Source organism: Heloderma suspectum, chromosome 1, assembly GCF_057233095.1.
Source record: "Heloderma suspectum isolate Gila_16-S chromosome 1, 16-S_ref, whole genome shotgun sequence".
Lineage (NCBI taxonomy): Eukaryota > Metazoa > Chordata > Lepidosauria > Squamata > Helodermatidae > Heloderma > Heloderma suspectum.
In genome coordinates this window covers 91375258-91447346 of record NC_139458.1, presented here as the reverse complement: position 1 = coordinate 91447346, position 72089 = coordinate 91375258, and the positions used below count along the sequence as shown (strand labels likewise).

The window sequence follows — 72089 nt, the reverse complement described above, 5'->3', positions numbered from 1 at the left end:
TCTTGCCCCTGGTAACTCTTCCCCAGGGTGGTGGGGGTGGATTGTCTGCTTCTGCGGCTTGGGACCATTTTCTCTCATTCAGCGAAGGGCTGGATGCATCTGATCTCGGCTGATCTTGGATGCTAAGCACGGTCTGCCCTCGTTAGTTTGGGGATGGGAGACCACCTGGGAATCAGGGTTCCTGCCCTGAGCAGGGGGTTGGACTCGAGGGTCTTGTAGGCCCCTTCCAACCCTTGTTTCTATGAAATCTATGAAACTTTCTATGCAGCTTTTAAAGGGACATCTCCCACAGTCTGTGCTTGACGACAAGTAGCATTTAAGTGGTATCTTGTCAAAAGAGGAGGTCCCTTGCCGAAGTTCCAGATTGTGGCCTTTGAGCCCCTCAGACAGCTCTCTTTTGTTTGCAGAAGGTCTGAGGCTCAATCCCCAGCTTCTCTGGGTGGGACATAGATAGAATTTTGCCTGACACCTTGGTGGAGCCGTTGCCAGCCCCTGTTTAGGCAGACCGGTAGCACTGTGGGGTTGGGGGTTCTTTTGTTGTCACACTTCCTGGGCAGTTGAGGGTTATATTCATGGGGCAGGGGTATAGAGGGGGTGTATGTGTCCTTGCCCAATTGTACAATCTCATTCAACCGTAAGGAGGGAGGTCCTGATTGTTACGGTCTGTAAAGATAGAATTCCAATGCTGTCTACTGCCAGCTAGCAAAGAAGTTTTGGAGGAGGGGGTGGGTAGATGTTCTTTTCCCCCATCCGGTGAATGGGAAGTAGTGGAACAAGGCCTTAATATCGATACGGGGACAGGAAAGCTGGCATGGAGTAATAGCCCTATCAAGGGGCCCTCCCCAGTTGGGACTGAACCCCTCATATGGCTTTGTAGTGGTTTCGTGGCAGGCGGATAAAGTGTGCTTTTTAATTTGCATCTTAGAAAGGTTCTGGTTTTCATTCCAGGGCTAGTGTCAGTCCATTTTTTTCTAAATCAGAGATTTATCTACAGTAGATATATTTGGTTACATTTATATTTAAGGATACAGCATGCAGGTTGTTAAGTCTGTATGTGGCCTTGTTTGTTCTAGGGATGGCGGAGAATTTCTCCACGAATCTTCAGGAGGCTGAATGCCAACACATTCGGCCCCCCGAAATTGGTGGGGAAATTCTCCGCCAGCCCCCCCCCCCCGGGATGGGACTTACCATGGCTGAATGTCCCTCTCGGCGGCGGGTCCCGGCAGCGGTTCAACGGCGTTTCGGCGGGGGCGGGGGTGGTGGCCAGTCTCCCGACCGGCTGCCACCGCCGCCATTGCAAAAAAAAAGAGTAAATAATAAAAAAACACACACACCCGTGATAGGCTACATAACGATTTATGTAGCCTATCATGGCTAGATTTCCAAAGTCAGCCGTGATAGGCTACGTAAATCGTCACGTAGCCTATCACGGGTGACTTTGGAGAAAAAAAAAGAAAAAAGGGCATACGCAAATGGTGGCGGCCCATGGGCGCCGACATTTGCGTTCCTTATTTTGGCACATCTAGTCTACGTAAAGATTTACATAGACTACGGCGAAAATAAGGGAACGCTATTTGCGTTGCCCTTATTTTCTCCGTAGTCTACGTAAATCTTTACGTAGACTAGACGTCTCAAAATACGGAACGCAAATGGTGGTCCCCATGGGAGCCGCCATTTGCGTACGCGCTTTTTTTTTTCCCAAAGTCACCCATGATAGGCTACGTGACGATTTACATAGCCTATCACGGCTGACTTTGGAAATCTAGCCGTGATAGGCTACTTAAATCGTTACGTAGCCTATCACGGGTGTGCGTGTGTGTGTGTGTTTACTTTTTTTTCGTGACCGGGTAGACGGGGCGCTCCTACCCGGCCTGAATTTCGCTGGCGAGGGATGGGGCGCCTCCCGTCTGGCCTGAATTTTGGCCAGGCGAGGTGGGGCGCCTCCCCCCCCTCGCCTGAACTTCAGGGGGAGTACCGAAGCACCTCACCCCCACCGCGAAGCAAGCTTCGAGAACAGGTAAGGGACTTTCATCCATCCCTAGTTTATTCTTACTCTGTGAGCACCTTCGGAGCGATAGTGTCTACAGGATGCTGGGGGAGCGGGGAGGATGCAGGTTGACCTATACAGAGGTTCTCGTGATGTCACACTTCATGCTCTTTAGGGAGTGGCAGAGTCCTCTTCACCAGCATAGCTTCTGTCTCATGCCAGCCTTTGGTGGAGGCTGTGTTGAACCACAAATGGGGTTAGGCTCCCTCACCATTGAGTTACTGCCCCCGCCCCGCAAGTGGATTTCGGTGAGGTTTTAATTTTCTGGAGATTACCAGTGTTTCCTTTTTGGGAAGTTGTTCATCTACCTTGTTCATCTTCAAGGTAGAGCTGCAGATGTACTATGACGCCTCTAGCAGGCTGGGTTTTAGGGTCAACTTATAGCAGCGGTCCCCAACCTTTTTGGGACCAGGGAACGGTCCGTGGAAGACAATTTTTCCATGGACTGGGGGGGGATGGGACCAGGCCGCAGTAGGGGTGTGGGAACCCCCCTTACGTTGGGTGCATGGGGGGGCAATCTGTCCCCCCCCCGGAATCTTAATCGGCCCTGGATTTGCCACGGAGCTGCCGGCCAGCTCTGGCAGGGGGAGGACTTCTGGCCGCTGGGATGCCCTGTTCTTTGTAGTAATAAGCTATTACTGCAAAGAACAGGCTCCAGCCAGGGGCAGACTTCCAGGTGCTGGGACGCAAATGGCATCCGTATGCTGGTGCGTGGTGCCCCACAAGTTCTAGTGCTGCATCTAGGAGGGAACAACCTGTTAGTGGGAAGGGCAAGGACCTTTCCCAGGTCATACGGCACAGTTGGCCAGCGATAACCATCATTGGTCCTGCTTGCTTCCTTGAATTAATTGGAGGGATATTTGGAATTTGAGGGCCATGGAAAGGGCCCATCCGAAAGTGAACCAGGAGATGGCATTTGGCTATATCAGAATAGTGATGGGATCATCTCTCATCTGGAAATTATTAAGATGTGGGTGGAGGCTTATAGATAGGACCTGCCTGATTTGGTACCAACAAAGTTTTGTTGGATCGGCTAAGGGGCTGGCAAGAAGTCCTTTAGCACACAACGGGGGAGTGCATCTAAGCAGTAGGCTTGTCACTCCCAGTGACTGCTAGGATACAGACTTCTGTGCATGACATACCATCCAGGGCAGGGCCAAGACTAGGGATGTATGAAAGTCACTTACCTTTTCGCAGCTTGGATTTGCGGCGGGGGGGAGGAGCTCCATCCCTCCCCCCGGAATCCTCGCTGGGCCGGCTCTGCTCAGTGGTGGCTCCATGGAGCCGTCGGCCAGGGCCATCTGCAGCCGGAGTTCCGGCCACGTCCAGCTGCTGTGGATGCAAATGGTAGCCACTGTAGTGGCCACCATTTGCGTCCAGCCAGGCTGCCGTGATAGGCTACGTAAGTATTTACGTAGCCTATCACGGAAAGAGGAGCAGCGCAAACGGCAGCCGCTACGCCATTTGCACCCCTGCTCTTTGCCGTGATAGGCTATGTAAATACTTACATAGCCCATCACGGCAGCCTGGCAGGACGCAAATGGCAGCTGCTACGGCAGCCGCCATTTGTGTCCACAGCAGCCGGCCAAGAGACCAGCTTCCGCAGCCGCCAGCGGAGCTGCTGCCAGAGCTGCTGCCACTGGAACATCCATCCCAGGTAAGCTTCATCCCGGGGGGGATTCCACAGGGGGCCGGGGGGTGGGAGACCATTCCACCACGGGTTTCGGGTGGCCGAATGCCAGTGCATTCAGCCTCACTGAAATCCATGGCGGAATTCTCCGCCATCCCTAGCCAAGACATCACCTGCAACTGCGGATTCCAGGCATCCCCTTTCTCCAGATATCCTTTATCACTCAGGAGATTAGGGCCATTAATCTGTATGAGTGTTACTAAACTGGCATTGAGTACTCCCAGTCTAGGAAATCCGATTCAGGACACATTCTTTCAGCACTGGGGCTGCTCCTAAAGCTGCATCTTTGGGTTTTTTCACTGGATAAAGTGAAGGTGGTGGCCAGGTGGCACTCCAAGGATTTCAGGACTTATATGTGGGCTTTTTCTTGATGCCAGGGAATATCCTCTCCTTTCTTGTCACTTACTGTTTTCCTTTATCTCCTTTAGATCGATGGAATAGATGTGAACCTGTGCATGTGCTCATGCGGTCACAGCATGGTGTTATGGAATGGTCAGAGGCCTTAGGTCAAGTTGTGGATCCCAGCTCGGACTGTCGCAGTGTGCCTAGGGATGTCGGAGAATTTCTCCACGAATCTCCAGGAGGCCGAATGCCAATGCATTTGGCCCCCCAAAATTAGTGGAGAAATTCTCCGCCCCCCCGCCCCCCCCGGGATGGGACTTACCTCGTGCGAATGTCCCTCGTGGCGGCGGGTCCCGGCGGCGGGTCCCGGCGGTGGGGCGGTGGCAGCGGCCGGTCTTCTGACCGGCTGCCGCCGCTGCCATTTCAAAGTAAAAAAAAAAAAAAAACGTGATAGGCTACATAAAGATTTATGTAGCCTATCACGGCTAGATTTTCAAAGTCAGCCGTGATAGGCTACGTAAATCTTTACGTAGCCTATCACTTTTTTTTTTTTTTTTTACTTTTTTCTTTCATGGCTGGAGAGGCGGGGCGCTCCCACCCGGACAGAATTTCGGCAGCTAGGGATGGGGCGCCTCCCCCCCGGCCAGAATTTTGGCGGGGAGGGAAGGGGCGCCTCCCCACCCACCAAGAATTTTGGAGGGAGAAACAAAGCGCCTCCCCCCCACTGAAAAAAGCTGTGGGACCAGGTAAGGGACTTTCGTCCATCCCTAAGTGTGCCTGTGTTCGGAGGCTTGGCTGATGTGGCATATGCTGGGAGCGCCCTCCACACTCTATTCCATAAACGTGAGGTGCATGTCCCCCCACAGGTTTAGGTGCTGCATCCAGGGGAGAATGACCTGGTTGTGTGAAGGCAAGGACCTCATCCTGCAGGCCTTGGCCAATTCTGTGTTATCTGGCACCGTGAGTCAGGGATAACCATAATTTGGTCTTGTCTGTTCACAAGAATGAAGTGCAGAATGTTCTGACTAGGGATGTCAGAGAAATTTGCCATGGACCCCAATGAGACTCCAGAGTCCATGGAGAATGTCACAACTCACCTCTGCCTCCTTCTGGAACTGTCCGGGGCCAGATCCTCCTCGCGACGATTCTGCAGAGCTGGCCGGCAACTCCGCAGAATCGCCATGGAGCGGAGCCAGCCGAAGAGGATTCCATGGGGACGACCAGCTCGTCCCCCCCCCCGGAGCAGCAGGTAGGGAACCCGCCCATCCCTAGTTCTGACCCAGAAGTAGGGATGGTGGAGAATTTCTCCCCAAAACTTCGGGGGGCCAAGCGCCAATGTGTTCGGCCCCCCGAACAAGTTTCAGGGAGAAATTCTCTGCACCCCCCCGCCCCTGCACCCCCCCCAGGACGGGACTTAACTTTGGCGAATGTCCCTCCCAGCAGCGGGTCCGGCTGGCGGTTCGTCGGGTCTTCGTCCGGGGTGGGAGTGGCAGCCGGTCTTTCGACCGGCTGTCGCCGCCGCCATTCCAATAAAAGAAAAAAAAAATGCCCCTGTGATAGGCTACATGACGATTAATGTAGCCTATCACGGCTAGATTTGCAAAGTCAGCCATGATAGGCTACGTAAATTGTCACGTAGCCTATCACGGGTGACTTAAAAAAAAAAAAAAGCGCGTACGGATAATGGCGTCCCCCATAGGGAGCCGCCATTCATCTTCCTTATTTGGTCGCTGTAGTCTACATAAATCTTTACGTAGACTATGGCATAAATAAGGGCAACGCTATTTGCGTTGCCCTTATTTTCGCCGTAGTCTACGTAAAGATTTACGTAGACTACAGCGACCAAATAAGGAACGCGAATGGCGGCTCCCTATGGGGGCCGCCATTTGCGTATGTGCTTTTTTTTTTTTAAGTCACCCGTGATAGGCTACGTGACGATTTACATAGCCTATCACGGCTGACTTTGCAGATCTAGCCGTGATAGGCTACGTTAATTGTCACGTAGCCTATCACAGGGGCGTTTTTTTTTTAACTTTTAATTTTGCGGCCCAGCGAGGCAAGGCGCCTCCTCCCCGGCCTGAATTTCGGCCGGGCAAGGTGGGAAGCCTCCCCCCCGGCCTGAATTTCGGCCAGGCGAGGCGGGAAGCCTCCCCACCCCGGCCTGAACTTCGCGGGGAGAGCAGCGAAGTGCCTCCCCCCCACCGCGAAAAGCTGCGAGACCACGTAAGTGACTTTCGTGCACCCCTACCCAGAAGGCCATGGGAAGGGCCTGTCAGAAAGTGAACTGGAAAACAGCCTTGGGGCTATACAAGCACAGTGATGGGATCATCATTCACCAGGAAATCATCTGGACAAGGAGGGAGCTTTACAGACAGGATGGTGTGCACCTGTCTGATGCTGGGAACAACATGTTTCTGACGGATCTGCAAAGGGGCCTGCGGGAAGTTCTTCTGCTCAGGTGGGGGGAGTTTGACAAGCAATAGGCTTGTCACTCCCAGTGGCAGTTAGGACAGGCCAAGGAGAATGAACTTAGGGATGGTGAGCATTCAGAGGCACCTTAAGGCGACAGGTGACACCTGAGGCCTCCCGAACGGGTTTTGTGGCTCGGTGGGGGGATAAGGGTTGCCTGGGAGACCGACTCACCTCACTCACCCAGGAGCATGGCGGCCCAGGAGGGTGTGACAGGGAAAGGCCTACCTCTAGGGGTGCACGAAAGTCACTTACGTGGTCTCGCAGCTTGCTTCGTGGTGGGGGGGAGGCGCTTCGCTGCTCCCCCCGAAGTTCAGTCTGGGAGGGAGGCTTCCCTCCTCACCCGGCCGAAATTCAGGCCGGGGGGGAGGCTTACCGCCTCGCCCGGCCGAAATTCAGGCCGGGGAGGAGGCGCCTCGCCTCGCCCGGCCGCGAAATAAAAAGTAAAAAAAAAAACACGCCCCCACGATAGGCTACATGATGTTTTACGTAGCCTATCACAGCTAGATCTGCAAAGTCAGCTGTGATAGGCTATGTTAATCATCACGAAGCCTATCACGGGTGACTTAAAAAAAAAAAGCGCGTACGCAAATGGCGGCCCCCATAGGGAGCCGCCATTCACATTCCTTATTTGGTCCCTGTAGTCTATGTAAAGATTTACGTAGACTACAGCGAAAATAAGGGCAACGCAAATAGCAAATAGCGTTGCCCTTATTTTTGCCGTAGTCTGCGTAATCTTTACGTAGACTACAGCGACCAAATAAGGAACGCGAATGGCGGCTCCCTATGGGGGCCGCCATTAGCCGTACATGCTTTTTTTTTTTTTAAGTCACCCGTGATAGGCTACGTGACGATTTACGTAGCCTATCATGGCTGACTTTGCAAATCTAGCCATGATAGGCTACGTTAATCATCACGTAGCCTATCATGGGGGCGTTTGTTTGTTTTTTACTTTTCTTGGAATGGTGGCGGCGGCAGCCAGTCGAAAGACCGGCTGCCGCCCCTGCCCCTGTTGAAGCCCTGCCGAACCACCGCTGTGACCCGCCACCGGGAGCGAGGTTCGGGAAAGGTAAGTCCCATCCCGGGGAGGGGGAGAATTTCTCCCCGAAACTACTTCGGGGGGCCGAATACTTTGGCACTTGGCCCCCCGAAGTTTCGGGGAGAAATTCTCCCCCATCCCTACCTACCTCCCCCATAAGGGGCAGTCTGGAGGGGCAGCGATGCTGTCAAGCCACCCCTCAGGGTGGGTATGTTTTCACCCATAAATTGCCAGCTAGCCTCTGTTACAGTCAGTGCCCATCCTGGGTTTCCCCTTTGCAGATATTTCAATAAATGTGGCACAATTTCAATCCAAGCACTTGTGTCTGTCTCTTTATTACCCTGTCTGTACTTGCAAAGGGATACGTTGTGCTGCTCAGACACAAGTGCTCTCCCGCAAGCCTCTCCATCTCAGCAAAGTTACTGCATTCCCCAGCCCGCAGATAAATAACTGCTGTTCTTTCTAAGAAGTCTGGTTTGTTTTTGGGGGAAGAACTCAGCAGCCATCACTCCAGAGAAAGGAGATGGGAAGGGGGAGGAATCCTGGAGTGGGCTTTTTATGAATGGAAAGCAGGAGCCAAGCCACAGATTCTTCCACGCCTCTTGGTTTGTCTGTTTTCTCACCTGAAACGGACACTACTTGTTTAATCTGGAAAGGACATCGCTCAGTCTTTCATGTTTTTCTTAAACAATTACATTCTAGTGTTTTTCTGGGTTATCTTCCCCTCTTTTCCAGATCTGATTTGTGGTGGATGGGGTTTTGTTTTGTTTTTGGTCTTAAAATGCAACTGCACCAGCCTGTTTAGTGTGGACAAGGGGGATGCTTTTGAGGCTTTGGGGATTACAGTCCCTTTAATTAGTGGCTTCCTCCTTCTCCTTTTTAAAATGGATAATTCACTGTTTTCTAATGGATGTTCACATGATCCCCCATGTAGTGAAAGCATGCACAAGGGGCTTGTGGACTAGCCCTGCCCCCTGCCTTGGCCACACCCACATGCCTCACTGTGCACACCATAGGAATGCTTCTCCACTTTCTGTACATTCAGGCCGTGTTGCAAAGTGTTCTCGGTTTGCATGTAGAGCCCTTTCTCATGATGTCTGAATGTATGGATAGTGAAGAAGCATTGCCACTGCAGCACAGCCATGGGGGCATGGCTGTGATGCAGAGAGCTAGGCTGCACAGACCCCCCTCATACCTTCTTTCAGTGTGTGTGAACCTCCCTCTGTGTCGCAATAATTACAGAGAGATGCAGAACTTTTGCTGAGTGGTGTCATGGATATTAGAGAAAAATACGGATTTCAATTTTTCATTCATTCTTTTTTACGTTTGTTTGACTATTTTCATCCCAGAAGCCTTGTCACCCTGAATCCAGATAAAGCTTGTTTTTCCCTGTTCGGCTTTGCGCTCTAAGTAACCTAGTGCCTTAGCTGTGTTTACCATGTGACCTTAAGAGGTTTTGAGACTTTAAAGATCTCACACAGAAGATTGAAAGCTGAAACACTGTTTTAAGATTAGAACAGGTCAATAGGATACTAGCTAGGTAGTAAAGAAGAATCTTCCTGAAAATGGTCTTTATAAAGAAGAAAGGATTATTTTGCAAGTTCACGGAAATTTAATTATAAATCTCAAGTAGGCGTACCGGGAAAGGAAACCTAAACATGAAAGAAGGTCAAGAGGAATGAGAATGATGTGTTGTTTAAATATGCTAAGAAGGAAGCAATGATCTACTCTTCAGTCCTGACTTTTTTTTTCAATGGCACACTTAATACTGATTGTGGTAAGATCCCGATTAAAGATATACTCCTTCAAAATCCTTAACATTACTAAGATCTCATCCAAAAATGCACTCCATGACAATGGGCTTTACTTCCAAATAAACATAAAGGTATCACCCAATGGGATGGTCAATGCCAACATTTATGGAGGAAATATTATATTAAGTGGCATGTGGGACCATCTTAATTCAATAATGCTTTAGCAGCACTCCAGGGTCCTAGTATGGAAGTAGCCTATGCACTTTGCGTTCAGACCTAGCACTGAAAATTAGTTTCTGGGCTGAGTCCTTTATGATGCCCTGGTCTGACACAAATGCTGTCCTAGGTGGGGGGAATGGAAGGATAGCATACCTACTGGAAGGGGAGCGCTTGTATTAGGAGTCACTTCTAGAATGGAGATGGGGCAGGTCAACACTTGTATGTGTCCTGGGGCTAAACACTTGTATGAGGAGCTGATAGAAAGGAGATGGGTTAAAACCAGAAGCGGATTTTTGTGGGGGAATGGGTTCTTTGTACATGTTGCTGGCTAAGCAGTGTGGAAAGTGCTCAGTTTCTAATGAGGGAGGTGCAGGAGGCTGAGGGATGTGTTATAGTTATGCTGTGTGGTGGTGGGGGGACCTCTTTCAGATCAAGCTCAATTTTGGAGAAACTGGGGCGGGGATATTTCAGTGGTGGGTGGAGCTGAAGGCAAAGATGGTGTGTGTGTGTGTGCGTGTTAGGGATGGTTGTGAATTTCTTCCCGAATCTCGGGGAGGCTGAATACCAACGCATTTGGCCCCCCGAAATTGGCGGTGAAATTCTCCGCCACCCCCCCCAGGATGGGACTTACCTCCTGTGAATGTCCCTCCCGGCGGCAGGTCCCGGTGGTGTTTTGGCGGCATTTCGTCGAGGGCGGGGGCGGCGGCCGGTCTTCTGACCGGCTGCCGCCGCCATGATTACAAAATAAAGTAAAAAAAAAAAAAAGTGATAGGCTACGTAACGATTAACATAGCCTATCACGGCTAGATTTCCAAAGTCAGCTGTGATAGGATACGTTAATCATTACATAGCCTATCACGGGTGACTTGGAAAAAAAAAGCACGTACGAAAATGGCGGTGCCCATGGGCGCTGCCATTTGTGTTCCTTTAGTCTATGTAAAGATTTATGTAGACTACGGTGAAAATAGTGTTGCCCTTATTTTCGCCGTAGTCTATGTAAATCTTTACGTAAACTACCGGGACCAAATTAGGAACGCATATGGCGGCGCCCATGGGCACCGCCATTTGCATATGCGCTTTTTTTTTTCAAAGTCACCCATGATAGGCTACGTAACGATTAACATAGCCCATCACGGCTGACTTTGGAAATCTAGCCGTGATAGGCTACGTTAATCGTTACGTAACCTATCACGGTTTTTTTTTTTTCACTTTTTCTTTCGCGGCCGGGGACATGGGGCGCTTCTCCCCGGCCTGAATTTTGGCCGGGCGACGCAGGGCGCCTTCCCCCCTGGCCTGAATTTCAGCCGGGCGAGGCGGGGCGCCTCCCCCCCGCCATGAACTTTGGGGTGAGAACCGAAGCGCCTCCCCCCCACCGCGAAGCAAGCTGCGGGACTAGGTACGTCCCTTTCGTACATCACTAGTGTGTGTGGGTGTGTGTGTAAACTGGAGTTGTTCAGTAGTGACAAAAAATGTCCTAACCCCGGCTCCAGCTTGTCTGGCAAAAAGGAAGGGCGTTGCAGGCGGGTGGGGTGAGAAGAGGTGGCTGATGCTTATTGGGTACCCCCCGATGGCACCACCAGGCTGGGGAGAGGCCAGCACAGCCCTCTTAAGCTCTGTGCCCCCTTCCAAACCAGCTCTCTCACTCTCACTCTCTCCCACCCTCCCTTAAGCAATGTGGGTTTATACCAGTTGCTTTTTTGGGGGCCATGTAGGAATTTTTGGCACACAGTTCAATTGGCATTTTACTGTGTGTCTTTTTGCCTACTTCACACTGTTATTGGGACTAGGGTGTGTTAGGGATGTACGAAAGTTCCACCATGGATCTCGGGGAGGCCGAATGCCAGCGCATTCAGCCCCCCAAAATCAGTGGGGAATGGCCTGCCCCCCCACGCCCCCCGGGACGAGACTTACCTTGGGTGGATCTTCCTGGCGGCGGCAGCTCCGGTGGTGGTTTGGTGGCGGCAAAAAAATTTACAAAAATTTACAAAAAAATGTAATTTTTTTACATTTCCAGGTAAAAAAAAAATGAAAAAACAAAAAAAACATGATAGGCTACATAAAGATTTACATAGCCTATCATGGCTAGATTTTTTAAAAAACACCGTGATAGCCTACGTAAATCTTTACGTAGCCTATCACAGCTGAGTTAAAAAACAAAACAAAAAAATGCGCGTAGGCAAATGGCGCCGGCCATGGCCGCCGCCATTTGCGTTCCTTATTTTGGCACATCTTAGTCTACGTAAACATTTACGTACACTAAGATGGAGAAAATAAGGGGAACGAAAATAGCGTAGATACTACGCTATTTGCGTTCCCCTTATTTTCGCCATCTTAGTCTACGTAAATGTTTACGTAGACTAAGACATGCCAAAATAAAGAACGCAAATGGTGGTGGCCATGGCCGCCTCCATTTGCGTATGCATGTTGTTGTTGTTTTTTTAATCAGCTGTGATATGCTACGTTAACATTTACGTAGCCTATCATGGCTGACTGCAGGGACGCAAAAGGCGGTGGCTACGGCCGCCGCCATTTGCGTCCTTGCTAGCCAGTGGACAGATGTCCGGCTGCTGGTGGAGCTGGCCGGCGGCTCCACAGAATCGCTGTGGAGCACAGCCGGCCAGCCAGGATTCCGGGGGGGAGGTACGGAGTGCCTCCCCCCCCGGCCAGGATTCCAGGGGGAGGGACGGAACGCCTCCCCTCCACCAACAACATAATCTGCGGAAAGGTAAGTCACTTTCGTACATCCCTAGGGTGTGTCCTGTAGGTGAATATGGTCCAATCTCTCTTAGGTCACTTTTCAGTTTGCGGCTAGGATGTGCAAAAGCAGAAAGAGATTAGGGATGGTGTGCATGCAGAGGCACCTTATGGTGACAGGTGATGCCTGAGGCCCCTGAACGGGTTGCGGCTTGGCGGGGGGATAGGGGTTGCCTGGGAGACCAACCCTCCTCACTCACCCAGGTGTTGTGAGGCACTGGGAGGCAGTGGCAGGGGAAGGTCTACCTCCCCCAGAAGGGCAGCCCAGAGGGGTGGCGAGATCGACACCACCCTCAGACTGGGTGTGTTTTCGCCCATGAAGTGTCAGCTAGTCGCTGGCACAGTCAGCTACCCATCCTAGGTAGCCCTTTGCAGCTATTTTCAATAAAACATGGCCCAAAGATTACGTAAACTATGGTGAAAATAAGGGCAACGCTATTTGTGTTGCCCTTATTTTCGCCGTAGTCTACATAAAGATTTACGTTGACTACAGTGACCAAATAAGGAACACGAATGGCGGCTCCCTATGGGGGCCGCCATTTGCGTACGCGCTTTTTTTTTTTTTTTTAAGTCACCCGTGATAGGCTACGTGACGATTAACGTAGCCTATCACGGCTGATTTTGCAGATCTAGCCATGATAGGCTACGTAAATCATCACGTAGCCTATCACGGGGGCGTTTTTTTTTTTACTTTTTATTCCGTGGCCGGGCGAGGCGAGGCGCCTCCTCCCCGGCCTGAATTTCGGCTGGGCGAGGCGAGGTGCCTCCCCCCCCGGCCTGAATTTCGGGAGGAGAAGCGAAGTGCCTCCCCCCCACCGCGAAGCAAGCTGCGAGACGAGGTAAGTGACTTTCGAGCACTCCTAGCGGGGGGCCGTTCCGTCACGAATTTCAGGGGGCCGAATGCTCTGGCATTTGGCCTCCCCGAGATCCATGGCGGAACTTTCGTACATCCCTACCTTCCACCCCCCCGTCCGCCGCGGATTCCCCCCGTGACAAGACTTACCTGTGGTGGATGTTCCGGACGGTGGTGGCTCCGGCGGCAACTTTGGCGGTGGCGGCTGGTCTTCCGAACGGCTGCCGCTGCCGCCATTTGTAGTCTGTGACTTTTTTGTTTTTTTCCCCATACACATGATAGGCTACGTAAAGACTTATGTAGCCTATCACATCTGGGCTTTAAAAGAAAAACACACATATGCAAATGGCAGCGGCTACGGCCACTGCAATTTGCGTTCCTTATTTTTCGCTGTCTTAGTCTACATCAATACTTACGTAGAGTAAGACAAAGAAAAGAAAGGGGAATGCAATTAGCACCCACTACGGTGGCCGTAGCCTCTGCCATTTGCATACGTGTTTTTGTTGTTGTTGTTACCCAGAGCCCTCCGTGGCCGGAAATCCAGCTGCGGACAGCCCTGGCCTGGGCCTGGCTGGCTGCTCCACAGAGCCGCCGCAGAGCACAGCCGGCCGTTGAGGATTCCGGAGGGGAGGACTGGATCGCATCCCCCCCGTTGAGCATTCCGGGGAGAGGGACAGAACGCCTCCCCCCCCATGAACAGAATCCATGAAAAGGTAAGTCACTTTCGTACATCCCTAGAGCAGAGGCGATAAGTAGGTAACCACTGAGAAATTGGGGCTGAAAGAAAATACCCCAGAGCTTTGACAAAGGATGAGTTTTGTGGTGTTGCCATCAAAGGAACCCCTTCATGGATCACTGCCTTGTTGTGGCGAAGGGGCTTGCGTAACTCAGTGAAGCCATAAGCTATGCCGTGCAGGGCCACCCAAGACGGACAGGTCATGGCAGAGAGTTCTGACAAAATGTGGTCCACTGGAGAAGGAAATGGCAACCCACTCCAGTATTCTTGCCAAGAAAACCCCATGGAACGTATCACAAGGCTAAAAGAGATGACGCCAGAAGATGAGCCCCTCAGGTCGGAAGGTGTCCAATATACTACTGGGGAAGAGCAGAGGGTATTTCCAAGTAGGGCCAGAAAGAGTGAAGCGGCTGGGCCAAACCCGAAAGGACACTCAGCTGTGGATGTGTCTGGTGGTTAGGGGTGAACGAAAGTCACTTACCTTTTCTCGCAGCTTTTTCGCGGTGGGGGGAGCGCTTCGCTGCTCCCCCCGCGAAGTTCAGGCCGGGGGGGGAGGCTTCCCGCCTCGCCCGGCTGAAATTCAGGCCGGGGGGGGAGGCTTCCCGCCTCGCCCGGCCGAAATTCAGGCCGGGGAGGAGGCTTCCCGCCTCGCCCGGCCGTGAACACGAAAGTAACAAAAAAAAAAAAAAAGTCCCCTGATAGGCTACGTGACGATTCACGTAGCCTATCACGGCTAGATCTGGAAAGTCAGCCATGATAGGCTACGTGAATCGTCACCGGTTTGACCACCTCCAGCTTACCTTGATTCATTGATCTGACATTCCAGGTTCCTAAACAATATTGTTCTTTACAGCATCGGATTTTCTTTTCACCACCAGTAGGGATGGCGGAGAATTTCTCCCCGAAACTTCGGGGGGCCGAGCGCCAACGTGTTCGGCCCCCCGAACAAGTTTCGGGGAGAAATCCTCCACCCCCCCGCCCCCCGCCCCCCCCGGGATGGGACTTACCTTCCCTGAATGTCCCTCCCGGCGGCGGGTCTGGCTGGCGGTTCGTCCGGTGTTCGAGCGGGGCGGGAGCGGCAGCCGGTCTTTCGACTGGCTGCCGCCCGCGCCATTGCAATGAAAGAAAAAAACAACAACACGTCCCCTGATAGGCTACGTGACGATTCACGTAGCCTATCATGGCTAGATTTGCAAAGTCAGCCGTGATAGGCTACGTGAATCGTCACGTAGCCTATCACGGGTGACTTTAAAAAAAAAAAAAAATTGTGTACGGATAATGGCGGCCCCCATAGGGAGCCGCCATTCCCCTTCCTTATTTGGTCGCTGTAGTCTACGTCAATGTTTACATAGACTACGGCGAAAATAAGGGCAACGAAGTTTCGGGGAGAAATTCTCCGCCATCCCTACTGGTGGTGAAAAGAAAATCCGATGCTGTAAAGAACAATATTGTTTAGGAACCTGGAATGTCAGATCAAGGAATCAAGGTAAGCTGGAGGTGGTCAAACATGAGATGGCGAGATTGAACATCGACATCTTGGGAATCAGCGAACTAAAATGGACAGGCATGGGCGAATTTAATTCAGGTGACCATCATATCTACTATTGTGGGCAAGAATCCCTTAGAAGAAATGGAGTAGCACTCATAGTCAACAAAAGGGTGGGAAAAGCAGTACTGGGGTACAATCTTAAAAATGATAGAATGATCTCAGTACGAATCCAAGGCAAACCATTCAACATCACAGTAATTCAAGACTATGCCCCAACCACTGAGGCCGAAGAAGCTGAGATTGATGGGTTCTATGAAGACCTACAACACCTTCTAGAACTAACACCCAAAAAAGATGTCCTCTTCATCATAGGGGATTGGAATGCTAAAGTAGGAAGTCAAGAAATCACTGGGATAACAGGCAGGCATGGCCTTGGTGTACAAAATGAAGCAGGACAAAAGCTAATAGAGTTTTGCCAAGAGAACACGCTGATCATAGCAAACACTCTTTTCCAACAGCACAAGAGGCGACTCTATACACGGACATCACCAGATGGTCAATATTGAAATCAGATTGATTATGTCCTTTGAAGCCAAAGATGGAGAAGCTCTATACAGTCAGTCAAAACAAGACCTGGAGCTGACTGTGGCTCAGATCATGAGCTGCTTCTTGCAAAATTTCGGCTTAAATTGAAGAACATAGGGAAAACCACTAAACCGTTCAGGTATGACCTAAATCATATCCCTGATGAATATACAGTGGAGGTGAGGAATAGATTTCAGGGATTAGACCTGATAGACAGAGTGCCTGAGGAACTATGGACGGAGGTCCGTAACATTGTTCAGGAGGCAGCAATGAAATCCATCCCCAAGAAAAAGAAATGCAAGAAAGCAAAGTGGCTGTCTGATGAGGCTTTACAAGTAGCTCACGAAAGAAGGGAAGCGAAAAGCAAGGGAGAAAGGGGAAGATATACCCAACTGAATGCAGAGTTCCAGAGAATAGCAAGGAGAGACAAGAAGGCCTTCTTAAATGAACAATGCAAAGAAATCGAGGAAAACAACAGAATGGGAAAGACTAGAGATCTCTTCAAGAAAATTGGAGATCTCAAGGGAACGTTTTGTGCAAAGACGGGCATGATAAAGGACAAAGAAGGCAGGGACCTAACAGAAGCAGATGAAATTAAGAAGAGGTGGCAAGAATACACAGAAGAACTATACAGGAAAGATCTGAATGTCCCTGATAGCCATGATAGTGCGGTCACTGAACTTGAGCCGGACATCCTAGAGAGTGAAGTCAAGTGGGCCTTAGGAAGCATTAGTAACAACAAAGCTAGCGGAGATGACAGTCTTCCAGCCGAGCTATTTAAAATCCTAAAAGATGATGCTGTTAAAGTGCTGCATTCAATATGCCAACAAATCTGGAACACTCCACAGTGGCCACAAGACTGGAAAAGGTCAGTTTACATTCCAATTCCAAAGAAGGGCAACGCCAAAGAGTGTTCAAACTACCGCACCATTGCGCTCATTTCACATGCCAGCAAGGTGATGCTCAAAATCCTACAAGCTAGGCTTCAGCAGTATGCGAACCGAGAACTACCGGAAGTACAAGCTGGGTTTCGAAGAGGCAGAAGAACTAGAGATCAAATCGCCAACATTCGCTGCATCATGGAGAAAGCAAGAGAATTCCAGAAAAACGTCTATTTCTGCTTCATTGACTACGCTAAAGCCTTTGATTGTGTGGATCACAACAAACTCTGGCAAATTCTGAAAGTGATGGGAGTACCAGACCACCTTACCTGTCTCCTGAGAAACCTGTACGAGGGTCAAGAAGCAACAGTAAGAACCAGACATGGAACAACCGATTGGTTCAAAATTGGGAAAGGAGTACGACAAGGCTGCATATTGTCACCCTGCTTATTTAACTTATATGCAGAGTACATCATGAGAAATGCCGGGTTGGATGAATCAGAGGTCGGAATTAAGATTGCTGGGAGAATTATCAACAACCTCCGATATGCAGACGATACCACCCTAATGGCAGAAAGCGAAGAGGATCTCAAGAGCCTATTGTTGAGGGTGAAAGAGGAGAGTGCAAAAGCTGGTTTGAAACTCAACATTCAAAAAACGAAGATCATGGCATCTGGCCCCATCACTTCCTGGCATATAGAAGGGGAAGAAATGGAAGCAGTGACAGATTTTACTTTCTTGGGCTCCAAGATCACCACAGACGGTGACTGTAGCCATGAAATTAAAAGACGCTTGCTCCTTGGGAGGAAAGCTATGGCCAACCTAGACAGCATAGTAAGAAGCAGAGACATCACCTTGCCAACAAAGGTCCATCTAATCAAAGCTATGGTTTTCCCAGTAGTAATGTATGGCTGTGAGAGCTGGACTATAAGGAAGGCTGAGCGCTGAAGAATTGATGCTTTCGAACTGTGGTGTTGGAGAAGACTCTTACGAGTCCCCTGGACTGCAAGGAGGTCAAATCAGTCCATCCTCAAGGAAATCAACCCTGAGTGCTCATTGGAAGGACAGATCCTGAAGCTGAAGCTCAAATATTTTGGCCACCTAATGCGAAGAGAAAACTCCCTGGAAAAGACCCTGATGCTGGGAAAGACTGAAGGCCAAAGGAGAAGGGGACGGCAGAGGATGAGATGGCTAGATAGCATCATGGATGCAATGAATATGAACTTGAGCACGCTCCGGGAGAGAGCGCAGGACAGGAAGGCCTGGCGTGCTATGGTCCATGGGGTCACGAAGAGTCGGACACGACTGAACGACTGAACAACAACAACATCAAAGGAAGGGATGGACTCGCAAGTGAAGTTTTGGAGGTGGTGAATCAGAGAGCCCATATAGACAGGCAGGAACCTGAAAAAGGGTCTCTTAATTTTACATATTGATTAGTCCTTTTATTAGCCCAAACTGATGGCATACCACTGGTATATGTTGTTCAGCAAAAAAGGAACTATAATGCTCGACATCAGTTTCTCAGTATGTTTCCTTTTAGGATAAAGCTTATTATTTCATGTCATGTTTCCAACTTCTTGTGATGAGTTTGCAAAGCTGGGGCAGTTCAGTTGTATCAAAGCAAAAAGAAACTAGGGAATCATTTTGAGTTGCCATCTCAAATGTTAAGCTTTGTACATATACATCATACTTTGTGTTGATGACCTCCTGTTACCCAGATGAAAGTAACAGATACCTAACAAAATAAAGACAGGACAGACCTCTCTTCTTTGAAAAATCTGTCTGACATATCAATATATAATCTAAGCCACACTGAAAAGGAAAGAACCGTCTGCTTCCCTCCCTGAATTTGTTGGGAACAGGAAACATACAGATGTACTGGGTTTTATTTTTTTGATCTGTTCTGGTAAAGCTACAATGGCCTTCTCCAACCTGGTGCCCTCCAAATGTTTTGGACTTCAACTCCCATCAGCTCCACCCCAGCATGACCAATGGTCAGGAATACTGGGAGATGAAGTCCAAAACATCTGGAAAGGATGAAGTTGGGGAAGGCTGAGCTAGAGCATAGAGAACAATGAGGGACCAATGATGTGGGTATATTCCAAGAAACCTCTGGACAGCAGCACCCATGCTATCCTCAATGCTACAGCATGTTACACTAAATGTAAAAAAGAACCAAAACCCAAATGTGTAATTTGCCCTTGCATGATTGTTCTTTCTTTTTAAAGTAGCAGCTGAGTGTGTCAGGAACTGAAATGCAGTTTGTTTCATCCCAGGCTGAGGACTGGAACCAACAAAAATATCTCATTCCATGCCAAATAGCACCTAGTTCGAGGGAATGCTTCTCTTTGGGACTGCAGTGGAGAAGGAAAGGGTCAACCACCATGGTCCCTATCCTGACTGGGCTGGGGCTCCACAGAGGTGCTCTTTTAAAGGGGGGAAAACATACATTCAAGGACAAATTTCATGTTTAATGTAATGTGTCATTTGACCCTGAACCTTGTGTGTTTAATAGCTGTATGTTTTATTAGTTATTTGCAAAACCTTTATCCCATCTAATTTGGAATATCTGAGTTACTAACCATAAAAACAGCTTAAAATATCATTACATAGTTCCTACCCATCCTGCCCTGACTGAATATTGATTTGTCTCAGAATGTTTTTATTGCTGCTTATATCTGTTTGTTCAGTGGATTTTAGAATGATTATCTATCTATCTATCTATCTATCTATCTATCATCTATCTATCTATCTATCTATCATCTACACACACACACACACACACACACACACACATGTGTCTGCACTGTAGTTAGCTTCCTGGACTTTAGCAGTAAGGTGGCATACACATTTAGAATGAACATAAAATAAATAGCCAACACAAACCAGAACACACAGCACAATCCTATATACGTCTGCTCAAAAGGGTTGGCTCCAGATTTACACTGGATCAACTGCACTGATGGAAGTGGATTTCCCCACCTCCTCCTCTCCATGGAAGCCCTCAAGCTTCCTGAAAATGCTACACAGAGAGTCAGGAGACCTTGTTGAATTAGGTGAGCTGTAGTGTGTGTGTGGCAGGGGGCGGGGGAAGTGGGATCACCCCAAATCAGGCTGAGTGGAGTCCTTCCTCTTGCGGAACCCAAATCCTGGATCCAGATCCGAGGATGGCCCCACCAATAGGCAGAGTGAGGCAGGCGGCTACCACACAGTTGCGTATGTGGGTGGCAGTAGAGGAGAGCCCCTCATGGTTATTCCTTCCTGAGCCCCCCGCCCCCTTGGCCATTCGCCTCCATTGGAGATAAGAGCTGTGTGTGCCACGCAGCCTGCCCCATGAGCCTGAGACTAGTCTGCTGCCTTCAGGTGCAGCTGAGGACACTGTCCTATCAGCAGTGTTGAAGTACAATTCAACTGCCAATCTAATTAGCTTGCTGAAGGTTTTTAATAGGGATGGCAGAGAATTCTGCTGTGGAATCAAATGAGGCCGGATTCTTTGGAATCCAGCCTCCAGAACCCATGGCAGAACAACACACTTACCTCCGCTTCCCGAGGATTTCCTGTGGAACGGAACTCTGGCTCTGTTGCGCTGGTGATAGTGTAATGGCGGCCGCCATTACCATTTCTCTGTGAGGAATACAGCCACAAATGACATAGTGGACGTCACCTGCAGTCGTAAAGTGCTGTTTTTTTACCGTTTCTCTGTGAGGAATACAGCTGCAAATGACGTAGTGGACGTCACCTGCAGTCGTAAAGCACTGCTTTTTTACCGTTTCTCTGTGAGGAATACAGCTGCAAATGACGTAGTGGACGTCACCTGCAGTCGTAAAGCGCTGCTTTTTTACCGTTTCTCTGTGAGGAATACAGCCGCAAATAATGTAGTGGACACCACCCGCGGCCGTACAGTGCTGGTTTTTTCCCGTTTCTCTGTGAGGAATACATGACGTAGTTGATGCCACTTGCGGCCATAAAATGCTGTTTTTTTACCTAATCGCAGCCCCACAGCTGCAATTAGTTAAAAACCAGCGCTTATGGTTTACCGGCTGCCGCCTCTGCCCCTGTCGAAGACCTGACGAACCGCCGCCGGGACCCGCCACCGGGAGGGACATTCGGGAAAGGTAAGTCCCATCCCGGAGGGGATGCGGGGGGGGTGTGCAGAGAATTTCTCCCCGAAACTACTTCGGGGGGCCGAACACGTTGGCATTTGGCCCCCCGAAGTTTCGGGGAGAAATTCTCCCCCATCCCTAGAAGAAAGGGATACCTGTCAGTGGGCTTTATGAATGCAGGCAACCTTTCAGTCACGTCTCTAATCCATCCTCCTGGGTAGGGATAGGGGAGAATTCCGCCACAGACCCCAATGAGGACAGATTCCAAGAATCCGGCCCCACTGGGGCCCATGGCAGAACAGAGCACTTACCTCCACCTCTCCCCGGAATCCGTCTGGGTCGGATATCTCTGTGCGTCAATCCTGCGGAGCTGGCCGCCTGCTCCGCATCGCTGGCGATACAGCTGGCAGCCATTGCCGTGCCGTATCACTGTGCTACGTCTCCGGATGCAAATGGCATAGTGGGCGGCATTTGCGGTCGTAAAGCTAGTAGATTAGCCTAAATGCAGCCCACTGCGCCATTTGTGTCTGGAGACTTAGCACAGCAATACAGCATGGCAATGGCTGCCGGCCGTACCGCCATTCACCAGCGATGCAGAGCAGACGGCCGGCTCCGCAGGATCAATGAGGAGTAGAGCCGGCCTGGATGGATTCCAGGGGGAGGGAAAGATTGCCTCCCCCCGCCTGTGGACCCCCCCAGCCAGAATGGGGTAAGTGATCTGCCCATCCCTACTCCTGGGACACAGCATACCTGGCAAGTCCACGGGTCTTCGCAACATAGTTGGATTTTGATCCCACACAGCAAGGAGTCTCCCACTACTACTACTCTTCTCTTCTTGTTGTTGTAGACCTTGGTTTCATCACCTCTGCTTGACTGACTTTCATCCTAGGGATGTACGAAAGTTCCACCATGGATCTCGGGGAGGCCGAATGCCAGCACATTCGGCCCCACAAAATCAGTGGTGGAATGGCCCCCCACCCCCCCGCCCCCCCGGGATGGGACTTACCTGGGGCGGATCTTCCTGGTGGCGGCGGCTCTGGCAGCGGCTCCGGCAGCAGTTCTGCGGCGGCGGCTCTGGCGGGTGGTTTTCCGTCCGGCTGCCGCCACTGCCATTTCCAAGTTTAAAACAAAAACAAAAACAAAAAAAGTGATAGGCTACGTAAAGATTTACGTAGACTATGGTGAAAATAAGGGGAACGCAAATAGCATAGACGCTACGCTATTTGCGTTCCCCTTATTTTCGCCGTAGTCTACGTAAATGTTTATGTAGACTAAGACGTGCCAAAATAAGGAACGCAAATGGCAGCGCCCATGGGCGTCGCCAGTTGCGTACACACATTTTTGGTTTTTTTTTTTAATCAGCCGTGATAGGCTACGTAAACATTTATGTAGCCTATCATGGCTGACTGCAGGGACGCAAATGGCGGCGGCTACAGCTGCCACCATTTGCGTCCCTGCTAGCCAGCGGCCGGATGTCCGGCCACTGGCGGAGCCGGCTGGCAGCTCTGCAGAATCCCTGTGGAGCAGAGCCGGCCGGCCAGGATTCCGGGCGGGGGAGGGACGGAGCGCCTTCCCCCCTGGCCAGAATTTCGGGGGGAGGGATGGAGTGCCTCCCCCCCAGCATCAGCATAATCTGCGAACAGGTAAGTGACTTTCGTACATCCCTACTTCATCCTCTTGGTCGCTCTCATGCAGGTTCCCCTGAAATTCTTCCTCTGCAGGCTGTCCTCCAGTCTCATCCTCAAGTACCTGGAAACTGTTCCATAGCTCCACTGCTTCCACTGGTGCAGAGTGGCTTCTAGTTCTTCTGCTCCTGACTGTCAACCTTTTCCAAGGAGTGTCCTCTACTGCATTTTTCCTCACCTCAGCATTTCCCTCTTCTGCCTCAGCTTGCTGTTGCTCTTCAAGCTTCTGTTCTTCACTTTGCTGCTGTAGTTCCACTGTTCTGTTCAAGAACTCTTCATGTTCTTCTATTCCCTGGAGGGTCGACAGTCACCGCCCTAGTCCCCTTACTTTTTCTTCCAGCAGTGTTATCAACTTGCACTTGTTGCATGTGTAGGCCATGTTGTTCTCAGGCAAGAAAACAAACATTGCACACACCTTGCAGGTCACCACCACTGGTGAGTCTTGTCCTTCCATAGTCTCTTTTCCCTTTTTGTGTCTATCTTTCTGATTGTTCTAGAGTAGCCTGTGCTTGGTCCTCTACTCACTGCAGGTTAAATACAGACTCCCACTGGTATGGAAGTGTGTGTTACAAGAAAAATATTTTGTTTTTTAAAAAAGTTAGAGGCCTCCCCCTTGACCTCCCCTCCTGAACTCCCCTGGCCAACTCCTGTTTTCTCTCCCTGTTCCCTCGCTCTGGTCGCTCACTCTCTGGGAGCTTGCTTGCTTCTATAGTCCCTAGACCAGCTGGAGCAGCTTCCTCTGCTCTGCTCAACTGGGAGGAGGGAAACAGACTCAAACTTCCTGCCCACACAGCTGCTGAGAGTACTCAGGCCACACCCCCTCAATTCAATTGGAGCTCTCAGGAGCACCTGGTAAGCTCACAGCCAGTCAGAAGGGAAAGGACAGCCCCTTGGGTTTACCTCTTTACCTTTGTCTCCTTTGTCTCCTCTTCCACTGCAACTCCCCTGGCCAGCTCCTGTTTGCTCTCCCTGTTCACTCACTCTGATTGCTCGCTCTCTGGGAACTTGCTTGCTTCTATAGTCCCTAGACCAGCTGGAGCAGCTTCCTCTGCTCTGCTGTGCTCTGCTCAGCTGGGAGCCCGGAAACAAACTGGTCCTACATGACTTGGGACCAAGCTATTGAAAGGCTGCCTTCTCCCTTATGTACCTGCCCAAGTTTTAAGATCCTCAGGAGAGGCCCCTCTTTCTTTGTAGCCCCCTTCAGTGTTAATCAAAGAAGGGTTTTACTGTAACCATGGAGAGAGTCCCGAACATGCACTCCAGCTCCTTCCCCTCCATTCCTGATTTCCCCATGTTGATGGAGAAGGTCTGCAAAAGCAGTGTTAGCACGATCAACTGAATGTGCTTATACCTCTCCACATAGCTGGGATTCCTGGATTACCAGGATCCCAATTGTGTGGGGCTGTGTAACCTGATTTAGCCTAATATGGTTATAGCACCCTTCCTCCTCAACATGACAAGGTCAAGAGTGGAAGGCGTGGGGCTCAAGTGCATGTTCCTGGCTCCCTGCATTGTCACAGTAACTTCTGCAGTCTCCCCTGCCACATTCAGAGACATATTTGGTGGGAATTTGAGAGAAGGCCTTCTTGGTGGCTGCTCTGGACTTCCCTGCCATGGTAGGCCAGATGAGTGAGCTCCATTTCTGTTGTCCTTCTGCAGGCAGGTAAAATACATTTTTATTCTAAGGATGGACGAAAGGGACTTACCTTGTCCGGCAGCTTGCTTTGCGGTGGGGGGAAGGTGCTTCGGTTCTCCCCCCGAAGTTCAGGCGAGGGGGGGAGGCGCCCTGCCTAGCTCGGCCGAAATTCAGGCTGGGGGAGGAGGCGCCCCATCCCTCACTGGTGAAATTCAGGCCGGGGAGGAGCGCCCCGTCTCCCCGGCCGCGAAAAAAAAAGTAAAAACACACACACACCCGTGATAGGCTACGTAACAATTTGCGTAGCCTATCACGGCTAGATTTCCAAAGTCAGCCATGATAGGCTACATAAATCGTCATGTAGCCTATCACGGGTGACTTTGGAAAAAAAAATCGCATACGCAAATAGTGGAATGGCGCCCCATGGGTGCTGCCATTTGCATTCCTTATTTTGGCACGTCTATTCTACGTAAAGATTTATGTAGACTATGGCGAAAATAAGGGCAACGCAAATAGCATTCCCTTATTTTCGCCATAGTCTACGTAAATCTTTACGTAGACTACCCCTGTCCAAATAAGGAACGCAAATGGCGGCACCCATGAAGCGCCGCCATTTGTGTATGCGCTTTTTTTTTTTCCAAAGTCACCCGTGATAGGCTACATGACGATTTATGTAGCCTATCATGGATGACTTTGGAAATCTAGCCATGATAGGCTACGTAAATCGTCACGTAGCCTATCTAGCGTTGGCAGAGAATTTCTCCACGAATCTTCGGGAGGCCGAGTGCTGACACATTCGGCCCCCCAAAAGTGTTGGGGAAATTCTCCGCCGGCCCCCTGCCCCCCCCGGGATGGGACTTACCTTCGACAAATGTCCCTCTCGGTGGCGGGTCCCGGCAGCGGTTCGGCAGCATTTCGTCAGGGACGGGAGCGGCGGCCGGTCTCCTGACCGGCTACCGCCGCTGCCATTGCAAAAAAAAAAAGTAAAGTAAAAAACAACAACAACACCCGTGATAGGCTACGTAACGATTTACGTAGCCTATCACGGCTAGATTTCCAAAGTCAGCCATGATAGGCTATGTAAATCATCACATAGCCTATCACAGGTGATGTTGAAAAAAAAAAAAGCGCGTACGCAAATGGCGGCGTCCATGGGGCGCCGCCATTTCCATTCCTTATTTTGGCACGTCTAGTCTACGTAAACATTTACGTAGACTACGGCGAAAATAAGGGGACGCTATTTGCGTTGCCCTTATTTTCGCCGTAGTCTATGTAAATCTTTACGTAGACTGGGAGTGCCAAAATAAGGAACGCAAATGGCGGTCCCCATGGGAGCCGCCATTTCCGTACGCGCTTTTTTTTTTTCAACATCACCCGTGATAGGCTACGTGACGATTTACGTAGCCTATCATGGCTGACTTTGGAAATCTAGCCGCGATAGGCTACGTAAATCGTTACGTAGCCTATCACGGGTGTGTGTGTGTGTTTTTTACTTTTTTTTTCGCGGCCGGGTAGACGGGGCGCCTCCCCCCTGGCCTGAATTTTGGCCAGGTGAGGTGGGGTGCCTCCCCCCCTCGCCTGATCTTCGGGGGGAGAACCGAAGCACCTCCCCCCCACCACGAAGCAAGCTGTGGGACGAGGTAAGTCCCTTTCGACCATCCCTAAGCCTATCACGGGTGTGTGTGTGTTTTTTTACTGTACTTTTTTATTTTGTAATGGCGGCAGTGGCAGCCAGTCGGGAGACTGGCCGCCGCCCCTGCCCCCACCGAAACGCCGCCGAAATGCCGCCGGGACCCACTGCCGAGAGGGACATTCGCCGAAGGTAAGTCCCATCCCGGGGTGGGTGGGGGGCCAGCGGAGAATTTCTCCAACACTTTCGGGGGGCCAAATGTGTCGGCACTCGGCCTCCTGAAGATTCGTGGAGAAATTGTCCGCCATCCCTATTTTATTCAGACAGACTTTGCCATCAGATTTGTTCCTGAAGTAGGTTTTAATCTGCTGGGTTCTTTTATTTATTTCTTATTAATGTGTTTTCATTTGTGTGTTGTTTGGATGATCTTTTTATTTGACGAGATTAATCTTTTCAATTATAATTCTGTTATTTTTTTATCTGTATGTTATTGCTAGCCTCCTTGAGCACTATTTTTAGTGGAACGGTGGAATATACCTTTTAAAAATAAACAAATGAATAAGATGTGTTACGCTTGAACACTTATGCTACCCTACAGAACCAGCATAGCCTTGTAATACAAACAGACAGGCAAGTTAAAAGGGTGATATTGTATGTGTATTATTTTGTTATTAATTTATTTACTTGATTTCTAGGTCACCCTTAAGTATAAATATTCTCGGGGCTGCTCACAAGAATAACTCAATTCACCCATAATTTTTGTGAACTGCCCAAATAACTCACAATTTTTGTGAACTGCCCAGAGAGCTTAGGCTATTGGGTGGTATAGAAATGAAATAAATAAATAAATAAATAAATACATACATACATACATACATACATACATACATACTCAAGTGAAGCAATAATGAGGTTCTCTTTGTGCATTAGTGATTAGTGAGTACAAAATCAAGGACAGTTAGATATCCTCATAAAGGAATCCAGAGAAAAGGGGCGCACTTCATGCCAATTGTAACTGTTCAGATCATGATTAAAGCACAGGAGGATAAAGCTTCAATTCAATCATCTTTCAGTATATCATTATTCAAGTGAATATATGGAAAGGCTTGGATTCACACATGCTGAGCCTTCTCTCCTCCCTTTATGCTAACAGCGTCTCCTCATATTACATCAGAGGCTACTTCTGAAGTTACCATGAAATTTGGGACTAAATGTGGTGGGGAAGCTCATTTGAGCTTTTGTGCAGCTTGCTGAATTCTGACCGGTGGTGATTTCTTCATGCTCTCTTTTAAAAAATTGATAGATAAATATCCTTTCTAATATCCACCAAGGGTTATATGAATCCAATTGTATCATAGTGCCCCCCTTACCATTGGAAGGTTCTTTTATCCAGCAGAGGCTTCTGGAAGTGGAAAGTGAAAGTGAAAGTGAGTCAATCTTCACTGATACCCATTTCCCTCTGCAGCCACCTGTGTCCCCCAGATCTGCTCCAGAGAATTAGAGGGCTCTTTGGAACACTGTGGGAGGTGGCATGGGAGACAGCAGAAGAAAGGGGAAATTTGCAAAGATCAGTCCCTCCCTTTTCTATTCATGGAAGCCTCTGCTGGGTAAAAGAGCAAAGAGACACAAAGGGATACAACCCCAAATATATTATCTTGCCCAGTGATGCATTTAAAGTAGGGCTGCAGTAAGGAAAGAAGGAAGAACAAAAGACATATCAGTTTATTCATCAGGATAAACAGAATGGAATTGTTTTCTGTTTCCCATGTCGAAGCAGATTGTTTCATAAGTTCACATCTACGCAGTTCTCCCAACAGCACAAAAATAGCTGCATTGTTTCAGCTGAAGGGGAGAAAATAAGAGAGGGTATTAGATGTACAAGAGCATTTGAAATGTAGGATACAGGCTTACTAGAACAAATGATGGCTATCAGCAGTCCCCATGCCCTGTGGAGAGAATGCAATCTACAAAAAGGAGCTTATCTTGATTGTCAAATCTTTTATAATGTTCACTGGAAATGAAAGCACGTGTACTTTTTCAGTCCCCTTAGTTCTGCTTCCTTTATGTCTTTGTAGCAATGTGGAGTGAAATGTTTCAGGGATGATAGACCTGTTCTACATTTTTCATGCCTTCATAGACAATTACTGGATGCTTAGTGCGAATTGCCATTTAGACAAACTATTTCAATTGTTGTGTCTTATTGGGTCCAAACTAGGTTTGGATTAATCAGTTTCGGGTCCTCTTCATTTTTCATTTTTCCAGTCTTCAATTAATTCTGAACTCTGAGATAGGGATGTCAGAGAATTTCTCCACGAATCTTGGGGAGGCTGAATGCCAGCGCATTCGGCCCCCGAGATTGGTGAGGAAACGGTCTGCCCCCCCACCCCCCCTGGGACGGGACTTACCTTGTGCGAATGTCCCTGGCGGCGGCGGCTCCGGTGGCGGTTTGGTGGTGGTTCAGCGGCAGCAGCTGCAGCGGCTAGTCTTCTGACCGGCTGCCACCTCCGCCATTTCCAAGTTAAAAGAAAAACAAAAACGTGATAGGCTATGTAAAGATTTACGTAGCCTATCATGGCTAGATTTTTAAAAAACACCGTGATAGGCTACGTAAATGTTTACGTAGCCTATCACGGCTGAGTGAAAAAAAAACAAAAAACCATGCATATGCAAATGGCAGCGCCCATGGGCGCCGCCATTTGCATATACGCGGGTTTTTTTTTCACTCAGCCGTGATAGGCTATGTAAACATTTACGTAGCCTATCATGGCTGACTGCAGGGACGCAAACGGCGGTGGCTACGGCCACTGCCATTTGCTTCCTGGCAGGACAGGATTCACGGCGAGAGGGACGGGGCGCCTCCTCCCCGGCCAGAATTTCGGGGGGGAGAGACGGGGCACCTCACCCCGGCCAGAATTTCGGGGGGAAGGACGGGGCGCCTCCCCCCAGCCAGAATTTCGGGGGGAGGGACGGAGCACCTCCCCCCCATCACGAATCAACTTTCAGATTCAGGTAAGGGACTTTCGTACATTCCTACTCTGAGAACTTTTTAAAAGTTCGCATGAAAATTGTTGTGTATCTATGTGCACATTTCTCCTAATATATGAATTTTTATGCAATTTTGCCCAATGTACACATTTTTGCATTATATGAATGCATTGCATTTTAGCATTATTTTCATTAATATGTGCACATTTGTGTGCAGAAATTTCCCTAACGTACACATTTTGTGTGTGTATGTTTTTATTGGAGAACTCCATTACAAATGTCAGAGAACTGTGAATTCCAAATGACAACTGAGTTTTGGTTTCCATATTGGTTTGAAAGTAGGGATGGCAGAGAATTTCTTCCCGAAACTTCGGGGGGCCAAGTGCCAACGTGTTCGGCCCCCCAAAGAAATTTCGGGGAGAAATTCTCTGCGCCCCCCCGCACCCCGCACCCCCCCCCGGGACGGGACTTACCTTTCCCGAATGTCCCTCCCGGCGGCGGGTCCCGGCGGCGGTTCATCGGGTCTTCGTCAGGGGCAGGGATGGCAGCCGGTCTTTCGACCGGCTGCCGCCGCTGCCATTCCAATAAAAGTAAAAAAAAAACCACGCCCCCGTGATAGGCTATGTGACGATTAACGTAGCCTATCACGGCTAGATCTGCAAAGTCAGCCGTGATAGGCTACCTAAATCGTCATGTAGCCTATCACGGGTGACTTTAAAAAAAAAAAAAAGCGCATACGGCTAATGGCGGCCCACATAGGGAGCCGCCATTCACGTTCCTTATTTGGTCGCTGTAGTCTACGTAAAGATTATGTAGACTACGGTGAAAATAAGGGCAACGCTATTTGCGTTGCCCTTATTTTTGCCGTAGTCTACGTAAAGATTTACATAGACTACAGCGACCAAATAAGGAACGCGAATGGCGGCTCCCTATGGGGGCCGCCATTTGCGTACGCGCTTTTTTTTTTTTAAAGTCACCCGTGATAGGCTACATGATGATTTACGTAGCCTATCACGGCTGACTTTGCAGATCTAGCCGTGATAGGCTACGTTAATCATCACGTAGTCTATCATGGGGGCGTTTTTTTTTTTTACTTTTTATTTCGCGGCCGGGAGAGGCGAGGCGCCTCCTCCATGGCCTGAATTTCGGCCGGGCGAAGCGGGAAGCCTCCCCCCCGGCCTGAATTTCAGCCAGGCGAGGTGGGAAGCCTCTCCCCCCGGACTGAACTTCGCAGGGAGAGGAGCGAAGCGCCTCCCCTCCACCGCGAAAAGCTGCAAGACCAGGTAAGTGGCTTTCGTGCACCCCTATTTGAAAGTGCAAAATTAGGGAAGTCCACATTAAAATGCGAACCAAGTGAATTTTCCTACAGTTTTTATTATTCATGTCAGCTGAGAGAAAACTAAACAGACTTCACAATGTTTTTTGAGGCAAGAATTCTGAGCACACTTGAAACCAAGTTCCATTCATTTCAAGAGTAACTGATTCTTCAAAATAAAAGGATGTAAGAATTGTACATACTCTAACAACATCATGGGTAAAATTGAACATAAGTCGTACTTAGAGTAGATCCACTGAAGTGAATGGGACTTCAGTCAGTCATGTCTAGCCTAAATCCCATTCATTTCAATGGGTCCGCTCTGAGTAGGATTTATGTTGGATTTTATCCCATACATTTAAGCACAGGTGGAACCCAATATTATGTCCTGTTTTTGAAATGTTAGCACTGAGGACCAGAAAGGAATTTAAATGATAGCCAGGACATGCGGTACAGTCCTTTCATGACTCACAGGAATCGGAAGCCATTGTATATGAGTTCAGACTATCCATTTAGCATAGTATTGTCTATTCTGAGTGGCAGCTGTTTGCCAGAATTTCAGGCACAATTTTTATTTTTCACATCATCTGGCTGCTACCCAATCTTTTCAAGTGAAAGTTCCAAGGACTGAGACTGGGACTTTCTGCATATGAAATGTGTGCTTTACCACAGAGATATGGCCCTTCATCTCAGCTACGCATGTGGAGGACCACATGCTTAGTGCTTTCCCTCAAATTCATGGCTTCCTGTTGGTGCAGAGCTTAGCTTTTCCCCTGACATGCTAGCTTTTCCTTTGCAGGCAGTTCTGTATCACCATCTGAAGTGGGATGGACTGCACCATGTATGCAGACTGTGCTGTATATACTGGGGCTGTGCACTGCTTCGGCCTGAAGCCTGAGTCAAAGCGGGATGCTTCAGGCCACTTTGGGCTCCCCCTGAGGTGAAGCAACTAAAAATGACAAATTCATCCATCTCTATCTAGCCCAGTTGGTTTGTATTGTAAGATTGGTGGCGGGGGGTCCCAACATCTTGTTCTTTGCTTTGACCAGCAAAATGCCTTGGGTTGGCCCTGGATATATGGTCCCTAGAAATATTCTTGCATGATATCCAGTAGACTTACTTTAAAAGTACACTGGAAAAACAAATGTGTAGCTGGGGATTTAGAGCTCAATATTTATTTCTTCATGTAGTCTCTTATGCAGATATCAAAATGTCTTATAGGAACCATGCTGATGGGTGAGAGCAGTGAAAAGCTGGCCTCCCATCCCTACAAAAGAATATGGAGGGTCTAAGCTGATATTTGAGACATCCTATTTAAGGGATACACCTCATTTCAAAGTATCACTGGTCCATAGAACAGGATAAACATCTCCCCTTTCAAAAGAATTTCCTAAAATAGAACTGACACCATGCCTCTCAGTGTTTGGGAATTTTGATATTTTTTTGACATGGGAACTCTATTTCCAGCACCCCTCAAAGTGACAGAAGCAATGGGATTCAAATATGTTAAGATACGTAGGAGCTGAAACCTGTGGGAAAGCATAAAAAAGAGGGAAATGCACTTTCTCCAGATTAGTTTTTCTGCATTTCAAACAGAGCCACCATTAGTGCCCAGTGAAACTGTTGGCGGTTTCCCTGACTTTTGATTGCTTCGAACAGGATGGGAATATATGAGCCTAAGTTAACGCATTGCATCACTTTTTAAGACAACAAGTACTGGGGCACTTTAAAGACCAACAAATGTTTTGTGGCATAATGCTTTGCTGGCTACAGCCTATTTCTCCAGATGTATGAAAACTTGGTATGTGTTGGTGTGCAATATAAATAGATACAGTACAATTTGGGCAAAATGTTTTGCCCAAAGAAAAGGAAGCACAGCTGTAGTAGGAGTGCTGCGTTGCTATGCAAAGCAGTGTGCAAGGTGGGAATCTATTCCCTGGAGATTTTTGTTCTGTTGAGTAATGTGTTCTGTTGAGATGTTTTTTTCATGGGTTTATCCAATTTGCACCTCTCAAAACTTTAAGTGAGCTATGTTGTTTGCTGAAAACCACATTTTTGTGAGCTTTCCAATGCAGCATCTTAGAAAAAATGCAACAAAACAGTGCATATTAGGGGGAAGTGCACATTAAATATTAGACAAGTGTCTTCAGTCTTGATCTTTAGATGTCAGCTTAAGACCCACCTCTTCAAGTAGGCTTTCCTTGAGCAAAGGCGAGGTTAAGCATGGACTTTGGGGCCAAGGTGTGGGCGGCCAGACTGAAAGGGGCACTCAGAAGGCTTCCTCACCCTGCGTCCAGTATGCCATTTGTGTCTCTGTTCACACGATAGGCTACGCAAATATTTGTGTAGCCTATCACGGCCCAAAACAGGGATGCAAATGGCATAGTGGACGCCATTTGCAGCCATAAAGCTGGCCAATTAGCCTAAATGCAGCCGTAAATGGCTGCATTTAGGCTAATCAACCAGCTTTACGGCCACAAGTGGTGTCCGCTACGCCATTTGCGTCTGGGGGACTGACTTACACAGAAATACAACACGGCAATGGCTGCTGGCCGTATCGACTTCCTCCAGCCCTGTGGAGCTGGTGGCCGGCTCTGCAGGTTCAACGTGGACAGGGATCCGACCCAGACGGATCCCGCAGGGAGGCGGAGGTGAGTGATCCATTCCACTACAGACTCTGGGGGCTGGATTCTTTCCTACCCGGAAGTGTGTTCCAGGGAGGCATGCACACGCAGCATCTACTGCTCTTGCATGTGTGTATGCTTAGGCACTGGGTGGACACACACAACAGTGCAATGTCTCAAAAGATTCTAGCAGTCCTGCAGCTAATCTTTTTTTTCCTCCCTGGATCCCTGACCTAATGAGAGGACACAGGAGCCCAGATTTTTGTTCTAGCTAGCCAGACCAGAAGGTAGCAGAAAGAGAGGGGGCAGGGGAGGGGGCAGGGGACAAGGCAAGAGAACTTGTATCATAAAATAAACCACTGTTTCCTAGCCTGGTATGCATGCTTTAACATATTCAGGTTAGGGTGGTAGTCCTCTCTCTCTCTTTCTCTCTGTGTGTGTGTGTGTGTGTGTGTGTGTGTACATCTTCTTCATGGGCAGGACAGAAAATGGATAACACAACATCACTATTTATTTATTCATTTCATTTCATTTCATTTATGTTCTGCCTTTTTTCCTCCTTAAGGAACCCAAGGCAGTATACATAATCCTCCTCCTCATCCTCCTCCATTTTATCCTCACAACAACAACCCTGTGAAGTAGGTTGGGCTGAGAGTCTGTGACTGGCCCAAAGCCACCCAGTGAGCTTCCATGGCTGAGTGAGTGGGGACTAGAACCTGGATCTCCCTTCTCCCAGTCCAACACTCTAGCCACTACACTACACTGGGTCTAACTTAACACATTGTATTAAGCCCAACTAGCCCAATCCTCCACACCAGCCAGTGAGAGAGGCTGAGGGAGCAGGCAAAGATGGTGGTGCCTGGCTCCTCCTCGTCCTTAAAGGAGTTGCCACTTTTTGCTCACGTGTTCCCACTTCCCACTGCATGGCAAAGTCCAATTCCTACCCCCAAAGAGATAGGATGCACAAGAAGGCAGAGTGTTCCAGAGGGAGAGGGCAGGTGAGCAATCCAAAAGGGCTGCGACCATCACTTGCTCAATTCTTCCTGCTGAAAGAGAAGGAAAACATGAGCAATTGTGTGGAGGCAGCGGCAGTTTCCCCTGCAAGAAGCAGCCTCTGCTTTTCTGCAGGGCATACTTCTGGGGGCAGGCAGGAAAACATGCAAGTAGAGGAGGCACTGGCTTTTTGTCTGCCTCTTCTGTCCTGTTTACCTTCTCTGGGCACTGCAACAGAGTAGATTGAGCTAGGGATGTATGAGAAACTTTGTTTTTGCTCACTGTCAGGGTTCCCCTTATGACCTGGACCCCTGAGCAACTTCTTAAGGATCTATTGTCTCCCTAAGGTCCCATCTTCCTTCTCTTAAACTTCCCCTTCTCAATAACATGGGGTTTAGGCTGTAGACGAGGAGTGATTGACTCTTCAGTCACCTGGGGTTTAACCATAACAATTTACTGGTAAATTGAAACAAGCAATTAACAACTAAAGGTGCGAACCCACCCCCATCCAATTTCTCCAGGTGCCCACCCAACCTTTGTGCCCAGTTGCTGGTCCCCATACTGTGCTTGAGCCCCTCCTGTGCTCAGAGAGCAGCCCACACTCACCCCAGTGGCTTCGTCAAGCACCAATGTCACCATTTTTGAAAAATAAAATGGCGACTGCAAAAATGCACAGATATCTGCATATCTACATACACAAATGTGCTCAGTTTTGCAATTTCCATTTTGTTTTTCAAAAAATGGTGACTGCGGAGCTTGATGAGGCTTCTGGGGTGAGTGTGGGCTGCTCACAAAGTGCAGGTAGGGGGCAAGTGGGGGTAGGGGCTCGGTGAGCAGGTCTTGGGAGTTCAGGCAGGGGGGGTTCTGCTGAATTCCCAGACAGAACTGGGTGCCCGTGCCATCCCAAAATAAAGCTGAGTGATACACAAGGCATTATGAGAAAATAAAAGTTGAAAAAATGCAAGTACCTCTACCCTAGATGCACTTAGGCTTCTTCAGCCTGCTTCTTCCTGCGTCCTCTTCATGCTCTTCTCTTCCTGACTCTGCTCTTACTGCTCTAGTCTTTCTGACTCTCTCTTTTTATGCCCTCCTCCCTCAAAACTGAAAGTACTGTTTCAACACTGAAGAAATGGAACTTAACTGGGGAAATGAAACTGCAACTTAACTGAGGAAATGAAACTACTCCTCTCAGGGATACCCCCTCTAGGCCTGGCCTTTTTCCTTGCCTTGCCTCTGTAGGCCTCAAACCTTCACACTCACAAAACATGTGAGCGTGCCATGTTCAAAGCCCTGATGTGGTCGTGAACATGCACCTGCTGAAAATGTTCGCACATTGCCAGACATGTGCTCGCCTTTGATTTGTGGGTTTCTCTGTTGGATTTTGTGCAAAATTTCCTCATTTGCACAAATGTCCTAATTTGTGCAAATTTCCCTGTAGACCGAATCAGTCCTGCCCTAGTCTATGGAAGAAAGTTGCACAAATTTGGGGATGCAGCAATCCCATTTGATCACTGCTCGATTCGCACAATTTTCCCATTCATGCAGTGAGAGCAGCAACACAAACAGGAATTTGCTGAATCAGAGTATGTGAGGGGAGGTGCATAAGGGAGCATGCAAGCAAAAGGCTAATTCCTATAGTGCCAAACTATGGACTGGAATCATGTCTGAACCAAGCCATTGCCTGGTTCTTTATGCATAATCATATTTTCCTTGGTAGAATGATTAGATTTATAACACTACCTAATGTAGAATATTTTTCAAGAAGAACTAATAAATCTCAATGAAGGTAATCTATACATGTAATTGCTGTGGTTTATTTATTTCTTTAAAATCCATATTCCCTAATTCTTTGCATCGCTACATTTGACACTGAGTATTTTTGATATGTCAAGTAATCATCCAGTAATAACGGTCATATTTAAAAGGGAAGGGAAGAAAAAAAATTCAAACGCCCATCATCTTTACACACGAAAGTGTTAGCTTCTTGTTGTTGGTGGTGTTTTTTATTATTTGGGAAGGGGGCAGTGGCAGGATAAAATTTAAATAATCCACCCCTTCAATTCCAAGTTTAATTTCTTGCAGCAATGCTATTTGTTTTTGCTTTTCTTGCATATGGATAAATTCCTCTAGTTAAGGAGAATCATTCTACTAGCAATATTTGTTTGCCTACTTAAAAACAAAATTGAAAAAGTATGCCCTTTGCTCTCCAGACAAGGAAGAAAATAACTTTCTCCCCATCTCTGAAGATTTTGAAAATGTGAAGAGTACTTAATATTTGTCCAGCACACCATTCTAATATTGACTAATTCTTTTGAAAGATGGCTCTACGTGCCATCCTGGAACACATTTACCCATGAGTAAGTCTCATAAAAAACAAACAAAAAGAATGAGAATTTCCTCTTTACTTTTATGATGGGGAGATACTGCATTATGCTGTAGTTCTGTTATGGTGAGATGCTGTGTCTAGGGATGGGCGAATTCACCTGGGTCTGCCCCACTTGATGGAACCCCACTGGCTGGCCTGCCCTGCTTGCGCCAGGGTGCAAGCTGCCCAGCAGTCCATGGGTGCCTGATGAGTGGCTATCTGCTTCCCCAATGAGCTGTCCTTCTGCACAAAATGGCAGCTTATTGTGGTGGCTGAGGCAGCAGGATGGGAGCCGAGAGGCTTTCCAGGATAGAGTTCCCTACCCTTGCTAGATGTTTTCTAAGGAACTCCTTTGCAGTTTGTTCTCTGCATGTGCTGGGGGTCTGGTTTGAGGCTGGTGATTTTTTGACTTCGACTTTTAATCTCGAGAGATCAGTTCTAGGCGGTGGGGGGCTGGTGGCTCTGATGTCAGTGGGGCTGTGAATCCACTCTGGGATTCAATCACAACTATAAAGGAGCTATCCAAGGTGTGAACCCTGTCCCCCAAACAGGGGGCCACACCTTGGATAGCTCCTTTAGAGTTCTGACTGGTTCTGGCTGAAACCCAGAGTGGATTCATAGCCCCTTGGACATTGGAGCCACCAGCCTCCACTGGTTCTGGATCTCATTGTATAGATGTGCTTGTTTACATTCCAAGTCCTTAAAATGGAGCAAACCTACCTGCGCCCTTTGGGATAGGGTGGAATATTAAACTCACATTGAAAGAGAGATCCACAGTACGCTCCCCATTTTAATACATTTCATTGACTTGTTAGGTAGGAACTTGGGGAATTCATTGCATGAAATAAATGCTCACATTTGATTTACAAATCTGAGAAGAGCTATTACTTTTCCCATGCTATATTGGATTTGTTTGCCTGCAACTAAATATCTAGAGAAAAGCAGCAAGTGGACAACCAAGTAAGAACAAAAACAAAAACTTTCTTTCTAAGCTCAAAGAATGAAATCAAACCCATGAGACATCTTTCAGATAAAGCAGTGAATCACAATAGCTGAAAAAGAATTCACTATCGCTCCATTTGGAATTATGCTGCAGTGGATTTCCCCCCATTGTTTTGAGGTTTAAGATTATACTTCAATGTATAAAGCCTATTCTACAAGTGTTCTTTGCAGAGGCTGATGCAGAGAAAGTATTTCCAGTATGCCAAGGATGTTTGTGAAGTACCTGCATCTTGGACCACTTAAAATTAAACAGCATGCCAAATCATCTTGCATAAGAAGAAGAAAGCAACAGTGGTTTTCTGATTATCCTGTCGGCAAGAAACAGACACACCTGTGTGGATATACATCTAGCTATTTCTGGCCACAACTCCAAAACTGGCAGCTAATAAGAGGGTGGGATGTGTTATGCACCTACTGACCACCATTGCTAAGTGACATGTGGGAACATAGGAACGAGCAACATGGGAAGCCTGATTCTAGCTCAGACTATGGCTACACTCAGATGCTTATATCTTGGCCTGATAAGCCTTGTGCCTGCACATGCAGCTTTTTGTGTTTCTCCCTATGGAATGGTTAACAGCTTTGGAACAAGCCAGGGAAAGAAGCCTTCCAAAGCTATCAGCCATACTTTTCCTGTTTGGATAAAGCAGGGAACTATCACTACCTGAAGTCTTCCTGGCCTGTTTGTTGGCTAATGCGAAGGGAGGAGCAAAGAGGCTGCTTGTGTGCCCATAAAGCTTGTTTATATCTTGGCTTATCACACTGAGATGGGATTAGGGATGGACGAGACCTCTTCTGCCCACCCCGCATGCTGCTCACTCAACCTGACCTGGTAAATGGTGTGAGGCGAGCTGCTGGGACATTTTTTCAATGAGCCACCATTTTTGCACAAGAGTAGGGATGGCAGAGAATTCTGCCATGGATTCCAGTGAGGCTGGATTCTTTAGAATCCGGGACCCTGAAATCCATGGCAGAACAGCCTCCTGCCCCCCGCCCCCCCATGGAATCCCCCCAGGACGGCGCTTACCTGGGGTGGATGCTGTCGCGGCGGTGGTGGCGGCAGCGGCTGGTCTCCTGGCCGGCCGCGGCTGGGCTGCTGCCACTGCCATTGCCATCCTTGCAGCCGTGATAGGCTACGTAAGAATTTATGTAGCCTATCATGGCTAACCCCCCCAGAAAAAAACACCCAGCAAAAAATAAAACGGCGAAAAATTAAAAAATGAAACCGCGATAAAACGGCGAAAAATAGGGGAACGCAAATAGCATAGTGGGCGCTATTTGCATTCCTTTATTTTTCGCCGTTCTAGCTTACCTAAATATTTACGTAGGCTGGAATGGCAAAAAATAAAGGAACGCAAATAGCGCCCACTACGCTATTTGCGTTCCTTATTTTTTGCTGTTTTATCTTACGTAAGTACTTACATAAGATAAATCGGCAAAAAATAGGGAATGAAAATGGTGGCCGCCGTAGCCGCTGTCATTTGCGTACACTGCGTGTTTTTTTGGAGGGGGGATTAGCCGTGATAGGCTACATAAATTCTTACGTAGCCTATCAAAGCTGCCTGGCTGGATGCAAATGGCGGCCGCCATAGCGGCCGCCATTTGCGTCTGCAGCAGCCCATCCGCGGCCAGAAATCCAGCTGTGGATGGCCCTGGATGGCTGCTCCGCAGCCTGGCTGCGGAGCAGAGCCAGCCGTTGAGGATTCCGGGAGGAAGGACCGGATCGCCTCCCCCCCGCGTCGAGGATTCCGGGGGGAGGGACGGAGTGCCTCCCCCCCACCGCGAAAGGTTCCACGAAAAGGTAAGTTTTGTACATCCCTACACAAGAGAGGAAGTGACATTCCATGAGGAGATGGACTCTATTCACAGAAGGTGCCTCCACCTGATGTTTTTAGGGATGGGGGAGAATTTCTCCCCGAAACTTCGGGGGGCTGAGTGCCAATGCATTCGGTCCTCCAAAGGTTCAGGGAGAAATTCTCCCCCCTGCCCCCCCCCAGGATGGGACTTACCTTTTACGAATGTCGCTCCCGGTGGCGGGTCCCGTCAGCACTTCGGCAGGTCTTCGTCAGGGGCGGGGGCAGCAGCTGGTCTTTCGACTGGCTGCCGCCGCTGCCATTACAAGAAAAGTAAAAAAAAAAATGCCCCTGTGATAGGCTACGTAACGATTAACATAGCCTATCACGGCTGGATTTGCAAAGTCAGCCATGATAGGCTACGTTAATCGTCACGTAGCCTATCACGGGTGACTTTGGAAAAAAAAAAAGCGCGTATGCAAATGGCGGCCCCCATAGGGAGCCGCCATTCGCGTTCCTTATTTGGTCCCTGTAGTCTACGTAAAGATTTACGTAGACTACGGCGAAAATAAGGGCAACGCTATTTGCCCTTTACGTAGACTACAGGGACCAAATAAGGAACACGAATGGCAGCTCCCTATGGGGTCCGCCATTTGCGTTCACGCTTTTTTTTTTTAACGTCACCCGTGATAGGCTACGTGATGATTAACGTAGCCTATCACGGCTGACTTTGCAGATCTAGGCTACGTAAATCGTTACGTAGCCTATCATGGGGCTTTTTTTTTGTTTTTTACTTTTCTTTTGAAGTTCACGGCCGGGGAGACGGGGCACTTCTCCCCGGCCTGAATTTCGGCAGGGTGAGGCGGGAAGCTTCCCCCCCGGCCTGAATATCAGCCGGGCGAGGCGGGAAGCCTCCCCCCGCTTGCATGAACTTCGCATGAACCCCCCTCGCATGAACTGCGAAAAAAGCTGCGGGACAAGGTAAGTCCCTTTTGTACATCCCTAGATGTTTTGGATCCATCTTCCTAACACCACAGCTCACCCCATTCAACAAGGTCCCTTGACTCCTTGTGTAGCATTTTCAGGGGGCTGCTCTGGGAAGGAAGGAAAAGAATGGGAATTTCACTTCCATCACTGCAGTTGGTCCAGCATAAATCTGGATCCAACCCAGTAAAAACTGATATATTCAGCAGTTTTTAATGATTTGAAAAAAAAAAAATAACAGAAATTCTTCATTAGTTATTTTCATTGAAAGGCATAGCTGGTATCTTTTAAATGTACTGTATAAATAACATATTTTATGGAAATTATGTAGAAAACTCCAAAGTTAATGTGTGTTTGGAATCTGCAAAACTCTAGGAATGAACACAGTTCATGGAAAACCATCAAACTGGCATACTGACACTTCTCTGGAAATTACAGTTCACCATCTAGCATTAAAATCTTCTTGGATTTGAAATTACGGACATAACTGTTAGACTACTACTACCAATTGTAATGCAATCCTAATAGTGCAGCTGCCCTTACAGCTTTTTAGAGCTGAAAGGTAATTAAGTGTGTTGGGTAAAAACGTAATTAAAACAAGCCTTTGTCAGGGTGGAAACTGAGCCCATAGAGCCCCAGAGCAGTTCTGATTCTGAGGAAAAACAGCAATCCGTGGGAGAGGAGCTCGCTCATCTCTCACAAGCACAGCAGCTGGCAGAGATTCCTCCTGCCAGCATTCCTGGGAGAGATAGTGACCCTAGCAGTGAGAGAGCACTGGAGCGGGGCTTGCTGGATGCTCAGCGCAGACACAGGTAGCAACGACAGATGGAGGGCGCCGAAAGGAGGCGCTCCGCTTGTTTGGCGCTCAAACAATGGTCGCGTCCCGAGGACCCAAGGGAAAGAGGGAGGATCTCTCCATAGCTCATAAGTTCAGAGTCTTCCTGTGGTTCCCCTTCAAACGGAGACCAACTGCCTTACCTGGAGCTTAGGCTACTCTGCTATCTTTCCCCAGTGCTGTTCCTTGCTTAGTCGCTAGTGATTAGTATCTGTAAGAGTCATAAAGTAATAAAGGAATAAAGCCTTAGAAAGAATCCTCGTCGTCTGTGTCCTGAGTTGGCTATTGGAGGGGACTGCAAGACGCAGCTAGGGCACTCCTTACACCCTTACCTCTTCACCCTGACTACTAATTGATGGGTTTAAAAACAAACCTGATGGCACTTTCAAGACCCCTTACCAGAAACAAATTGAGAAAAGTATACTGAGAAAGGAAAATGCAAATTAAATGGCACCAGTATTTTATTTATACATACCTAGGGACATATGAGAATTTCAGTTGATTTTCAAATGATTTTCAGTTCACAAATCACTTGAAAATGCCCCATCCACAACCACCAATGACAACATGAATAGGAGCACATGTTCTCCCAAATTGTTCACAAATTCCTGAACTTGCATTCGCTTTGGCAAAATGTCCGCTTGAAAAATGTGCAACTTCCTCAAACTGCGCAACTTCCTCAAACTGCGCAGCTTCCTCAAACTGCGCAACTTCTGAAAATGCACAACTTTTCCCATTTGAATGAACTGACAGCAGGTTATAAACAAGAACAGGAATGAGCCAAACTGAACTTAGAAGTTCATAGAATTTCAGTGAGATCAAGCACCCCTGGTTCTCCCATCCCTATACATACCCCTTCCTTTATTTAGCGAGGGGAAAAATATTGTTGTGACTTTTCCAACAGTAGCAGTTAGGATAAGTAGGGAGGCTCTTCTGAAGCCCTTTTCATATACTCTGAATCATGCACAACGAACAGATGGAAGGAGGATCCAGAACCTGCCTGCTGTCCCTGCTCCTGACCAATTTTTTATCAGCTCCTTTAGGGATGGCGGAGAATTTCTCCCCAAAACTTCGGGGGGCCGAGCGCCAACGTGTTCGGCCCCCCGAACAAGTTTCGGGGAGAAATCCTCCGCACCCCCCCGCACCACGCACCCCCCCGGGACGGGACTTACCTTCACCGAATGTCCCTCCTGGTGGCTGGTCCGGCCGGCAGTTCGGCGGGTGTTCGAGCGAGGTGGGAGCGGCAGCCGGTCTTTTGACCGGCTGCTGCCGCCGCCATTGCAATGAAAGAAAAAAAAAACGCCCCCTGATAGGCTACGTGACGATTCACGTAGCCTATCACGGCTAGATTTGCAAAGTCAGCCGTGATAGGCTACATCAATCGTCACGTAGCCTATCACGGGTGACTTTCAAAAAAAAAAAGTGTGTACGGATAATGGCGGCCCCCATAGGGAGCCGCCATTCCCATTCCTTATTTGGTCGCTGTAGTCTACGTAAATGTTTACGTAGACTACGGCGAAAATAAGGGCAATGCTATTTGCGTTGCCCTTATTTTCGCCATAGTCTACTTAAACATTTACGTAGACTACAGCGACCAAATAAGGAACGCGAATGGAGGCTCCCTTTGGGGGCCGCCATTCGTGTACGCGCTTTTTTTTTTTTGAAAGTCACCCGTGATAGGCTACGTGACGATTGACGTAGCCTATCACGGCTGACTTTGCAGATCTAGCCGTGATAGGCTATGTGAATCGTCACGTAGCCTATCAGGGGGCGTTTTTTTTTTTTTTTACTTTCACGTTCGCAGCCGGGCGAGGCGAGGTGCCTCCTCCCCGGCCTGAATTTCGGCCGGGCGAGGCGGGAAGCCTCCCCCCCGGCCTGAATTTCGGCCAGGCGAGGCGGGAAGCCTCCCCCCCCGGCCTGAACTTCGCGGGGGGAGCAGCGAAGCGCCTCCCCCCCACCGCGAACGGCCTTCGACGACAGGTAAGTGACTTTCGTCCACCCCTAAGCTCCTTGTGCAAAGAGCCTAGGGACATACAGAGTTTGCAGATCATAAGAAGAGCCGTGCTGTAGCAGACCTGTCTGGTCCAGAATTCTGATTGCACAGTAGCCAACCAGATGTTGGTAGGAAGCCCACAAGTAGGACATGAGTGCAATAGCATCCTATAATTTTCAACTGGCATAGAGGCATACTGCCCCTGGTACTGGAGGTAATATATAGCCATCATGACTAGCCATTGATAGCCTTATCCCCCATTAATTTGTCGAATCCCCTTTTAAGTCTGTTCAAGTTGGTGGCCATCAGTACATCTTGTCACAGTAAATTTCATAGTTTAACTAATATGCACTGTGTGAAGCAGTACTTTGTATGCACAATCTGGGAGCCTACAAAAAGCAAGCTTCCCCCAATTACGTGAAGATAAAGCGTATGTTCAGATAACGTGTGCACTTACAACTACAGGCACAGACCCTGGGTTGTATCCAGTGGTGTCATTCCATTAACACAAAGCTTCTGCCACTTGCAGAAATCCCTTTGTCATCCTCCTGCACGTGTCAAATCCAATATTTTGATTCCAATTGTTCAAGCGTTTGCACAAGCGTTTACACAACTCATCACAACTTCATTGCGCTAAGTGTTGCTTGTTTTTGCTACTTGTTCTGCTAGTGCTTGTTGAACTGCTGGTGGAAAATGCAATCACTGTCAGAACGCCACCTACTGTACCTTTTCTATTTGTGTTACATTGGATCTACAACCCTCAGTGAACGCATAGACCAAACAATATGTGGAGGGGTGGGGCAGAGATAAAACCTCCATGTCATTACACATTTTCAGACCATATGAAAAGAGATATGGTCTTCTAGAATAAGTGGGGAGGCCCTTCTCATTTCATCTGAATCATATCCTTAGGGTGCAATCCTATGGCCACTAGTCAGTGGCTAGACAGCCATAGGATTGGTCAGTTCCTGGGAAATGACCTCAGAGTCCACGCTCCAAGATCAGTTCATGAAGAACCAACCTCCTCCCCCTCTTGCACCGCCTCATAGGCAGGGCAGATCGGCCCTGTGCTCCATGCTCGGAAGAGCAGCACAGAGTGGGGAAAACAGGGCATTCCTGGGGGAAGGCCAGGGCAGGGAGGTCAGAAGTGCTGGTATGACATTTCCTATGTGTTGTCCAGCCTCCTCACCCCATGCTCCAAGGTCCAATGGCTAGACAGCCAAAATTGTCTGTCTAGCCATGAAAGCAGGGTGGCAGAAGTGTGGAGGAGATGCGCTCCTCACCACTCCTCCTCCCCTACAGTAGATAGGTGGTTGCCCTGGGTTCAGAGGTGATGGTCGATACCCTTAGGATTGCTTCCTCCACTGTTTTTATGTATTGTATTGCTGTGAGTCACCTTGGGAGGGCTTCTGCTCTGAACGGCAGCCAAGACATTTTTACAAATACATATATACATACATACATATATACATACATACAGAGAGCCCTTGTCAGGGTGCCTGTTGCCTACTGAATCCTCCAATAGCCAGAATCAACACTCAGACAAAAGGGCTCCTTTCCAAGGCTTTAATTCCATTCAACCTAATGAAGCATACAGATGCTAATTGCCTGAGACTAGGGGTGGCGGAGAATTTCTCCCTGAAACTTCGGGGGGCCGAGCGCCAACGTGTTCGGCCCCCCGAACAAATTTCGGGGAGAAATCCTCCGAACCCCCCCGCCCCCCGCACCCTCCCCGGGACGGGACTTACCTTCGCCGAATGTCCCTCCTGGCGGCGGGTCCAGCCGGCGGTTCGGCGGGTGTTCGAGCGGGGCGGGAGCGGCAGCCAGTCTTTCGACTGGCTGCTACCGCCGCCATTGCAATAAAAGAAAAAAAAAACGCCCCCTGATAGGCTACGTGACGATTAAAGTAATATGCTACTGGGGAAGAGCAGAGCGTATTTCCAAGTAGCGCCAGAAAGAGTGAAGTGGCTGGGCCAAACCTGAAAGGACACTCAGCTGTGGATGTGTCTGGTGGTGAAAAGAAAATCCGATGCTGTAAAGAACAATATTGTTTAGGAACCTGGAATGTCAGATCAATGAATCAAGGTAAGCTGGAGGTGGTCAAACATGAGATGGCAAGATTGAACATCGACATCTTGGGAGTCAGCGAACTCAAATGGACAGGCATGGGCGAATTTAATTCAGGTGACCATCATATCTACTATTGTGGGCAAGAATCCCTTAGAAGAAATGGAGTAGCACTCATCGTCAATAAAAGGGTGGGAAAAGCAGTACTGGGGTACAATCTCAAAAACGATAGAATGATCTCAGTACGAATCCAAGGCAAACCATTCAACATCACAGTAATTCAAGTCTATGCCCCAACCACTGAGGCCGAAGAAGCTGAGGTTGATCGGTTCTATGAAGACCTACAACACCTTCTAGAACTAACACCAAAAAAAGATGTCCTCTTCATCATAGGGGATTGGAATGCTAAAGTAGGAAGTCAAGAAATCACCGGGATAACAGGCAGGCATGGCCTTGGTGTACAAAATGAAGCAGGACAAAAGCTAATAGAGTTTTGCCAAGAGAACATGCTGATCATAGCAAACACTCTTTTCCAACAGCACAAGAGGCGACTCTACACATGGACGTCACCAGATGGTCAATATCGAAATCAGATTGATTATGTCCTTTGCAGCCAAAGATGGAGAAGCTCCATACAGTCAGTAAAAACAAGACCTGGAGCTGACTGTGGCTCAGATCATGAGCTGCTTCTTGCAAAATTTCGGCTTAAATTGAAGAACGTAGGGAAAGCCACTAAAACTTTCAGGTATGACCTAAATCATATCCCTGATGAATATACAATGGAGGTGAGGAATAGATTTCAGGGATTAGACCTGATAGACAGAGTGCCTGAGGAACTATGGACGGAGGTCCGTAACATTGTTCAGGAGGCAGCAACGAAATCCGTCCCAAAGAAAAAGAAATGCAAGAAAGCCAAGTGGCTGTCATGATGAGATCATGAGAAATGCCGGGTTGGATGAATCAGAGATCGGAATTAAGATTGCCGGGAGAATTATCAACAACCTCCGATATGCAGACGATACCACCCTAATGGCAGAAAGCGAAGAGGATCTCAAGAGCCTCTTGTTGAGGGTGAAAGAGGAGAGTGCAAAAGCTGGTTTGAAACTCAACATTAAAAAAACGAAGATCATGGCATCTAGCCCTATCACTTCCTGGCATATAGAAGGGGAAGAAATGGAAGCAGTGACAGATTTTACTTTCTTGGGCTCCAAGATCACCGCAGACGGTGACTGTAGCCATGAAATTAAAAGACGCTTGCTCCTTGGGAGGAAAGCTATGGCCAACCTAGACAGCATAGTAAGAAGCAGAGACATCACCTTGCCGACAAAGGTCCGTCTAATCAAAGCTATGGTTTTCCCAGTAGTAATGTATGGCTGTGAGAGCTGGACTATAAGGAAGGCTGAGCGCCGAAGAATTGATGCTTTCGAACTGTGGTGCTGGAGAAGACTCTTACGAGTCCCCTGGACTGCAAGGAGGTCAAATCAGTCCATCCTAAAGGAAATCAACCCTGACTGCTCTTTGGAAGGACAGATAATGAAGCTGAAGCTCCAATATTTTGGCCACCTAATGCGAAGAGAAAACTCCCTGGAAAAGTCCCTGATGCTGGGAAAGACTGAAGGCAAAAGGAGAAGGGGACGGCAGAGGATGAGATGGCTAGATAGCATCACGGATGCAATGAATATGAACTTGAGCACGCTCCAGGAGAGAGCGCAGGACAGGAAGGCCTGGCGTGCTATGGTCCATGGGGTCACGAAGAGTCGGACACGACTGAACGACTGAACAACAACAACAGGGAGAACCACTAAACCGTTCAGGTATGACCTAAATCATATCCCTGATGAATATACAGTGGAGGTGAGGAATAGATTTCAGGAATTAGACCTGAGTGCCTGAAGAAATATGGACGGAGGTCCTTAACATTGTTCAGGAGGCAGCAACGAAATCCATCCCAAAGAAAAAGAAATGCAAGAAAGCTAAGTGGCTGTCTGATGAAGCTTTACAAGTAGCTCACGAAAGAAGGGAAGCGAAAAGCAAGGGAGAAAGGGGAAGATATACCCAACTGAATGCAGAGTTCCAGAGAATAGCAAGGAGAGACAAGAAGGCCTTCTTAAGTGAACAATGCAAAGAAATCGAGGAAAACAACAGAATGGGAAAGACTAGAGATCTCTTCAAGAAAATTGGAGATCTCAAGGGAACGTTTTGTGCAAAGATGGGCATGATAAAGGACAAAGAAGGCAGGGACCTGACAGAAGCAGATGAGATTAAGAAGAGGTGGCAAGAATACACAGAAGAACTATACAGGAAAGATCTGAATGTCCCTGATAGCCATGATAGTGCGGTCACTGAACTTGAGCCGGACATCCTAGAGAGTGAAGTCAAGTGGGCCTTAGGAAGCATTACTATGTGACGATTGACATAGTCTATCACGGCTGACCTTGCAGATCTAGCCGTGATAGGCTACGTTAATTGTCACGTAGCCTATCAGGGGGCGTGTTTTTTTTTAAAAAACAAATCTTTCGTGTTTGCGGCCAGGCGAGGCGGGAAGCCTCCTCCCCGGCCTGAATTTCGGCTGGGCGAGGCGGGAAGCCTCCCCCACCGGCCTGAACTTTGCGGGGGGAGCAGCGAAGCGCCTCCCCCCCACCACGAATGTCCTTCGACGACAGGTAAGGGACTTTCGTCCACACCTACCTGAGACTCAGAGGAACTACAAAGGAACAGCCATCTAGGGGTTTCTAAAGGTTAGGACCTCAGATGATCTCCGTTTGGGAAAAATACGGCAACTAGGGATGTGAGAGAATTCTGCCACGGATCTCGGTGAGGCCAAATGCCAGTGCATTCAGCCCCCAAACTCCATGGCAGAACAGCCTGCCACCCCCCTACCCCCCCACGGATCCTCCCTGGGACGAGACTTACCTGGGGCGGATGTTCCATATGGTGACGGCTTCAGCGGTGGCTTTGGCGGTGGCGGCTGGTCTTCCGACCAGCTGCCGCCACCAACGCCATTTGCAGTCTCCCCCCCCCCATTCGTGATAGGCTACATAAAGACTTATGTAGCCTATCATGTCTGGGTTAAAACAAAAACAAAAAATGCATATGCAAATGGCGGCGGCTACGGCCACCACCATTTGCGTTCCTTATTTTTGGCCGTCTTAGTCTACGTAAATATTTACGTAGACTAAGGCGGTGAAAATAAGGGGGAAAGCAAATAGCGTCTGCTACGCTATTTGCGTTCCCCCTTATTTTGGCCATCGTAGTCTACGTAAATTTTTACGTAGACTAAGATGGTGAAAATAAAGGGGAACGCAAATAGCGTCTGCTACGCTATTTGCGTTTCCCTTAGGGATGGCGGAGAATTTCTCCCTGAATCTTCGGGGGGCCGAGCACCAACGCATTCGGCCCCCCAAAATCGGCGGTGAAATTCTCCACCCCCCACCCCCCCCGGGATGGGACTTACCTTTGGCGAATGTCCCTCCCGGCGGCGGTTGGTCAGCCTTTTGTCGGGGGTGGGGGTGGCAGCTGGTCGGAAGACCGGCTGCCGCCACCGCCATTACAAGGTAAAGTGTTAAAAAAAAAAACCACCCGTGATAGGCTACGTAACAATTAACGTAGCCTATCACGGCTAGATTTCCAAAGTCAGCCATGATAGGCTACGTTAATCATTACGTAGCCTATCACGGGTGACTTTGAAAAAAAAAAAGCGTGTACGAAAATGGCGGCACCCATGGGCACCGCCATTTGCGTTCCTTATTTGGGCCCGGCTAGTCTACATAAAGATTTACCTAGGCTACGGTGAAAATAAGGGCAACGCAAATAGCGTTGCCCTTATTTTCGCCGTAGTCTATGTAAATCTTTACGTAAACTACCGGGACCAAATAAGGAATGCAATTGGCGGTGCCCATGGGCGCCGCCATTTGCATATGCACTTTTTTTTTTCAAAGTCACCCGTGATAGGTTACGTAACGATTACCGTAGCCTATCACGGCTGACTTTGGAAATCTAGCCGTGATAGGCTACGTTAATCGTTACGTATCCTATCACGGGTTTTGTTTTGGTTTTCTTTACACTCCAGCAGAACCTGGCAGAGCCAGGTAAGTGGGTTTCATACACACCTAACGGCAATTCTCTGAACTTAAGGGGAGGGAGGAGAAGATCTCCCCCTCTCCCATGGGGCCTTGGGGTGCAGCTGTTGATGTCGAGCCAATCAGGCTGAGTGCCTAAGCTCGGTTCCTGCAATCTCTCACTTGTGCCTGCACCTCATGTCTAAAAGCTCAAGTTGTCCCTCCCTTTCCATGCCTGGGTCACTGTCACTCCCAGGAATGTGAGCAGGGGGGGGCTCCCCCTCCAGCTGTGCCTGTGAAGTAGGGATGTCAGAGAATTTCTCCACGAATCTCCAGGAGGCTGAATGCCAATGCATTCAGCCCCCCAAAATTGTTGGTGAAATTCTCCGCCCCCCGCCCCCCCCAAGATGGGACTTACCTCTGTCGAATGTCTCTCTCAGCGGTGGGTCCCAGCGGCATTTCGGCGGCATTTCAGCAGCGGCAGGGGCGGCGGCCGGTCTTCCAACCAGCCGCCACCGCCGCCATTTCCAAGTAAAGTGGGAGTGGGAAAAAAAACAACGTGATAGGCTATGTAACAATTTACGTAGCCTATCATGGCTAGATTTTCAAAGTCAGCCATGATAGGCTACGTAAATCTTTACGTAGCCTATCACGGCTGACTTTGAAAAAAAAAACCCATATGCAAATGGCGGCCCCCATGGGCGCCGCCATTTGCGTTCCTTATTTGGGCACAGGTAGTCTACATAAAGATTTACATAGACTACAGCGAAAATAAGGGCAACACTATTTGCATTGCCCTTATTTTCGCCATAGTCTACGTAAATCTTTACTTAGACTACCTGTGCCCAAATAAGGAACGCAAATGGCGGCACTCATGGGCGCCGCCATTTGCGTACGGGTTTTTTTTTTTCAAAGTCAGCCATGATAGGCTATGTAAAGATTTACGTAGCCTATCACGGCTGACTTTGAAAATCTAGCCATGATAGGCTACGTAAATCGTTACGTAGGCTATCACGTTTTTTTCCCCCCAATTTACTTTTATATTTCGCAGCCGGGGAGACGGGGCGCTCCCCCCCAGCCTGAATTTCGGCCGGGCTGAGGTGGGAAGCCTCCCCCCCCGGCCTGAACTTCGCGGGGGGACCAGCGAAGCGCCTCCCCCCCACCGTGAACGTCCTTCGAGGACAGGTAAGTGACTTTCGTCCACCCCTAGCTCAGATACAACCCCAGCAGCCCTGTTCAAGTGAAAATGTGGAAGAGGATTGTCAGAGCAGGATCGTCTGAGTCAAAGTGTGTTTTGTCATTTCTTATGGCTTATTTATTGTGTTTTTAGCTGAAATGTTGATATAATTAATATTTTCTGTACTGCATTCATTTTGCCTTATATTTGTATGTCCTTATTGTGAGCATTTAATTATAGTATAGGGAAGATATGGGGAGGGGGGAGCACTGAATGTGGGAAAATTGTAACAGAAGTATTTCAAAGTGTTTTCCAATTAGAAATAACAGCTGATTATCTAAAAATCTGACAAAATCAAAGAAAGAGAACACCCTAAAATTTGCATTTCAGAATTTCTTGTTAAGTTCATGAACAGAGCACAGCAGATATTTCATGAAGTTCACAGCTTTTGAGTAAATTATGGAAAGCTGTAGATTTTTTGATCTTCCAGAAATAAGGAAATGGTGTTGGATGCTTACCTGGAAAGTCACGCAGAAAAAGCAGATGGCTGCATATATCATCACCGAGTTGCTTTTGAATGCTATAAATGTTGGTTAAATTATGACATTGTATTTGAATATTGTTGAATCTTTCATATCAGTGTTCATGTGCTGTGATGATGGTCCCTGTTAGATCCCAGTGGAGGAGCTATAAGGGTCTGAAGGGACTTAGGGAGAGAGAGAAAGAGAGGTGATCCAGTGAAGAAAAGGGATCTCGTGAGGAGGAGAAGGGAGAGCAAAGGAGACAGCAGTTGCTCCTTGATGTAGCTCAGTACCTGAGGCAGGAACTCCACCAGGAGCCAGAGAGTGACTAACTGAAGGCCTTTCATCTACTTCCAACCCAGGATAGGTCTGAGGGTGTCAGCCTGAGTTGAAAAAAATAGCTGGGTTGTCAGAAGTCTGCATAATCAGTAAAGACATATTAAAACTGGAAGAAGAGGTCTCTACATTCAAGGAAAGGGGGGACAAAGAGGATCAGTTCTGCAAGCAAAGAACATTGCAGAGACATATTTGCAGCTGCCAGCTCAGAAGTGCATGTTACCCACAGGAAGTTGTTTGCCAACATAAAAGAACTAACTTCTAAGGGGGAAAAAAGGCTGTAATGTGAACAGTACGTTCAAATAAGTATTTGTTTAAGTCAAGGGTCATTTAATAGTCAATCCAACTGTTTATTTTGGGGTACTCATGAATTCTCATCAAAAGGCAAGCCAGATAACAGAACATGTAAAAGTAGGGATGTCGTGAGAGCGGTTCGGGAATTCGTCGAGCAACCGCCGCCCGCAACCCCCGAACTGAGCCCACTGAGACGCTGTCCTTTTTCACCCCCTGCTCATGCCCGCTTGCGCTCCCCAGTACTCACTGCGAACCCATTTGGTGAGCACCGCCATTTTTGTGCCTTTGATTTCTGTGTAAAACAGGAAGTTAAAAAATGTGCATATTCAAAGATGCGCAGTTTGGAGCTGAGAAAGCTAAATAAGCACAATATTAGAGGTATACTCTCTCATCAGAGTGGTAGCACAAATCTTCACAACAGGATAGATATCCCACAACAGCATGGAAGTTAAGAACATTTGGCCAAAAAGTTGACTGTAGGACACCCAAGTAATGAACAGCAGCATGTAGCATTTCTGAGGAAATGTAGTTACTTAGAAGCAAATGGTACGAAAGTCACTTACCTTTCCGCGGATTATGTTGATGGTGGGGGGAGAGGCATTCCGTCCCTCCCTCCAGAATCCTTCATGGGGGGGGAGGTGATCCGTTCCTCCCCCCCGGAATCCTCGATGGCCAGCTGTGCTCCATGGCAGCTCCGCAGAGCAGCCGGCCAGGCCCAGCCCAGACCCGTCCGCAGCCGGATTTCCGGCCACGGAGGGCTCTGGGGGGAAAAAAAACCCAACCGCGTACGCAAATGGCGGCGGCTACAGCCGCAACCATTTGCGTTCCTTAATTTTGGCCGTCTTAAGCTACATAAATATTTACATAGACTATGACAGCGAAAATAAAGGGGAATGCAAATAACGTAGCGGGTGCTATTTACGTCCCTTTTTGATTCACCATTTTAGCCTACATAAATCTTTACGTAGGCTAAAACGGCAAATGAAAAAGGGATGCAAATAGCGCCCACTACACTATTTGCATTCCCCTTTATTTTCGCCGTCATAGTCTACGTAAATATTTACATAGACTAAGATGACCAAAAATAAGGAACGCAAATGGCGGCGGCCATAGCCGCCGCCATTTGCGTACGCGGTTTTTTGTTTTTGTTTTAACCCAGCCATGATAGGCTACGTAAATCTTTATGTAGCCTATCACGTTGTTTTTTGTTTTTTACAAGACAAATGGCGGCAGCAGCAGCTGGTCAGAAGACCAGCCGCTGCAGCCGCCGCCGCCGAAGCCACCACCAGAGCCGCCACCGCCCAGAAGTTCCGCCCCAGGTAAGTCTCATCCCGGGGGGGATCCGCGGGGTGGCGGGGGGGGTGGCAGGCCATTCTGCCACAGATTTTGGGGGGCTGAATGCACTGGCATTCGGCCTCACCGAGATCCATGGCGGAATTCTCTGACATCCCTATGCAGGGCTCATATGAGGGATGGGTTCATTTCTTGAAGTTGATGATCCACAGTAGAGGACATATCACATGCAAGCTTATAGAACACCATGGGGACAATATTGCCATATATGGTGGATGTGGTAAGCCTGGTGTGGTAGCAACTGATCACATGTGTTAGAGTATTATGCAAAGTCCAAATAATGTGATATCAATCTACAGAAGATACATGTCATTGAAACTGCAGCAAAACTCATTAGAAGCAACATCAAGTCGCACATAATCAAGCTTTAAATATGTGTATCCTAGTCTAAATTATCTAACTGTGGAACAAACACTCAAGTATCTCCCAAGCAGTCTGAAGCCTTTCTGTATGAAGGTCTTTCGTAGGGATGGATGGACTCCGCCAGCTCTCCTTGTGTGCCACTTGCCAGACCCCTGCTGGTCACTTGACCCTGCTTGCCATGTGTGGTGAACCGCTAGGCAGTCCGCAGGTGCCCAGTGAGCAGTGTGCAGCCTCCTGGTCCCTTACTGAGCTGCCATTTTACGCAAAATGGCGGCTTGGACTCTTTTTTTGGTAAAGGGCCATTTTATGCAAATGGTGGCCATAAAGCAGCCCATTTATGCAAGATTACAGGTGTAAATGGCCCTTTATGAAAAAGGCCAAGCTGCCATTTTTCAGCTCAGCAAGGGAAAGGGGATCCCTGCACTTCCCCAACTCGGTGCACGCCAAGTTGGGCAAGCACAGGGATCCCTGGACTGGAGTCTGGAGGGCCAATCCAGTGAGTAATCACCTCAAGCCCCAACTGGAAGTCTGTGAGATCCTTATAAGGAAGTACATTTCCCAAAATCTTGGCTCAGTTGGACAAAGCATCGTGCAAGCTATGAGGCCATGAGCTATAATAGCTCTTCTACAGCTTGGTATAGTGGGACAGATATTACTGCAGGCTTCAAACACAGAGTCATTTAAATTAATTTAAATTAATACACGTTAAAAGCAAATAACCCTGAGGCACACAATCCTAGGGTCCCCTTAGTATGCATGCCAAGTTTCAGCTGTCTATGTTTCATGGTCTTGATGCTATGGTGCTGACAGTCAGACACACATCCTCTTTTATTATTATAGATAATATGTTTATTATATAAAATAAATGCAAAATAAATTCCTGGGTCTACAGAGGTTATTTCATAGACTTTTTTCAATTAATTAGTAGTCACTGGAACATTACAAAATTGAAAAAAAATAAAAGTTTAATGAGAAATTACTGCAAATAAGCACAAGGATGCCATTTTGAAATTCAAATTTGAGGGTGTTGCCATGCTTCAGTTTTTTCTGGATATACTCATCAGCTATCTTTTCTGAGTGGAAAACACCTCCAAATACTTTTGAAACAATTTTGCCCACATCAAACTAGTGATGAGCTTAAAATTTCTTCCACGTTTTTTTATAGAAAATAAATTGCTTTTGAAAAGAAATTCTAAGGAGAACAATATTTCAGAGAAATTCTCATGGGTTGGGTTCAGGGTTCTTATGCTTACCTTACTTACGAGGTGGTCGAGGAGTGTGCATGAGCATCCTGTTTTTTATTGTATAATTATCTCTTTGACAGCTTGTAGCCTCCTCAGCTTCCAGCACTTCAGTTAAATCAAAGGGAAGACATCATGAGGTAATTCCTCCCCTAGGGTTTTTCCAGATCAGGAAGCACAGGCAGTCTGGAAGGGTGCAGAGCAATGCAGTGATGTGTAAGAGAAAGAAAACACACACACACAACTCCCTCAGCTATCTAACAGTGACTAGGTAAGTTCAAAAACATCACAAAAATAAATTATAAAACACCCTGAGAATGAGGCAGTACAATGGAAGCCTCTTTTTATATGGGCAAAAAACTTTCAGGGAATTGGAGGTCAGATTTAGGCACAGCACTATCTCCACTTCTTCCCTGGAGCTGAATGCAACACTGGCCCTCTCATACCTGCATTGTGGTGGATGCAAAATGGGACCCGGCCTTCCAACACAGTTGATGCTGTCGCATCAAAAAATCTAGGGATGTTGGAGAATTCCACCACGGACTCCAGTCAGGCTGGATTCTTTAGAATCAGGCCCCCCGGAATCCCTTGCAGAATGGCCTCCCCCACCCCACCACCCTGCAGAATCCCCCCGGGACAGAACGTACCTGGTGGTGGATCCTGCAGCTCCGGCGGCTCCGGCAGCAGCAGCGGCAGTGGAAGCGGTGGAGGCGGCGGCTCCAGCTGGTCTCCTGGCTGCTGCCGGGCTGCTGCAGCTGCAAATGGCAGCCGTCATAGCAGCCGCCATTTGTGTCCTTGCAGTAAGCCATGATAGGCTACGTAAATACTTACGTAGCCTATTACGGCAAAGAGCAGAGGTGCAAATGGTGGCCGCTATGCCATTTGCATCCTTGCAGTAAGCCATGATAGGCTACGTAAGTATTTACATAGCCTATCATGGAAAAGGCAGCCACGCAAATGGCATAGCGGCCGCCATTTGCATGGCTGCCTTTTGCCGTGATAGGCTACATACATACTTACGTAGCCTATCACGGCTTACTGCAAGGATGCAAATGGCAGCCGCTGCAATGGCCGCCATTCGCGGCCGTAGCAGCCTGGCAGCAGCTGGAACTCCAGCTGCAGCTGGCCCCAGCAGGGGGCTCTGTGGAGCCGCCATGGAGCGGAGCCAGCTGGGGAGGTTTCCGGGGGGAGGGACAGAGTGCCTCCCCCCCCCACTGCAAATTGAGCGGAGCGGAGCCAGGTAGGGATTTCATACATCCCTAAAAAAGTCAAATTCGAAAACCCCAAAGCACAAAAAATTCCAAACCTTTATAAAAAAAGAAAGAAGCTGTGCTACATCTAGGGATATACGAAACACTTACCTGGTTTCGTCCAGGGACATCTGCAGTGGGGGGGAGGCGCTCTGTCCCTCCCCCCGAAATCCTCGATGGGGGGGAGGTGATCCATTCCTCCCCCCAGAATCCTGCCCAGCTGGCTCCACTCCATGGCCAGGCCGCGGAGCCACCGGCCGGGCCAACCTGCAGCGGGGCCTCCAGCCGCTGCCGGGCTGCTGCGGATGCAAATGGAGTCCTGAGTAGGGGATGCCATTTACATCCCTATGGTAGTCCGTGATAGGCTACGTAAATATTTACGTAGCCTATCACAGCTAAAGTGGGAACGCAAATGGCATCCCCTACACCATTTCCATTCCCACTTTAGCCATCATAGGCTACGTAAATATTTACATAGCCTATCACGGAGAAAACGGGAATGCAAATGGTGTAGGGGACGCCATTTGCATCCCTGCTTTAGCTGTGATAGGCTATGTAAATATTTGCATAGCCTATCATGGGCTACCATAGGGACGCAAATGGACGCCATTTGCATCGGCAGCAGCCCAGCAGCAGCCAGAGCTGCCGCCGGAGCTGCTGCCGAAGCTGCCGCTGAAGCCGCAGCCAGGTAGGCTCCATTTCGCGGGGCTTTCGTGGGGCGGTGGGGTGCGTTGCTCCATTCTGCCACGGATACCGAGGGGCCAAATTCACTGGAATTCGGCCCCCCTGGGATCCATAGTGGAATTCTCTAACATCCCTAGCTACATCCCCTGCCAATGGTGAGCCCTACCTGTGGGGAACTGTTGAAGAATTTCTCCTCCCCCTGTGTGGGGGGGAATCACTGAAATTGTTCTCCCAACTTCTCTGCCCACAAATAGAGTGGGGAATTCAGACAGGCCATTTGTGCACAGCTGTACATCAAACTGTATAGACTATAAGACTTCATAGACAATAAAGAAGCTTTGCTCATTTTTGAGAAAGCTACTGTATATATAAAATGATAAATCAAATGCAATCACTAAGTTCAAGTTGGATGAACTCAAACCCAAAACATTCTACAGAGTTTTACGAAGGCTCATTTTGTATTGTTTTGTATTTCTTTCAGAATACAGGTTTGGGAAACAGAAAATAAACTGGGACCCTGAAATCTGAACCCTCCTATTCCACAGGATTCTACTACATTATCTGAATTATTTCACAGCACAGAGTGTATATGGATCTTTATTTCAGATCTCTTTACTGTCACCTTTGTATTGATTGAATAAAAGAAAAACTAAAGAACAGTTATTCCCGCTACTTTGCTACTTAGACATTTTTATTTCTCATGGGAAGAGCTGAAAAATGACAGCTTAAAACAATATAAATATTTGCTGTAAAGGTTTTTAACATGTATTGAAATAAAAGTATAATAATAATATTTTATTATCCCTGAAAGCTAAACATATTCCTAGATTAAAACTGAAGAATAACTTTTAATGCATTTTTTCTAAGGATGTACGAAACTCCCCTTACCTGGCTCCGCCGGGTTCTGCTGGGGGGGGGTGGCGCTCTGTCCCTCCCCCCGGAATCCTGGCCGGCTGTCTTTGCTCTGTGGGGATTCTGCGGAGCTGCTGGCCAGCTCTGCCAGTAGCTGGACATCCGGCCGCTGGCTAGCAGGGATGCAAATGGCGGTGGCCATAGCCGCCGCCGTTTGCGTCCCTGTAGTCAACCGTGATAGGCTACGTAAAGACTTACGTAGCCTATCACATCTGGCTTAAAAAAAAAAGCATATGCAAATGGCAGCAGCTACGGCCACTGCCATTTGCGTTCCTTATTTTTGGCCATCTTAGTCTACGTAAATATTTACATAGACTAAGACGGCCAAAAATAAGGAACCCAAATGGCAGTAGCCGTAGTCACCGCCATTTGCATATGAGTTTTTTTTTTTTAAAGCCAGACGTGATAGGCTATGTAAGTCTTTATGTAGCCTATCACGAACGGGGAAAAAAAAACAGACTGCAAATGGCGGTGGCGGCGGCAGCCATTCGGAAGACCAGCCGCTGCCGCTGCCGCCGCCGCCGCCTCTGCCGAAGCCGCTGCTGGAGCCGCCACCATCTGGAACATCTGCCCCAGGTAAGTCTCATCTCAGGGGGGATCCGCGGGGGGCTGGGGGTTGGCAGGCCGTTCCGCCATGGAGTTCGGGGGGCGGAATGCACTGGCATTCGGCCTCACCGAGATTCGTGGTGGAATTCTCTGACATCCCTAATTTTTTCACTATTCCCAACTGGTGCAGAGAGGGCACTCTCAAGAAGCTGAGTGCTGTTTCCTATATGTACAAAATGGAGTTATACTATATGGTAAAATATGTGCTAGATATTTATTTGTAAAACTTACACCCCATCTTTTTTCACCAGGAAAATTCACCACCAGGACCTTACAAAATGCAGCATCATAATATCAGAAAGATCACTGAATTAAAAACAATAAAACATAACCCAAATAACAAACCAGGAGAAGGCTTCTCATTTTTAACCACATGTCTAGAAGAGCAGAGTGTGTAGATCTGATGGAATTCTCCTGGAAAGGATTCCTGAAGGTGGAAGCGACCTCAGAAAAGGCCTTGCTCCTAGTTGTGATCCCTGTTCTTTCAAATGGGGGAAGGAAGGCAAATTTTACAAAGGCAAATTGTAACAAAGCAGGACTGAAAGAGTTTTAAAGGGTGTGTAGTAGGGAGGGTTGAGTGGAACTCTCTCCTAGGGCTTTGCTTCCTGGTTGCTTCATAGTCTGGAAAGCTTGCAGACTGAGGGAAGCCACCCAACCCCAAAGGGATGCCAGACTCCTGAGAGGCCATTGTGCAGCAGGGCAGATTGAAAATATGCCACAGCTGCACCTGGTGATGGTTTGGGGGGTGGATAGAGAGTAGGGATGTACGAAAGTCACTTACCTTTTCGCGGATTCTGTTCGTGGGAGGGAGGCGGTCCGTCCCTCCCCCCAGAATCCTTGATGGGGGGAGGTGATCCATTCCTCCCCCCTGGAATCCTTGATGGCCGGTTCTGCTCCGCGGTGGCTCTGCGGAGCAGCTGGCCAGGGCCGTCCACAGCTGGATTTCCAGCCACGGACTGACTGGTGCGATGCAAATGGCGGCCACCGTAGTGGCTGCCATTTGCGTCCAGCCAGGCAGCCATGATAGGCTATGTAAGTCTTTACATAGCCTATCATGGCTGGGCAAAACAAAAAACCCAGCGTACACAAATGGCGGCAGCTACGGCGGCCGCCATTTGCATTCCCTATTTTTCGCCCATTTATCTTATGTAACTATTTACGTAAGATAAAACAGCAAAAAAAGGGGAACGCAAATAGCATAGTGGACGCTATTTGCGTTCCTTTATTTTTCTCTGTTCTAGCCTATGTAAATATTTACATAAGATAAATTGGCGAAAAATAGGGAATGCAAATGGCGGCCGCCGTAGCCGCTGCCATTTGCGTATGCTGGGTTTTTTTGGTTTTTTTGTCTTGCCCAGCCGTGATAGGCTACGTAAAGACTTACGTAGCCTATCACAGCTGCAAGGATGGCAATGGCGGTGGCAACAGCCCAGCCATGGCCAGCCAGGAGACCAGCCGCCGCCGCCGCCACCAGAACCGCCGCTGCCGAATCTGCCGCCAAATCCACCCCAGGTAATTGCCGTCCTGGGGGGATTCCGCGGGGGGGGGGCAGGGGGGCAGGAGGCCATTCTGCCAGGGATTCCGGGGGTGGACACCATTTGCATCCCCACTCTTTGCCGTGATAGGCTACGTAAATATTTATGTAGCCTATCACGGCTCAGCGAAGGGTCACAAATGGTGGCCAGTGTAGCAGCCACCACTTGTGGCCACAGCCCGGCAGCGGCTGGAGCCACTGATGCTGCCAGAGCTGCTGCCAGAGCCGCAGCCAGGTAGACTCCATTCTGGGGGGCTTCCGTGGGGTGGTGGGGCAGGTTGCTCTGTTCCACCACTGATTCCGGGAGGTTGAATTCAAAGAATTTGGCCTCCCTGGGATCCGTGGCAGAATTTTCTGACATCCCTACTCATGATTCCCTACTCCAAAACATTGCAATTTAATTAGCTGCCCTCACCGCCTGAAGGAGGGACTTCAGCAACCCAACCACTTTCTTCTTTTTTTTCTGAAACATGTGAGCTGAATGCTGTTGCCAGGACTATTTGTTAAAACAGTTTTCTTTTTGTTATCCCGTTACATCACCATTAAAGCAGATGCTTGACTCTGCCAGGAAGGGCATGGGTTAAAGCCACTTTAACAGTGGAACCCCACCCAGCTCCATCCCTAGAATAAAATCAGGGCTAAACATTCTCTCCTCTGTAGGACAAGCCCCCTAGGCTCCTGGAAGGGTCAGCCCCAACTTTGATAAGAGGGAGTTATAACTGTATAACTTACAAGTGGGAAGGATCTTGGAATTGTTGTCGATCACAAGCTCAATATGAGCCCACAATATGATGTGGCTGCAAAAAAGGCAAATGCTATTTTGGGCTGCATTAACAGAAGTATAGCTTCCAAATCCCCTTCATGGATCACTGCCTTGTTGTGGCGAAGGGGCTTGCGTAACTCAGTGAAGCCATAAGCTATGCCGTGCAGGGCCACCCAAGATGGACAGGTCATGGCAGAGAGTTCTGACAAAATGTGGTCCACTGGAGAAGGAAATGGCAACCCACTCCAGTATTCTTGCCAAGAAAACCCCATGGAACGTATCACAAGGCTAAAAGAGATGACGCCGGAAGATGAGCCCCTCAGGTCGGAAGGTGTCCAGTATGCTACTGGGGAAGAGCAGAGGGTATTTCCAAGTAGCGCCAGAAAGAGTGAAGCGGCTGGGCCAAAGCCGAAAGGACACTCAGCTGTGGACGTGTCTGGTGGTGAAAAGAAAATCCGATGCTGTAAAGAACAATATTGTTTAGGAACCTGGAATGTCAGATCAATGAATCAAGGTAAGCTGGAGGTGGTCAAACATGAGATGGCAAGATTGAACATCGACATCTTGGGAATCAGCGAACTAAAATGGACAGGCATGGGCGAATTTAATTCAGGTGACCATCATATCTACTATTGTGGGCAAGAATCCCTTAGAAGAAATGGAGTAGCACTCATAGTCAACAAAAGGGTGGGGAAAGCAGTACTGGGGTACAATCTTAAAAATGACAGAATGATCTCAGTACGAATCCAAGGCAAACCATTCAACATCACAGTAATTCAAGTCTATGCCCCAACCACTGAGGCCGAAGAAGCTGAGGTTGATCGGTTCTATGAAGACCTACAACACCTTCTAGAACTAACACCCAAAAAAGATGTCCTCTTCATCATAGGGGATTGGAATGCTAAAGTAGGAAGTCAAGAAATCACCGGGATAACAGGCAGGCATGGCCTTGATGTACAAAATGAAGCAGGACAAAAGCTAATAGAGTTTTGCCAAGATAACATGCTGATCATAGCAAACTAGGGGTGAACGAAAGTCACTTACCTTTTCTCGCAGCTTTTTCGCGGTGGGGGGGAGCGCTTCGCTGCTCCCCCCACGAAGTTCAGGCTGGGGGGGGGAGGCTTCCCGCCTCACCCGGCCGAAATTCAGGCCGGGGGGGGAGGCTTCCCGCCTCGCCCGGCCGAAATTCAGGCCGGGGAGGAGGCTTCCCGCCTCGCCCGGCCGCGAACACGAAAGTAAAAAAAAAAAAAAAAAACACGTCCCCTGATAGGTTACGTGACGATTCACGTAGCCTATCACGGCAAGATTTGCAAAGTCAGCCGTTATAGGCTACGTGAATCGTCACGTAGCCTATCACGGGTGACTTTAAAAAAAAAAAAAGCGCGTACGCGAATGGCGGCCCCCATAGGGAGCCGCCATTCGCGTTCCTTATTTAGTTGCTGTAGTCTACGTCAATGTTTACGTAGACTACGGCGAAAATAAGGGCAACGCAAATAGCGTTGCCCTTATTTTCGCCGTAGTCTACGTAAACATTGACGTAGACTACAGCGACCAAATAAGGAACGCGAATGGCGGCTCCCTATGGGGGCCGCCATTATCCGTACACACTTTTTTTTTTTTTTTTTAAAGTCACCCGTGATAGGCTACGTGACGATTCACGTAGCCTATCACGGCTGACTTTGCAAATCTTGCCGTGATAGGCTACGTGAATCGTCACGTAGCCTACAGGGGACGTGTTTTTTTTTTTCTTTCATTGCAATGGCGGGGGCGGCAGCCGGTCGAAAGACCGGCTGCCGCTCCCGCCCCGCTCGAACACCGGACGAACCGCCAGCCGGACCTGCCGCCGGGAGGGACATTCAGGGAAGGTAAGTCCCATCCCGGGTGGGGGGGCGGGGGGGCAGAGGATTTCTCCCCGAAACTTGTTCGGGGGGCCGAACACGTTGGCGCTCGGCCCCCCGAAGTTTCGGGGAGAAATTCTCCGCCATCCCTATAGCAAACACTCTTTTCCAACAGCACAAGAGGCGACTCTACACATGGACGTCACCAGATGGTCAATACCGAAATCAAATTGATTATATCCTTTGCAGCCAAAGATGGAGAAGCTCCATACAGTCAGTCAAAACAAGACCTGGAGCTGACTGTGGCTCAGATCATGAGCTGCTTCTTGCAAAATTTCGGCTTAAATTGAAGAACATAGGGAAAACCACTAAACCGTTCAGGTATGACCTAAATCATATCCCTGATGAATATACAGTGGAGGTGAGGAATAGATTTCAGGGATTAGACCTGATAGACAGAGTGCCTGAGGAACTATGGACGGAGGTCCGTAACATTGTTCAGGAGGCAGCAACTCAATCCATCCCAAAGAAAAAGAAATGCAAGAAAGCCAAGTGGCTGTCTGATGAGGCTTTACAAGTAGCTGAGGAAAGAAGGGAAGCGAAAAGCAAGGGAGAAAGGGGAAGATATACCCAACTGAATGCAGAGTTCCAGAGAATAGCAAGGAGAGACAAGAAGGCCTTCTTAAATGAACAATGCAAAGAAATCGAGGAAAACAACAGAATGGGAAAGACTACAGATCTCTTCAAGAAAATTGGAGCTCTCAAGGGAACGTTTTGTGCAAAGACGGGCATGATAAAGGACAAAGAAGGCAGGGACTTAACAGAAGCAGATGAGATTAAGAAGAGGTGGCAAGAATACACAGAAGAACTATACAGGAAAGATCTGAATGTCCCTGATAGCCATGATAGTGCGGTCACTGAACTTGAGCCGGACATCCTAGAGAGTGAAGTCAAGTGGGCCTTAGGAAGCATTAGTAACAACAAAGCTAGCGGAGATGACAGTATTCCAGCCGAGCTATTTAAAATCCTAAAAGATGATGCTGTTAAAGTGCTGCATTCAATATGCCAACAAATCTGGAATACTCAACAGTGGCCACAAGACTGGAAAAGGTCAGTTTACATTCCAATTCCAAAGAAGGGCAACGCCAAAGAGTGTTCAAACTACCGCACAATTGCGCTCATTTCACATGCCAGCAAGGTGATGCTCAAAATCCTACAAGCTAGGCTTCAGCAGTATGCGAACCGAGAACTACCGGAAGTACAAGCTGGGTTTCGAAGAGGCAGAGGAACTAGAGATCAAATCGCCAACATTTGCTGCATCATGGAGAAAGCAAGAGAATTCCAGAAAAACGTCTATTTCTGCTTCATTGACTATGCTAAAGCCTTTGATTGTGTGGATCACAACAAACTGTGGCAAATTCTTAAAGAGATGGGAGTACCAGACCACCTCACCTGTCTCCTGAGAAACCTGTACGAGGGTCAAGAAGCAACAGTAAGAACCAGACATGGAACAACCGATTGGTTCAAAATTGGGAAAGGATTATGACAAGGCTGCATATTGTCACCCTGCTTATTTAACTTATATGCAGAGTACATCATGAGAAATGCCGGGTTGGATGAATCAGAGGTCGGAATTAAGATTGCTGGGAGAATTATCAACAACCTCCGATATGCAGACGATACCACCCTAATGGCAGAAAATGAAGAGGATCTCAAGAGCCTCTTGTTGAGGGTGAAAGAGGAGAGTGCAAAAGCTGGTTTGAAACTCAACATTAAAAAAACAAAGATCATGGCATCTGGCCCCATCACTTCCTGGCATATAGAAGTGGAAGAAATGGAAGCAGTGACAGATTTTACTTTCTTGGGCTCCAAGATCACCACAGACGGTGACTGTAGCCATGAAATTAAAAGACGCTTGCTCCTTGGGAGGAAAGCTATGGCCAACCTAGACAGCATAGTAAGAAGCAGAGACATCACCTTGCCGACAAAGGTCCGTCTAATCAAAGCTATGGTTTTCCCAGTAGTAATGTATAGCTGTGAGAGCTGGACTATAAGGAAGGCTGAGCGCCGAAGAATTGATGCTTTCGAACTGTGGTGCTGGAGAAGACTCTTACGAGTCCCCTGGACTGCAAGGAGGTCAAATCAGTCCATCCTAAAGGAAATCAACCCTGAGTGCTCCTTGGAAGGACAGATAATGAAGCTGAAGCTCCAATATTTTAGCCACCTAATGCGAAGAGAAAACTCCCTGGAAAAGACCCTGATGCTGGGAAAGACTGAAGGCCAAAGGAGAAGGGGACTGCAGAGGATGAGATGGCTAGATAGCATCACGGATGCAATGAATATGAACTTGAGCACGCTCCGGGAGAGAGCGCAGGACAGGAAGGCCTGGCGTGCTATGGTCCATGGGGTCACGAAGAGTCGGACACGACTGAACGACTGAACAACAACAACAAGCTTCCAAATCACGTGAAGTACTAGTTCCCCTCTACTCAGCACTTGTTAGGCCTCATCTGGAGTACTGTGTCCAGTTCTTGGAGCCACACTTTAAGAAGGATACAGAAAAACTGGAGAGGGTTCAGAGGAGGGCAACGAGGATGATCAGGGAACTGGAAACAAAGCCCTATGAAGAGAGACTGAAAGAACTGGGCATGCTTAGCCTTGAGAAGAGAAGACTGAGGGGAGATATGATAGCACTCTTCAAGTACTTGAAAGGTTGTCACTGAGAGGAGGGCCGGGATCTCTTCTCAATCATCCCAGAGTGCAAGACATGGAGTAATGGGCTCAAGTTACACAGGCAGCCAGATTCCGGCTGAACGTCAGGACAAACTTCCTGACTGCTAGAGCAATACGACAATGGAACCAATGACCTAGGGAGGTAGTGGGCTCTCCCATGCTGGAGGAATTTAAGATGAGGCTGGACAGCCATCTGTCAGGTATGCTCTGACTTGGATTCCTGCATTGAGCAGGGGGGTGGACTCGATGGTCTTATAAGCCCCTTCCAACCCTATTGTCCTATGATTCTATGTATGGTGAACTTTATGATGTACTATAAGTGTATGATGGACAGTCCCTATGTTAGTGTCCTACTGTAAAGCTCAAAACAAAAACAAAAAGTATAAGCTCAATAAATATTTTATGCTCCCCCACTTATCTTGGTTTTGTATACCATTTTCAGGTCATTGCTCATGGGCAACAGCTCTGTTGTCTGCTAATGTGATAGAAATATGACCAATTCTACAAACATTCTCACCAGTGTTGTCTTTTTGCTGTCTATGCTGAATTACATTGGATTGCTTATCCCCCCTCCCCTCACATGGCAGTATCTACTATTCAGCAGTGGCCTCAGGCCTAAATCATGCTTTGTTGCATGCCGCTCAATTTCCCAATGCCAATGCATGATCATTTTCAGCAGCAACTGCAAAATGCCTTGTGAAACACAGCTTTCCTTATGGAGGGCTTGTCTTAATCATACTGAACTGCACCTTTCTCCCCTGAGAAATGCAAAGTAAAATGGCTAAATGAAAGGGGGATGTACACACCAGGGCTCAAGACGAGCACATTGCAAATGACTCCCCTGTCCATCAGTCTTTAAAGGTGCATAGGGCACCTCAGCCTATCATCACTGGAGTGGTTGTGACAGATTAGTTTATCAGTGGGACAAAGGCAATGTTTCCAGAAAGCATCTTAAATAATACCCAACTGGAAGCACTGAGCAAGGAAGCCACAGGGATTTATCTGAAATAAGATCTGGCAGAACACCGCTAATATTTCACAAGATGAAAGCTCTTTTCTTTGCTCACCTTAAATTGCAACAGTAATAGGTTTAAATGACATGGCTATTTAGTTACAAACAGAAGGTTTCCCTTTTTAGTCAGTATTAAATGCAAAGAAAGAATGGTACTTCATTCCCTGCAGGGCTCCGAACAAAAGATGGGAAGAACAGCAAATCTGCTTCTCAAACCCACATCTATGGCCAGATAAACACTGTGGTTTGGCTTTTATGGGGAATGAAGAAGCAATGTGTTTATTGATGTATTCACAGTAGATTAGGCAACCATAGTTCCCATGCAATCTTTTAAAAACCTGTGGACCTAAGGAGGCTGCAAAAATTTGGAAACAAACAAAAACTTGGAGAAAGCAATGGCTGTTTTGTCACTGTGTAGACTCCGTGACTCTATGGCAGACCTTCACAATGTATTTATTTATGTATGTGTATATTTATACAAATATTACCTGATGCTTTTCAGCCCCATACGGGGTCCTCCAAAGCATCTCATAAATGTCACAAAACAGTAACAAGAAAAATACGTTTTAAATGAACAAATAAGAGTGTAATCGTAAACCACAGATCCAGTGGCTGGAGGGAGATAGGATGGGGTGGATAAGCCCCTCCACTAGCAGAGAGGAACACTGTCAGTAGAGGAGGGACACATTTTCCCTGGGAGCCCTTTGCACACCCAAGAAAACATCAGTAAGCACACAATGGTGAGACAAAGTTTATGAACCCTAATGATAATTACAGAAATTCCATAGTTGTACCATGATAGCCTTCATGAATCAAAACCAATCCTTCTCTACATAGGCAATAGGGTTTATATTAACCAATTCTGTGTCTTGTGAAATAAAATGATGTATAAATTAGGCAAACGATGAGTACTTAAGAGTCAGGGTATATGGAAAAGTAAGTGACCCTCTGGTTGCATCAGCTCAAATAAAGGGGATAATTAGAATCAGGAGTTTAAGCAATTAGGTAGATCTTCAGGGGTGAGTTTGGGAGGTCCAACCCTATAAAAAGATCAGAAAAAGACTTCATGCCATGCTCAAAAGTCATTTCTGAGGACCTCAGAAATGAATATTGAATGTTGAATCAGTTGTGGTATCATGCATGTCACAGAAGTTCGTTTCCAGCTTCATGTTCAACGATCGTCTTGCAGTTCGGCCTCCCAAACTGGAGTTCGTGAACCTTCCCTCTTGCCCGACCCTGCTTAGGGATGTCAGAGAATTTCTCCACGAATCTCGGGGAGGCCAAATGCCAGCACATTCGGCCCCCCAAAATTGGTGGAGAAATGGTCTGCCCCCCTGCCGCCCCCCGGGATGGGACTTACGTTGCTCGAGTGTCCCTGGTGGCGGCGGCTCCGGCGGCAGTTCGTTTCTTTTTTTTTTTTTTTCGAAGTCAGCCGTGATAGGCTACGTAAACATTTACGTAGCCTATCATGGCTGACTGAAGGGATGCAAACAGCGGCGGCTATGGCCGCTGCCATTTGCGTCCCGGCAGGAGACGAGGTTTCAAGGCCAGAGGGATGGGGCGCCTCCCCCCTGGCCAGAATTTCGGCGGGGAGGGACAGGGCGACTCCACCCGGACAGAATTTTGGCGGGGAGGGACGGAGCGCCTCCCCCCCACCACGAAGCAAGCTTTGGGATCAGGAAAGTGACTTTCGTCCATCCCTAACCCTGCTCAGCTGCAGTCGAGCAATCACCCAAAATTTTGGGCGCTATGGAGATCCTGTTGGCACTAGGGATGTCAGAGAATTTTGCCACGAATCTCAGGGAGGCTGAATGCCAGTGCATTCAGCCCCCCAAAATTGGTGGCGAAACGGTCTGCCCCCTCCGTCCCCCCCCCGGGACAGGACTTACATTGGGCGAATCCTCCTGGCGGCGGCAGCTCCGGCAGCGGTGCGGCGGCGGTGCAGCGGTGGTGCGGCGGCGGTGCGGTGGCGGTGCGGTGGCAGCTGGTCTTCCAACCGGCTGCCACCGCCACCATTTCCAGTAAAAACACACACACACACAAGCATGATAGGCTACGTAAAGATTTACGTAGCTTATCACGACTAGCTTTTTAAAAAATACCGTGATAGGCTACGTAAATGTTTACGTAGCCTATCACGGCTGAGTAAAAAAAACAAAAAACAACTGTGCGTACACAAATGGCGGCGCCCATGGGCACAGCCATTTGCATTCCTTACTTTGGCACGTCTAGTATACGTAAACATTTACGTAGACTACGGCAAAAATAAGGGGAACGCAGTCCCTGGGATGTCATCACAGAGCCAGAGTCATAGCGGATGCTGTTTGCGTTCCCCTTATTTTCGCTGTCTGAGTCTACGTAAATATTTACATAGACGAAGATGGGCCACAATAAAGAACGCAAATGGTGGCGGCCGTAGCCGCTGCCATCTGCGTACGCGCGTGCGTGTTTTTTTTAAAGTCAGACGTGATAGGCTACATAAAGATTTACGTAGCCTATCATGTTTTTTTTTTTTTACCTAGCCATGATAGGCTACGTAAATCTTTATGTAGCCTATGACGTCTTTTTTTTTTTTTTTTTACATGGGAATTGGCGGTGGTGGCAGCCGGTCGGAAGACTGGCCGGTGCAGCCGCTGCCCCCGAACTGCCGCTGGAGCCGCCACCGGAGCTGCCACCACCCGGAAGATCCGCCCCAAGTAAATCTCGTCCCGGAGGGATCTGCGGGGCTGGCGGGGGGGTGGCAGGCCATTCTGCCACAGATTTCGGGGGGCCGAATGCACTGGCATTCGGCCTCCCCGAGATCCATGGCAGAATTCTCTGACATCCCTACCCATAACGCAACCTGCACATATGCTAATTGCAGAATGGGGAAAACAAAAGGGACTTCAGTTGTGTAACAGATGGACCTCACGCATGGGCTGTTGTGCAGTGCTTGGGAGAGGGAGAACTTGAATAGAAATTGCCCAGAGGCAGAGGTGAGGCTGAAATTGCGCCCATGCAAATTAAGCTGGTGGTTTTGTCATGCAAGATTTGGTTTTGCATATGGAAGACTGGCTGACCTTGAGCATTGCTTCATCACCAGATCCCAACTCCCACCCATTATTACAGAAATCAATGAGCAAGGTAGGGTGATCAATCTTTTAGGGATGGCAGAGAATTCAGCCATGGATCTCGGGGAGGCCAAATGCCAGTGCATTTGGCCCCCCGAAATCTGTGGCAGAACGGCCTGCCCCCCCGCCCCCCCGCAGATCCCCCCGGGATGAGACTTATCTAGGGCGGATCTTCCGGGCGGTGGTGGCTAAGGTGGTGGCTTCAGCGGCGGCAGCTGCGGCGGCAGGTCTTCCGACCAGCTGCCGCCGCCACCATTTGCAGTTTTTTTTTTTTTTACACACACATGATAGGCTATGTAAGTTTTTATGTAGCCTAAAACATCTGGGTAAAAAAAAAAAAAAGGCGTACGCAAATGGCGGCGGCTATGGCTGCCGCCATTTGTGTTCCTTATTTTGGGCCGTCTTAGTCTACGTAAAGAATTACGTAGACTAAGATGGCGAAAATAAGGGGAATGCAAATAGCATCCTCTACGCTATTTGCGTTCCCCTTATTTTCGCCGTCTTAATCTACGTAAATATTTACGTAGATTAAGACATCAAAAATAAGGAATGCAAATGGCGGCGGCCATAGCCGCCACCATTTGCATACGCGGTTGTTGTTGTTGTTTTCCCCCCCAGAGCCCTCCACGGCTGGAAATCCAGCTGCGGACAGCTCTGGCCTGGCTGGGCCTGGCCAGCTGCTCCGTGGAGCTGCCGCGGAGCACAGCCGGCCACGGAGGATTCCGGGGGGGAGGAATGGAGTGCCTCCCCCCACCATAAACATAATCCGCGTACAGGTAAGTGATTTTCGTACATCCCTGCAATCTTTACACATCTTCCTCCCGGAGACCATGGTTTTGGTTTGGTTTCATACCACTCTGAAATCATTAAGAAGGGTAGCAAGCCACAGCTGCACTCTCTTCTCCTGCCTCTTTGTTTCCCTAAAATTGGAGGGCAGTGTGCACACGCGCACACACACACACACACACACACACAGAGTAGAGTTCAAGGGGAAACCCAGCAGTGTTCAGAGTCTGAATTGCGCATTTATGCACAGAATGAAATCCCAGATTGATTACTGACTACTAGAGTGATGTCTGAAGTCACATTGTTCAGGAGACAATGGGGGAGTCAAATTTTCAGAAGGGGTACAGTTTAACATTCTCAAGCAGAGGTATTGCTTGGTAGGTATAGAGAAGGAAAGTCACCTCTTCCATTCAGACACAGCAGCATGCATCTAAATTAGTCCCCCCCGCCGCCCTTTCCACAACCATGCATGTGAATGAATATCTGACTGACAGGAGTCAATAGACATTCAGCTATATCCCCAGGCAGTCAGCTAAAGAGAATGAATGAGGTACTCAGTCACCTGCCCCGGCCTGACCTTTATCATAGAAATGCATTCTTAAAACAAGGGAGAGGTGATTTTGCTTATTGCCCTCAGTTAGCAGATGAACAAAATTGCTGATTTCTGAGTGAGTGGGTCTTCCAAATTCTTCCCCATCTCCACTGGCCAGTCCTAGACTTTTTAGATAAAATAAGTAGCAAGCACAGGCAGACCACAGCTTTGGGATGAAATGGGATAGAATTATAAGAAAACCAGAGAGAAGGTAAGGAACAGCATAACTCCCACTTGGAAATGATGTGTGGTTGGTTTTCAAGAAATAATAAAAAACGCTTGCTGTGACTCTCTTTTTCTACTGCTCCAACTTGCTCCATTATTTCTTTCCCTTGAATTTGAGAGCACAACACAGAGGAGACACGTTAGGGTGCAGAATTGCACATATTAAGCCCACACACTCGTCTTTTTTAGTCAAGGTGTGCTGTGGTGTGTCACACAAGAGCAACAGAAGCTATTCAAAAAATTCCCCTGTCTGCTAATCTGCGATAGCACTGAACTGACCTGCCCCCTGCCCCCCCCCAGCATATAATTGTGCATATTCTCAGACAACAAAAGACTCCAGTGCCCAGCGCCCTGAAGGCTCCTTGTCAAATGTCAATTCATTAGCAAAACAAAGGATAGGAGAGGTGCAGCAAGCAGAATCAATGAGTGAGTCATAGAGATGACTCACCATGCTAATGGCTTACAGAATGAAAAATGGTCGGATTCATTCACTACACAGAAAGATCATTGTTCAATTGGGAAACACGGGGACCTGCCTCACATCATCAGCTTCTTCTTTTTGCTCGGGGGATGGGGTGTCTGTGTCAGCAGCAGGGCAGGCACTCCAGGCAGGCACTGGCAGGAAGGAAGGCAAGGAGGCTAGAGAGGGAACAGACTTGGGAGACGGAGGCATAATGTACTTCAGGATCAATACCCCCAGTAATAAAATTAGCCAGTCCGTCCGTCCGATTGGGGAAAAAAATTAGCACATTGCAGCAACAACTCAACACTCCCCATGTCCCCTCCTCCCCAAAATCACTGCAATGGCGAATGGATAATTGAGCAATCCTGTATACAAATGTTGCACAGATGTTGCTGAAAGTGTGCATTTAAGAGATGTAAAAGTGCTCAATTTTGAGGAAAATGTGTGCGCTCATCACTTTTGCGCATATTAATCACTGAGTCAAAAAAAAAATCAGTGAAGCTGCAACTAGGGATGTATGAATTGTGTACCTTCCATGCTGCTTGACTTCCGCAGTTTGCGACCAGTGCTCCATACCGTCGTTCACAAGGCCCCGGGATTCTCTTTTTTTTCCACTCCAAGAATTACGAAGATAAATCTGTACCGACAGCCATAATTCCGGTGCCCAGCCATCTCCGTGAGTCTGCATAACTTCCATAAGAATTGCTATTTTTCATACATATTTACGTATTTTTTTCCCTGCCCTGAGACCTGCAGTAATTACTTTCAGCCAAAACACTTCCTCCTCCTAGGGGCTTCCCGAAACAAGGCTGCCCTAGGTGTGCCTGAGCGATGCACTCTTTGCTTAAAGCAACGCTGTTTGAAAGAAAGCAAGAAAAAACCTTTTAAAATGACCATGCCGGTCCTGGAACCCTGCATGAGGTATTATTCTCCCTGCTAAGCTTTCTATTTCCACATCCAGCCTTGTTGGTGATGTTGTGAGGCTAAAATGGAGAGGAGAACCAACTCTGTTCATGTCTACTCAGAAGTAAGTCTTATTGAGTTCAATGCAACTTACTCCTACACATGTCAGCACCCCACTTGCCTCCGGCTCAGCTTTGTATTTCCACACCCAGCTCATTATCAAACCTGTTAGTTATCTTACTGGGTGACTTTGGGCTGGACTCTAACCACTATATCATACTTCTGTTATATGAAACTCATGAAGAAAAAGAGACAGTATAATGGAAAGTTCTTTCTGAAGCAGTCACACTTCTACAAATGCAGCATGAAGGGAAAGATTAGCAACCTTCTCTTTGTTTGAATAAAAAGCACACTCTGCACATGCTCAGAGAATGGACAAAATGAGGAATAAATATACCAGGGAA

The 72089-nt window shown here is 48.3% G+C and overlaps 1 long non-coding RNA gene across 1 annotated transcript; it reads right to left on the bottom strand.

Moving 5' to 3' along the window:
* Window positions 1-27615: 27615 nt before the first annotated feature.
* LOC146357568 (uncharacterized) lies at window positions 27616-71511 on the bottom strand. Its single transcript, XR_014786744.1, has 3 exons — window positions 71253-71511; window positions 54227-54400; window positions 27616-27757 (listed from the first exon to the last, which is right to left on the bottom strand). It is a non-coding gene; the product is annotated as an uncharacterized LOC146357568 (long non-coding RNA).
* Between the last annotated feature and the right edge of the window lie 578 nt (window positions 71512-72089).